This window comes from Nerophis lumbriciformis, linkage group LG16, assembly GCF_033978685.3.
Source record: "Nerophis lumbriciformis linkage group LG16, RoL_Nlum_v2.1, whole genome shotgun sequence".
NCBI classification, from domain to species: Eukaryota; Metazoa; Chordata; class Actinopteri; order Syngnathiformes; family Syngnathidae; genus Nerophis; species Nerophis lumbriciformis.
Genome location: NC_084563.2, coordinates 36058896 through 36124922, shown reverse-complemented (window position 1 = coordinate 36124922; position 66027 = coordinate 36058896). Strand labels below are relative to the sequence as shown.

Here is a 66027-nt window from a genome sequence, read left to right as displayed (position 1 = left end):
GGGACCAGAGAAGCAGAGGAGTTTTGGTGGATATATAAGCCAGAAACTGTGGAAATAGCTCAGACAACTTGAATAAATTCCTCTACTTTAACTGCTACATATTTAGTGTCAGCAGGTCTTGTTTCCACATATTGCACAAGCTCAAAAATATCTACCACCAACTCCGCAAAAAGTACAAGTATATTGTCCTTAGCCGCTATGTTTTCAAAGACTTCCAAAGTTCCAGAACTAAGCAATGATTGGACTAGATTCTTGTTAGCCCTGCCCACTTTTTGATGGCTGAGTTTGACAGATAAAATATATTGGGCTGACACAAAGGTTCATAACATAATTAATCAAATACTTTATTAAACAATTAAATAAATAATTAAACTGTGAAATAATTAAATCATGAATTAAAGCACTGAATTGAAAATTATATAGTGAAAAATATTGTGAAATAATTAAACAATTACAAACCCCAAAACCAGTGAAGTTGGCACATTGTGAAAATAGTAAATAAAAACAAAATACAATGATTTGCAAATCCTTTTCAACCTATAATCAATTAAATGCAAAGACAAGATACTTAACGTTCGAACTGGAAAAGGTTGTTATTTTATGCAAGTATTAACTCATTTGGAATTTGATGCCTGCAACATGTTTCAAAAATAGAAAAGTGGCAAAAAAGACTTATTTGGAACATCCCACAGGTGAACAGGCTAATTGGGAACAGGTGGGTGCCATGATTGGGTATAAAAGCAGCTTCCATGAAATGCTCAGTCATTCACAAACAAGGATGGGGCGAGGGTCACCACTTTGTTAACAAATGCGTGAGCAAATTGTCCGACAGTTTAAAAACAACATTTCTCAACGAGCTATTGCAAAGAGTTAAGGGATTTCACCTTCGACGGCCCGTAATATCATCAAAAAGTTCATAGAATCTGGAGAAATCACTGCACGTAAGCGATGATATTACAGGCGGTAATGCATCAAAAAGCGACATCAGTGTGTAAAGGATATCACCACATGGGATCAGGACTTCAGAAAACCACTGTCAGTAACTACAGTTTGTCGCTACATCTGTAAGTGCAAGTTAAAATTCTATTATGCAAAGCGAAAGCCCTTTTATCAACAACACCCAGAAACGCTGCCGGCTTCGCTGGGCCGAGCTTGACTAAGATGGACTGATGTAAAGTGGAAAAGTGTTCTGTGGTCTGACGAGTCCACATTTGAAATTGTTTTTGGAAACTGTGAACGTCGTGTCCTCCGGAACAAAGAGGAAAAGAACCATCCGCATTGTTATAGGCGCAAAGTTCAAAAGCCAGCATCTGTGATGGTATGGGGGTGTATTAGTGCCCAAGGCATGACTAAACCACTTCCTGCATTACCTTGACTTCCCATAGACCTACACTAGGATTCTGTTTGTGGACTTCAGCTGTGCATTTAACACCATCGTAGAGAAGGCATATCATAAAATGTTTTTTTTTGTGCCAGCTCAAGAAATTCAACCTGCTCTTTCCTCAGGTGATCACTCTGATGAACGCTAAACAGACAGTCAGTGTCAGATATGTTGCTGTGAAAAAAAACCCTGAAACTAATCGGAATGTTCTACCTCATGTTCACTTCATCATCCTTATGCTGTATTCACCGCTGCACTCTCATCTTATTAGCCTCGCACATATAAGTTATTTAAGTACTTGATTAAACAAACCCCAAAACCAGTGAATTTGGCGCGTTGTGTAAATCGTGAATAAAAACCGAATACAATGATTTGCAAAGACAAGGCGCAAAGTTCAAAAGCCAACATCTAAGATGGTATGGGGGTTTATTAGTGCCCAAGGCATGGGTGACTTACACATCTGTGAAGGGACCATTAATGCTGAAAGGTACATACAGGTTTTGGAGCAACATATGTTGCCATCTAAGCAACGTCTTTTTCATGGACGCCCCTGCTTATTTCAGCAAGACAATGCCAATCCACGTGTTACAACAACGTGGCTTCATAGTAAAAGAGTGCGGGTACTAGACTGGCCAGCCTGTAGTCCAGACCTGTCTCCAAATTGAAAATGTGTGCTGCAATATGAAGCCTAACATACCACAACGGAGACCCCGGACTGTTGAACAACTTAAGCTGTACATCAAGCAAGAATGGGAAATAATTCCACCTGATAAGCTTCAAAAATTGGTCTCCTCAGTTCCCAAACGTTTACTGAGTGTTGTTAAAAGGAAAGGCCATGTAACACAGTGGTAAAAATGCCCCTGTGCCAACATTTTTGCAACGTGTTGCTGCCATTAAATTCTAAGTTAATGATTATTTGCAAAAAAAATAATTATGCTTCTCAGTTCAAACATTAATATTTTGTCTTTTCAGTCTATTCAATTGAATATAAGTTGAAAAGGATTTGCAAGTCATTGTATTTTTATTTACACAACATGCCAACTTCACTGGTTTTGGGTTTTGTATTTGCCCCATTGTAATTTTCAGAATCTGTAAAGCGATTTGAATTGCTTTGCCTCAAACACAAGCTCTCCATTTGCCTCTTAATTTTCTGACAATATGTTGGAACTTGTGCATCACAGTTAGGCTAAAAGTACTGCTTAAGTCAGTGGTGACCAAAATAAGAGCCATTTGCTGCCAGCAACTTGTTTTAATTTTTATTTTTTTTATTGACCGCCCCACATTTAAAAAATCCAATTGAACAAAACTATAAAGAGGGGCTAACGGGCAAACACGCGTAAAGTTACATAAAAAGGTGAAACGTTGATACTAATACTACTAATAAGTCGCTTTATGTATATCATGCAGTTGACATCTTTGAATATATTCTAGTATAATTTTGCATATCTCCATGGGTTGGTTATAGCATGTTTAAACAATCCAAATGCTTAGATATTTTAGTACGACGCCATGAATGGGAAAAAGTTTAGACACCCCAAGCTTATGTTGGACTACATTGGGATTTAATTCAATATTTAATCATTTTGATCATGATACTGATACATGTCATTACATGGTAATTGTTGTGTTTGCAGAAGGTTGAGGCTGGTAATCCTTGCCATAATTTGGTTTTTGCATACACGTTAGTATAAAGAACTCTCCTTCACATTATCACTGTCATTAGTAGGTAGCACACTCTAGTGGTGAATATGTGAACTAGCAACTGATCATTACAGTAATTTGCTGTGAAACAATGTAGTGTATTTGGAAATATTTACAGTGCTTCACTCATTCCATATTTTGTTATGTTACAGCCTTATTCCAAAATGGAACAAATACATTTTTATCTCCAAAATTATACACACAATATGGAAGACCCCCTAATGACAATGTGATTTTTTTTAAATTTTGCTACCTTGAAAAAAATGTTGTATACCTTAAGACTGATGTCGTCACTTCCAGCGGCTCTCTCTGCACTGTGGCCTCCTATGCTTGTGAACTGAATTCATTAACTCATGTTATTTTCTAAATATGGTGAATGTTTATATTCAACTTGGAGAAAGCGAACCACCAGGTTGAAGTAAATAATGGTTGAGCCCATAATAAGTTAAGGAGCCTTAGTTGGACATTCGCATGTGGACTGGGTTAACTCTCTCACGAGAAGAGGCAATAAATTCAGACTTCGGAATGCAAACATTATAGCTCTATCCTGGAGGAGAGATTCCATGTTTATCTTAACGTCAACCTGCAAGTTATGGTATACATCTGTTGTCTTCCCAGTCCCTTACACACAAACATCTCCTTACATGGTCAGGTTGTAACACACACCCAGACAGAGAAAGAAGGAATATAAGACTGTGGTTCGGCTCCTCCAAGTTAGGAGTGCCTCATTTTTTGACTTGACCTCCTCCAGGTACTGCAGTCCTGTATAATGACGCTCGCTTGTAATAAAGAAACTTTTGGTTCAGTAAAGCGTCTCCGACATCTCTGATCCAGCCACACTGCCATGTCGCCCTTCTGTCCGGATGAGGATGACAAGACCATAAACACACATCACTAGTCTTAATTAACTAGAAATTAGAAATGAAAATTGTAACAATAATTTTGACAAAATAAATTTTTCAAGATTTCATTTCAACCAGGAGGAAGAGAAAGCAGACCTCTCTGCTGTCTCTTCCTTTTACCTAGCATCTTTCAAAAATAGCTACATGCTAATGTTTGATTAAATACTATTTTACAGTGGTTCTTAAAGTTGATTCCAGGGACTCTGTGGTTACAGTCTCTTTTTCAAGTGTGAACTGGCCAAGAATAGAGGCACATGCAGGGGCGCCGCTAGGGATTTTGGGCCCCATGAAAATAATCTTTACAGGGCCCCCAACACAGTGTCATTATTTTTTCTGTATTATAATTTCATCATCATTAGGGGCCTCTTTGGGCCCCCCTCCATCATGGGCCCCTAGAATCCGTCTCCTTTACCCCCCCTTTTCGGCGCCCCTGGGCACATGTATGTTACACAGCTCTGCAACAAATACAGGACAATGATAGACTTATATATTCTCCAAAAACTTTTACTGAATTTTAATGACCAAAATAAATGATTTATTTCCAACAGGAACACTGGAAACCAATTATTGTAACACTAATACTACATTATTATGTACATATGTGTGGTACTCATTAGGCTAAATCTGAGAACTTGGTAAATTTAGTGCAATCACATGTGTGCTGCTATGACATTAAAGTTCCTTGAACCCTAAGTAAAATTAGGTTTACGTCTAATATGTATGGTGTCATTTTTAATCAGAGAAAAAACAAACAAACAAAACAGACAAGCACATTTAGATATTGCACATCTTCCTCATTCAGTATTTCAGTTGCAACCTATTTAGTCTTTACTTCTGCTCCATCCCACAAATACATTCATTTGGTGGACACATTGTGGTTTAGGCTTTAGTCAAACAGCACTACACATGTTTGTTGTGATACTAATGAGAGTGAGAGTGTTTTAAAGTACATAACAGGTCTAAAAGCACAGACGTTGGCACACTTGTTCTCACCACAGTTACATTTTGCTGCCATCTGGCGGTCTGATAACATTGCGGCAAAAAGGCAGCTTGCTCCTCAGATGACTTGAAAAAGTATGTTAGTGCTTGCAGTATCTCGGTTTTAAGGACTTCGTTTTTTGCAGAAATGTCCAAAGTTGTTTGTTGGCTCAGGATGAATTTTAACGACTGCGTATGAACAGTTCTTTCACACTATATAAATAAAATGTTTAGTATAACTAAAAACACAGTAAGCCTCTCTGTTGTAAACTACAAAACCCAAAATCAGTGAAGTTGGTATGTTGTGTAATTCGTAAATAAAAACAGAATACAATGATTTGCAAATCTTTTTTCAACTTATATTCAATTGAATACACTGCAAGGACAAATTATTTAATGTTCTAACTGAGAAACATTTTTTTCAAATAATCATTAACTTGGAATTTAATGGCAGCAACACATTGCAAAAAAGTTGGCAAAGGTGCATTTTTACCACTGTGTTACATGGCCTTTCCTTTTAACAACACTCCGTAAACGTTTGGGAACTGAGGAGACCAATTTTTTAAGCTTTTTAGGTGGAATTATTTCTCATTCTTACTTGATGTCCAGTGTCTCCATTGTCATATTTTACGCTTCATAATGCGCCACACTTTTTCAATGAGAGACATGTCTGGACTACAGGCAGGGCAGTCTAGTACACGCACTCTTTTACTACGAAGCCACGCTGTTGTAACACGTGGTGTGACACTGTCTTGCTGAAATAAGCAGGGGCGCCCATGATAATGTTGTTTGAATGGCAACATATGTTGTTCCAAAACCTGTATGTACCTTTCAACATTAATGGTGCCTTCACAGATGTGTAAATTACCCATGCCCTGGGCACTAATACACCCCCATACCATCACAGATGCTGGCTTTTGAACTTTGCACCTATAACAATTCGGATGGTTCTTTTCCTCTTTGGTGCGGAGGACACAACGTCCACAGTTTCCAAAAACAATTTGAAATGTGGTCTCGTCAGACCAAAGAACACTTTTACACTTTGCATCAGTCCATCTTAGATGAGCTCGGGCCCAGCGAAGCCGGCAGCATTTCTGGGTGTTGTTGATAAACGGCTTTGGCTTTGCATAGTAGAGTTTTAACTTGCACTTACAGATGTAGTGACAAACTGTAGTTACTGACAGTGGTTTTCTGAAGTGTTTCTGAGCCCATGTGGTGATATCCTTTACACACTGATGTCGCTTTTTGATACAGTACCGCCTGAGGGATCAAAAGTCACGAACTTAGCCACTTACGTGCAGTTATATCTCCAGATTCCCGAAAACTTTTGATGATATTACGGACGGTAGAAGGTGAAATCCCTAAATCCCTTGCATAAGCTCGTTGAGAAATGTTGTTCTTAAACTGTTCGACAATTTGCTCATGAATTTCTTCACAAAGTGGTGACCCTCACCCCATCCTTGTTTGTGAATGACTAAGCATTTCATGGAAGCTGCTTCTATACCCAATCATGGCACCCACCTGTTCCCAATTAGCCTATTAACCTGTGGGATGTTCCAAATAAGTGTTTAATGAGCATTCCTCAACTTTCTCAGTCTTTTTTGCAGCTTGTGCCAGCTTTTTTGAAACATGTTGAAGGCATCAAATTGCAAATGAGCTAATATTTGCAAAACATAACGTTTTCCAGTTTGAACGTTAAGTATCTTGTCTTTGCAGTGTATTCAATTGAATATAGGTTGAAAAGGATTAGCAAAACATTGTATTCTGTTTTTATTTACAATTTACACAACGTGCCAACTTCACTGGTTTTGGGGTTTGTAATATTTGTTTGAAAAATAATATTGTCAAACATCACAACAACCTTTTTTTTTTAATTCCAATGCCTTAATACCCAAAGTCCTGTATTCTTATTTTTTTTGCAGAAGGTGCAGTGTGCTTCGAGTGTCTTCACATAACAATGAGAAAGTCAGCAATGGTAGAGTCGTGCTTACAACAACATTTTGTCTGCGACGGGGAGTTTGCACCTCTGCTAAAATAAACGGTTAACTTTCAGAATTTCAGAATTGAGCAAACAGAAAGATATCTGCAGTACTACAGTCTGCCCAAAGTTGTGACAAAACAGGACAGAACACTTGTTTGGATTGCAGGCCTTTTGGATATTAAAATGTGCATAACATTTCAATTTTGTATCTGACATGTGTAAGCCTAATGTATGTAATAGTATGATTTAGTATGATCATCTCATTCGAATCTTCTTCGACTATTAGTGCCGCTTACCCACATCATTCATAACACTCTTTTGGGGGTCCTATATCAATCTCTGTACAGTTGTGCAGGTGTTTGTGGCTTTTTAGCATCTTTTGACACAGACATGTCCCAGATTTTTTACTTTTTCTTTATCGTTCCATTCATTTTCACCACAATGTTTACAAATGCTGCAATCTACATTCAGGTCCTGACCAGAGTTATGACATCGGCGAGCATTTTTTACTGTATACGTTTTCATCCACCGGCTTCAATCATGCATCAACATATTTTCTACAGCCACATATTGTTGAACTTGCACTTGCTATACATTACATAAATAACTTGGCTTTGCTGTGGGATCACCGCTGTTAGCTAAACTCAAGATTTAGAACACAAAGATCTACAGAGGCAGAAAACAAGTACAAAACATAAAAGAACAAGCTAACTGGCATACTATGGACACGTAGGAAAGAATATTAGTCAATTATTGGATCGAACAAAAACAATATGAGAGCAACATGGTCCATCCTAAATAGCATTATTAAAAATGATGCTAAGAAGGATTATCCTAAATACTTCGGATGGAAATGTAAAAAAATTACAAAGTAACAACAAAGTAGTTGAAAGCTTCAATAAGTACTTCATGAACATTGGACCAAATCTGGAGAAGAAGATTCCAGATCCTGAGTCAGTTGAGGACTTGAATGACACTATAGACAGAAATCACAACTCGATGATCCTTGCAAGTGTGACAAAAGGGGAACTAATCAATACTGTGAACAAATTTAAATCCAAGACCTCAACTGATTTTAACGGAATTGATATGAAAACGATAAAAAAAGATTATTGAAGAGATTTGAGAAGCTTTAACATATATCAGCAACCTATCATTTCAAACAGGCAATCGCCCAGAGAAAATGGAAATAGCGAAAGTTGTACCAATTTATAGGATTGGAGACAAACACCAGTTTACAAACTACAGACCTGTTTCTTTACTTACACAATTTTCTAAAATTATTGAAAAATTGCTTAACAGATTGGACAAATTCATTAAAAAAAATGAAACACTCACAGACAACCAATACGAATACAGAGCACATCCCAACATCAATGGCATTAATCGAAATAACGGAAGAGATCACCAATGCAATAAATACCAAAACATGTGCTGCTACAGTGATTGTGGATTTAACAAAAGCATTTGACACCATTAATCATAATATCTTAATAAACAAATTAGAATGGTATGCCCGAACGCCTCCCTAGGGAGGTGTTTCGGGCACATCCGACCGGTAGGAGGCCACGGGGAAGACCCAGGAGACGTTGGGAAGACTATGTCTCCCGGCTGGCCTGGGAACGCTTCGGGATCCCCCGGGAAGAGCTGGACGAAGTGGCTGGGGAGAGGGAAGTCTGGGCTTCCCTGCTTAGGCTGCTGCCCCCGCGACCCGACCTCGGATAAGCGGAAAAAGATGGATGGATGGATGGATGGAATCAGAGGGTTGGTCTTGAACTAGATAAGAAGCTACTTAACCAACAGGGAGCAATACGTGAATATAGGAGAACAAACATCGACAGAGCGGAAAATATCTTGTAGTATACCTCAGGGATCAATACAAGGAGTAGGACCAAAATTGTTTGATCTTTATACAAACAACATTTGTAAAGTTACAAAGGACTTAAAATTAACATTATTTGCAGATGACACAACTGTATTTTGTTCAGGAGAGAACACACACAATCTAATACAAATAACAGAAGAAATGGACACATTAAAAAGATGGTTTGACAAAAACAGACTATCTTTGAATCTCAGTACAACTAAAATAATGCTATTTGGTAAAAGTAGAAGGGAAAGTCAGACACAAATACAAATAGACAGAGTATATATTGACAGGGTAAAAGAAAACACATTTTTATGTGTAATAATGGATGACAAAATGAACTGGAAACCTCATGTAAACATAATAATGAATAAAGCAAAATATGTTATTTGACCAAACATCACTCCATGTTCTCTACTGCTCACTAGGGTTACCATATCTGAGTTATTGTGTAGAAATATGGGGAAATAACTACAAATGTGCACTTCATTCACTAACTGTGTTACAAAAAAGATAAATTAGAATAATACATAATGTTGGATATAGAGAACATAAAAACCCTTTTATTGAATCAAAAATACTGAAAGTCAACAACTTGGTGCATTTGCATTTAGAAAATATGTGACATATTACATTATATCGTATGCATGTTCGAAATAAACTGAAACTGAACCGCTCAGTGGGCACAGCTCACTAGTTGGTTGTGCTTCATAAATTATTTGTATTTTTTAATAGCGCCCTCAAAAATCAAAAGCTAGCCTAAAGTTAAGCAATGGTTAAAAAATAAATAGTTTTAATACATTTCTAAGACCTTAAATGTTGGTATTTAATTTTTTTTTCTCGAGATTTTGATCGAATTTAAGACATTTTAGGGCCTTGAATTCCAATTATTAGATTGAAAAAGTAGTTTTTCTTTCCACTTTTTAGCACCAATTCTTCTCCTGGTTTTGTTGGTTTAGCTTTAATTGTGCTTTCAGTCTCTGCTACATTGTTGACATGTATGGTCCTGCACGCCAATATATATGTTATTATCGCACAGCACTATCTGAGGGTATACAGTACCATTTCAAAAGACCAAAGATCAGAGTGAAGATCATCTTCAAATAAGAGTTTTGGAAAAAAAACTATTCAGCAAATAAGGAATTCATTTACATGGCACATTCTAAGTTTTGTTTTTATGGCTAATCGAGTGGTTGTGGTGGAGAAACAGGATTGCGTCCAAACTTTCTGGTGGAATATTGTCTCTATTCCTGTTGGTTGTTCCTGCTCTGTCCTGAACAAAGTCTTGTGCCATGTTGCCTGCCACTGCTGGGGCAGCCAAGTACACCTGTGCCACTTTTCCCAACATTGGGAATTGCACCGCCTTTGTCCTCCACCAATGTAGGGGCTCCACGCCCAACGAAGCCCCCTTATCAGCTCTGAAGACTGATATCTCTAAGTCCACAGACTCCTCTATGGAATCCTGCCTGCTCTGTGGTGTGGAAAACAAGTCTCCTAGCAAAAACTCCATTCCAGACACTTTACGGAGTGTGCCGAGATCTGGCAGAGCCATCTCTTCTTCATCCTCCATGTCCTTAGAGTCAACCTCACCCAATTTCCGTCTCTTCAATAAATGACTCTCTGATTCCGGTTCCTCAGGGGAGATGAACTTCTTACTTGAGTGTATCTTCATGCTTTTGTGTGTCTTCCGGTCCTTTACTATCCTGATGGTGTCTTTCTTCAGCCAATCAAAAGTCTCCATTTGCTCCTAAAAATAATAACACCATATTAATGTATAACATAACCTGTTTTCTTAACTAACATTCTTATGAAAAGTATGTTTCCCCACAAGACCAAGTCAAATATCATCAATCTAAAGTTAAATTGTTACGCTCATTTTATAGTTCATGCCCTGCACTAAAAAGGAAAATAAGAGTCTGCTATACAGAATATTGAGAGCACATACGTTAAATATTGCAATGTTTGAGACCTGTATGAAGGATACCCACACAAAACTTATATCAATAAGGGGTTTCAATTGTAGTGTGACGCACCACATTTTGGCCCCCAAAAATAGTTTTATTACTGAAACAACACTGTTGTAACTAAGGCTGAAACGACGCGTCGACGTAGTCGACGTCATCGGTTACGTAAATACGTCGATGCCGTTTTTGTGCGTCGACGCGTCGCATATTTACGTCACACTACCGTCATGGCGGAGCGCAAAGCAGATGATGCGAGCGAGGGAAAAAAAGCACGTCAAAAGTGTGGGAGTATTTCAATAAACGGCCTAATAATGTTGTAGCGGCGAACAGCTGTCTCGTCAGCTGACGCGCGAGCTCGCAACCGTGGCTGCTGAGCAACCAGCCAAACCCCACTTAATAAAATGATATTTTATCTTAGAGCACATCCGCCTCCCTATTCACATAGGCAACCCCAGGAAATGTATATAATTCGGCATTATTTCGGCCAGTCGGTTTATGTGATCAGAGCCGATCAGTTTACGTTCACACGCAGGTATAACGCGGCGCGCTCCCGTCTCATCTGCTGGTGCGCGAGCCCGGTAATTAGACCGCTGTGTCAAATCAAGGAGTACAAAAGACGCCAGCGCAGAGTGGAAAAAGGTTTAGTTCATTACAGATAACCCAGAGTTGTGCCAAAAGTGTACCAAAACCAAAAGCTGAACGGACAGCCGGTAAGATTTAATATTTCTCTTTGTGGGTGTGGCACACCTGTTGCGCTGGTGAGATTGGGGGGGGGGGGGGGGGAGTTGTGTGCATGTAGCGTGCTTAGTCTGGAGGCTAAATACACACTGTGTTTTGTGTAACTGTTGTTTAGTGTTGATATTCTTTGCTTAGTTTGATAAATGTTGGAGCAGTTTGCTTCATCAGGAGGGTGAAGTCGCTCAACTTAAAGTGTTGGATTTAACTGTGCTGGATCATTGGCTGGTGGTGAGGGCATAGAAAAAGGGGCATTTTTCTACCAGTAGACAGCGTTTAAGATTGAGTGTTTCACTGCTAAATTAATAATATATTTATATTGAATATGGATTTTAAATATGTATCTAAATAGGTGGTTAATTGGTTAGGTATTTATGTATTTGCATATTGGGTTTTCTGTTGCATTTATCTATTGTGTTTCTGGGTTTAAATGTATTTTATATTTATCTTGGTGCATTTATGTTGAGACAATTTATTTAAAATCTGTTTTAACTTAAAGGGAAAAGATGTGTCCATTTTCTTGCACTTGTTTAATGGTTAAGAGTTTGATAGCCTAATTAATAATTGTAAATTATGGGATTGATAATTGATTGATTTTTTACAGCATGTTAATCTTGTGGTGTTTTGTCCTTAAAGGTTTTTCACCTACTAAAGAAGCTAAAGGCTACTAAAGAAGCTAAAGGCTACTAAAGAAGCTAAAGGCTACTCAAGGCTACTAAAGACAGCTAATGACAGCTAAAGAAACTAAAGTCTACTAACACTGCTAAAGACTGCTAAAAAGACTAAAGAAGAAAAAAGAAGCTGTTTCTTCGTTGGAAAAACTGTTGCAAACTAAAGGAAAATAAAAGGAAAAAGTAACTACGGTCTGGTCTTTTGAGTGAAATCCAGAAGCCACATTCAGCATTGGTACATCCCTTCAAGTGTGGGATAAGCACAGCGAAAAAAGCAAAACACTTGACAGTTGTTGTATGCACACTGTGTCGAGCGGAAATGGCCTATCATAGCAGCACAACGGCTATGAACGAACATTTGAAAAAAAAACACCCGACAGCGTTCTTGCCATCACCATCAACTAGTCAATCGTCCGCGTGAGTATACGTTGTCATCATTACACAAAAACATGAATGTGTCATTTGTATCTGCGTTGTAAATTCATAAACTAAAACACTGTTTCGCTCTGAGAGGCGCGTTTGGCGTGCCTGTTCAGTGTTTACAAAGACGCGCTCCTCTTTAACGCTAACGTTAATTAGTTGTGCAATTACCTTTTACAACATTAACAGTTACATATACTATGTACAAACGAACAATTAACTTTCACTTTAATCATACTATCATTGTTGTGTTATTAAGCAAAATAAGCAATACTTTTACTTTTGTTGAAATGTTTACACTGTTACAGAATATTTCGTTTTGCACTTTTTTGTATTGGATGTTTATCTTTATTTTTGCACATTTTAAAGCAAAATAAGCAATACTTTTACTTTTGAAATGCTTATACTATTGCAGAATATCAAGATTTGCACTGGATGTTTACTTTTATATTTGCACATTAAAAAGCAAATAAGCTACTTTTAATTTTGTTAAATGTTAAAAGTTTTAAATGTTTACATTGTTACAGAATATTTTGTCATGTTGTTGTCAATGTTGACTGAGTGGCCATACTTCTTTTTTTTGTAAATAAAAGTCATGCCTTTTGAAAAAACTGGCCTACATTTATTTTTTCATCTTCATTTTAAATAAAAAAAAATAATCGGTAAAAGGAAAAAAAATATATAGATTAATCGAAAAAAAAAAAATCTATAGATTAACCGATTAATCGAAAAAAAAAAATCTATAGATTAATCGATAGAAAAATAATCGTTAGCTGCAGCCTTAGTTGTAACCGGAGGTTGCGATGACGTCAGCAGGAATCATGCGCTTGTCTGGAGTGTAGGCAACATGTATTTCAATTAGGGCTGTCAAAATTAATGAGTTAACACAGGTGATTAATAAAAAAAATATCACAATCATGAACACGCTTCGATTAATCATGCAATTTATTTTGTTCCGTACAAGCTCTTTTACCTTAACCGCTATACGGTCAGTGATCAGATCAATGCGAATGTCAGTACAAAAAAAAGTGAGGAGACTCCAACTGGTGTGCTCACTGGCAAATTTGACTTCAAAATACAGCCTGAAAGAACCTTTGATAAAACTGTTACCAAGTTGTGTGCAAAAAAATGACATGCATTCAAATAAAACATTTAAAAACATTCCTATATGAGATTCTGATGATAAAATTGCATTAGTGTACAAATATTGATATAATATTGTACTGTGATTAATGATTATTAAATCCAATTCCAAAATGTTATTGAAATTAATTTGACAGTTCTTTACATTTACATTATTATTATTGTATATTGTTGTAATGCCAATGGTAAAGATATACTGTGATTTTATCCCATCCATCCATCCATTTTTCTACCGCTTGTCCCTTTCGGGGTCGCGGGGGGTGCTGGAGCATATCTCAGCTGCATTTGGGCGATAGGCGGGGTACACCCTGGACATATTATTTTATAAAATTGTTTTATTTTTTTCAAGGATAAAGATTAGTTTGTGCAATTACAATGCCTTGATTTTAGTGAGATTAGCCATAGCCTTCAAGACATATTTGGAGAAAAGGCATCGCTGTGTGATAATAATGAACACATTTATTGTTTAACACTTTTCAGGGATCCACAGGTGTAAATACTCGGCCCACTTATTTTTAGACCGTATATAAACAACTTACCAAAAATTGGTCAGCATGCCTAGTATCTGCTTAGTACCTTGCCAGATGTGGCCTGTATTCGCATAGGCTGTCAGACAAAACAAAAAAGTGATCGCCATTCCAAGTATTTTTAATCACAGCCAACAAAATAGGTTTTCTTTTTTCATTACAGCACATTCCCTAAACGTTAAAACACCATCAACACGAGTGAGCACAACCTTCAGTAGTGGAAACCTGGGTTTATTTGCTATCAGATTTGTATCTTTAATTGTTAAAAATAAATCTGCGTTGTTTGGCAGCGGCTAAACTAGCATGTTGCGTGAGGGGCGAGATTGTGAAAAGGTGATGACAATGTGCAGAGGTTTGGAAACAGTGCTTGTCTTGTCGGCTGATAAAGCTTTTTTTGCTCGTTACTGTTATTTTAAAACACAAATTGTTGTATTCACAATGTATTGTTTTTCATGGTGAAAATTAGCTGTGTCCCGGGAATGCACATATTGTTGGTTTACTGCATCCTTTTAGATTTAAATGTGTCAGTGCTGCTGTATACTTAAAATCTCAACTTTTAGCCTACAGTCCTTTGGCACATTTTCAGTTAGGCTCTTGCAGGCAAAACATTTGGGAACCCCTGTCTTAAAGTCAGATGTGGTTTAAGAAGTGGTCCAAAGTAGAATAGAACCTGGGCAGTTTATGCTGTAATGCAGCAGTACTAAGCACTAATGTACCATGTAGCAGAATGATATTAACTTCAGAGTACTAGAACACGAAAACATTTTAGAGCACTCACCGTCATCTCCATGAATCCAAGCCCATGAAACTGGGGGTCGAGGGAACAGGCCACACTTAAAATTCTGTTGACTTCAGAATTGTTGTAATGACTTGCCAAAGTCTGTCTCACCATCTGCTTCATGTCATTCAAAATGCTTGAGTCCCCTGGCCGGCATACTAAGTGGCAGGAAAGCAAGCCGGTGAGAATGGGTTTAATAAGAGACAAGCGTGGGAAGGCTTCTTTCGCAAGCGTTTGACATGCCACATCCAGTGGTTTGAGGACCATACACAACTCCTCCAAGATATTCCACTCAGAGTGCAATGGCGCCATGTTTGATACAGCTGCAGTGGATGAGGAGTTTGCATAGCAACAATTATTGTTATCAAATTCTGAAGTAAAGTCTTCATCCATCAGGTTCTCACATTTGACCTGCTTTAACAGAGCACTTTGAATGCTTTCATGTTTGAGTAGTGTGCTTAGCAGAGGATAAAGTCTATTCCATGTCGGCCGACAGTGGCTGGCCCATGACTTCAGCTCTGCCTGCTCCCTTTCGGTCAAAGTTTCCAACACACTTTGGTAATAACTTGAGGGTCTATGGCAGGAGTCTTTGTTTTGACAGAGTGCCTGTAACTGGCTTAAAAGAAAACCTTGGAATTGCAAGAGGGTCTTGGAGATGACAGGGTGTGATGTCAATTCATCAATGCAGTCCTGTACAACACTGAAGAAACATGGGACAAACAGAAGCCCTTCACTTGAATGACACGGTTGTAGATTCAGCTGTTCCATTGGTGACACAGATTTGTCCGTCTGCAGAGATGAGTTTGGGTTAAGGGCTTTATCTGCACATTTTGTATTATTTAGTATTTGCAGTCGCATCTTGTTATTGCGTTTACCTCCCAGCAAGACAAGATTAAACTGAGATATCCCCCACTCGTTGGCCATGGTCTTTACTTGGGCTTTCAAGCTTTGATGGCAGTTATTTGTCATGTCACATTCTATGAGTCTTTGTGTTGCCAGGGTGACATTTAGGCATTCCATGTTTGAGTCAATGTAATGTGCCCACAGAGTGACATATCTCTTGTTAGTTCGGTCCCAGCTGTGGACCCAAACATCTACACTGATTGTGACAAAATTAGGAACCTCACCCCGCTCACTGGGTGACGGCGCAAGTCTCCTGCATTCATCCTCAATAGGAGCGGTGTGGTCAAATACATTTTCATTTTCTCTGTTACTCGACGTCGTCAGCATCTGAGCAAGAATCTCTTTGTCTCTGCTGTGGTGTTCATTCAGGAGCTTCTTGAGCAAGGAAGGAGCTGGAAGTTTGTAGGTGGGAAGCAGAGAGTGGATCAGCTTGCTAAAGCCCTTTCCACCTACCAGAGTTGGAGGATGGATATCCATGATGAGAAAATTGCTGATGGCTTCAGTCAATTGAGCAGACGAGCCTATTGAAAGCATACAGAACAGACCATGGTTATCTATCAATGATAAACAAAAATTGTTACGGTACATAATATATGTAATAATAATATAATAATACAACTACTTTCTTAAAGCAATTGTTTATAGTTTTAGATTAACTTTAAGCAGTACCGTATTCACTTGAAATTAATAATAATTTATCATTAAAAGAAAGTTAAGAAAAGTTACCTGGTATTGAGGAAGCAAAGGACAAGCGAGAGATCTGTCCTGAATCATTATTTGCATCTGTTTGTGACAGGGTGGTCAGGTCACTGATGATAGGCAGTGATTGGTTGTTGTTGTCTCCAGTCTGGAAAAAGCTGTTGGGCTCTGACAGTGTGACAAACTGAATGTCTGACAGAAGTTCCAGAACTGTCTCCTTTTTACCGAGTTCACATTTCACATTCTCACCTGTACACAACAAAACATAGGATAGTGATCAATTAGATTGTATATGCCAGAATAGGATCTAGGTTATAAAAGTGAAACTTTTAGTCATAGCAAAAGCTGTCTTTCGGCTTCTCCCATGGGGATTTTTACTTCTGTTATGACTATATATTTCTATTCAGTTTTTTCTGTTCCTCTGCTTTGGGCTCAAACAAATATCTCATTAGGGCCCTGACATATAAAAAGTACAACTCTGTTCATTGTTATGTTCATGTATGTGTTATGTTTTTCATATGTACGCACCAGTGACGTGCGGTGAGGTTGATGGCTGGTGAGGCACTAACTTTATCACAGTCAGATTTACAAACGTATGAACCCTAAAGAGTATCTTATTCACCATTTGATTGGCAGCAGTTAACGGGTTATGTTTAAAAGCTCATACCAGCATTCTTCCCTGCTTGGCACTCAGCATCAAGGGTTGGAATTGGGGGTTAAATCACCAACAATTATTCCCGGGCGCGGCGCCGCTGCTGCCCACTGCTCCCCTCACATCCCAGGGGGTGATCAAGGGATGGGTCAAATGCAGAGGACAAATTTCACCACACCTCTTGTGTGTGACAATCATTGGTACTTTAACTTAACTTTAACTTTACACATACAAACGGTAGCACACAAAAAAGCACATTTAATTAAAAAAAACGTTATTATGGTCTTACCTTTATGTAATATATTGGGTTGGAGGCAATAACCAGGTGGGATAATGAAGTACGTCTCTTTACTGTAGACTTCAGAACAGACTCAACACACTTGACGTCAGGTGCGCAACACCACGTAAATCGTTGGCCAACCAAAAAGTAACCACAGTACGCTATAGCCAACATTAACCAGGAGATGGCAACAGACAAACATAGATCACTCTACTACATTCCTCCCCTTTTAGAAATGTAGAAGTAAGTTACTCAAAAGAAATAAACAACCCAACCAAAAAATGCAGCAGCTCAATAAGAAGCCAAAAAGTGCAAAAACAATAATGTTCGTGTTGGAGGAGTTGTGAATGAATGAAATATGAAATCCGTGCTGCAGTCTGGAGGTGTACCTAATGTTGTGGCCCTGCAGTCATTCACAACTCCTCCAACACGAACATTATTGTTTTTGCACTTTTTGGCTTCTTATTAAATAACTTTTTTAAATAGATTCAATCTTGCACGTGGAAAGTTTAAGTGTGGGCTTTAGTTGATATAACACTCCCGTGCATTCTACGGCGGGAGTGCATTCTCTACCACCAGGAGGCGGGATTACTGCGAGCCTCACCCAGTGCGTCTTCGCAGCAGTTTTATGATCGCTCAGCACAAGAAATACATTACAAACATACAGTTGTTGACAAAATACACTGTACATTATATACCTCAGCTAACTAAACTATGGAAATGTATAATATAGTTCATATAGCAATACGGTCTCACTGCACAGCAGGCCAGCAGTTAGCCGAGTCCGCAATCCATGGTGAGGCACAACGCAGTGACGTGCCTCAACTGGCTGCTGATCACCGCACCGTCTCTTCTCAGTATTTGAACGGCAAATGTGAAAATTCAGCGATTTTGAATACAAATAATCTAAAACTGGTGAAGTTAAATGGAAAAAAATAACTTTATAGTATAATCACTGGATACATTTAACAATTTAATTATTTTTTTTTCTTTTTACATTTTTTTTTTTCCATGATGGCAGGTGAGGCAGGGCCTCACCTGCCTCTAGTGACTGCACGTCACTGGTACGCACACATAAACATACATACAGTATGAGATGAGCTCAATGAGATAAGGTAAGAACAGGATAGAAACTGCTGTGGAACTAGTTAAAATGCAATATGCCATGGAAATACAATGTTAACACTTTTGTACAAACAAGTACAGTTGCACGACTGGTTAATAGTGCTATTATGAAGTGTCAGCATAGTCAGCACAATTTTTTTTCCTGCAATTTCAAATACACTTGTTTTAATAAATAAATACAGCGTTTTAAAAGCATACACAATTTGTGTAAATACATTAGTCTCTGGTTAAAAGAATTTGAAAAGACTCAAAACTCAAAATGCAGGACTTGGGACTTGACTCGGGACTTGCCTGTCTTGACTCATGACTTGACTCGATACTTGAGGGCAATGACAAAACAATGACTTGGTCACACCACTGCTACATATAGATCGATCCAGAGGCTCGCCAAACGATGCAATGATGTTTCATTAGGGACACTTATGTATGATTAGCTCCTAGTTACCTTCAGCCTAGCATGTTTACCTTTTGTAAATGATTTGACTAAAATACAAGAAAATACCAACCGTGTGTGCTTATTGGATGACATTTAGATGTTAACTGGCTGTCCAGCTTTGCACAAGTAAACATGCTGCAGGATTGCTTGTATCGGCGCTAATATTGGAGATTTTAGATGCAAACAATATCATCTTGAATGTGTTTGTTTTTTTGCTTATCAGACCGATCTCCGATAGCAATATTGAATCGGGACATCCATCTATCCATCCAATTTCTACCGCTTGTCCCTTTCGGGGTCGCGGGGAGTGCTGGAGCCTAACTCACGCCTGTCTTTAATTAAGCTATGTCCAACACTTCAACTAGTTTCTTTTTTTATGTATTTGAGGTATAAGCCACACTGAGTGTGTACTCTATTTTGTTGTACACTAGAATTATGATTCCTTATTCATTTGTTTTAAGACTCAGATTTAAACGTTTGCACAAACGTTCACTTTATTTCTATTTTCAATCTTTGAAAAGTGCTGCTATGTCTGGAGACAAATCAAAAATGTTATTAAATTATTTGTGCGTTCAAATTTTAAATAAAAAGCAGTGGCAACAATATTGCACAATATGATTCATTTTGGGGGAAATTAAATTTTCCTTCATTGAAGCACAATATTTGCTTGAAAACACCAAAGCAGAAATACATTTCAGAACAATCCATTCTCATATTCGGAAATGACAAATATAATTTACCTGCTAGACCGTATCTAGAAACTCACCCATCCTGAGGCCCAGCAATTTGGCATACTCCATGCCAATCCAGACCTTGAGCTCATCACCCTCTGGGATGGGCTGTGAAACCTTGTAGTAGATGTTTTGATAAAATTGGAAAACAATCAAATTGTGTTGATCCTCACTGCTCCTGTAAGTTACATACCTGTAACAAAGTGCAAACACATACAAGATGCCTTTTGAATAAAATGAGTCACACAAAACATGCATCTGTAGTTGAACAGCAACATGCAGTGCTTGGTTTTAAAGTGAAATGTATCAATTATTCATACAAAAACATGCTAAGTTGGTTAGTTAAGTTTTTTCAAGCAACACATTTTTTCTTGACTGGAAATGACAGGCAAACCACTTTTATTGTGTTGAATATTTTCAACATGCGGCTGTGCATTGTGGTTTCTCATAAGTCAAGACTGGGCAATAAGGCCATACTCTATATTAGGGCTGGACCAAATTATTATTCCTTGGGTTGATTAATCTATCGATATTGTTTTCGATGAATCGATTAATCTGTAGGTTTAGTGTATTTTTGTATCTAACTGTTTTTTTAGTAAAGTGCGACAACAAATTTGGCATATGAATGCCCCAAAAATACGCCAACAAGTTTCTTGTGTCTAGACACATTGAATGCTAAAGTAACTTACTGTTTTACTTTCTCCGCCATTCTAAGAATTGCCCTTGATGACTATTTAAGTGCTTGTGCATTGCAGCTGTGCTGCTGTAAAAATACATTACTAATTTTTTGTTAGTGCAGAGAACCTAATCACAGTACATCAGGATTCTCAACATCTGTAAGTCTGCAGAAAAACTTGGCCTTGGACACTAGTGGATATTTGAAATAGTTAATAGATAAAAACATTACCGTTTTGCATTGGCCCAGCCAGAGTCCTGCCTTGAATCCAATTGAGAATTTGTGGCAAGAGCTAAAGATCAGGGTGATGACTGATGACAAGAGACCCTCCAACCTGAAAGCATTGGAGCTCATAGCTCAAGATGAATGAACAAAAATACCAGATGAGACATGCAAAAGGCTGGGCAGTATTTGTAGGAAGCATTTGGTGGCTGTAATATCCAATAAAGGTTTATCTCGTGGTTATTGCTTGTATTCCGGCCGGTGACTTCTTCCCGAAAGCAATAAGGTATTGGTCAACCAAGCCAAAATGGCTGCTGTGCAGCAAGCAGCGCGCAAATCATATGAGCATAGATCTTCCTGCAAAAAGCAGATGCGAGCAAAAAATCCAACTATCTAATGGAATAGATTCCTATACTTCATCAAAAAAAAAGATTTGTCGCGTGATATCAAGGATTATCTGTCAGTGGAGTTCCCAGACATATTGAACTGTCTTCTGCTGCGACGTAATTCTACACGACAAGATAAATGAAAACTTGGAAAAGCATGGAGGCCTACAACGTCTTTGTGTGTGGCTGGGTCAAGGAAATTGGTATCAAGACTCTCCCAGATAATTATGCATCGTTTTTGCTCAGGTAAGGTTGTATTTCATGATTTAACTTTGCGTCTTGTGTACATGTAAACAAACTAGCACCGGACAGCTCGACACCCGTGACTGCACATCCATTTAACAAACTAACAATTCACCATATTTGATTTTTGTCTTGTAATTATATGTACTCTGACACATTTGTCTATAAAATAAAGAATAGGGGAGAAGTAGAGGTACCTTTCCTCACACATTATCATTGACTCTGGCTTTATGGTTTCTGTTTGTTAAAATGTTTTATATATTATTAAAGTATATTAAAAATATATCAAACAAGCCTTTAATGAAGTGGTCGCTGCAAACGTGTGCGTTCTTCGACTCTGCTCCCTTGTACTCGAGTGTGTGCCACTTTGTCGTCGTCTTTCGTAAAATCTTGCACTATTCCGCCCTTCTTGATTACCTCTCGAGTAACTCTGAAGAAACATTTAGCCTTTTCGTGATTTCAAGGATTCGTACAGTCGAAAACAATGGAAGCATAGTGGCATTTTTCTTCAAAAAAGGCTAAATGGCACCCAATACCCATTGCGAACCGACGCTGGCTTGCCCACCATCCATGTGCAATGAGTCAGACGTGAGGTCATTAAAATCCACGCAATTGAGAAAGGTATTAATAATTTTTGGCATGCCACTTTTAGTTCAAATGTAAAAAAAAAAGCTGATATATTACTGTTTTCAACAATGATGGATGTACATGTTAGAATAATTATGTAGAAGTAATCACACAACTCTTATGTTTAAAGGCCGTTGCTAGAGTTATTATCAATTGTGTTGAAGTTGTACTTTTCTATCTGTGACACAACTTGTGGTCTTGCTTTGCGAAGTTTTCTCTTGTCAGCAGTTTGGTTCCAGACCCTGCCTGCTGACAGCCAAGGACGGACATCGAGTACCTCGGCGCAGACAGGACAGAGACAGGGCCAAATCACGAGTGTCAGCACATTTCCATTCTGATTAATCATGTATTGTGTCTACTGGGGGCTGCTTGCAACCTTAGTGATGTTAACTAGGGACCTCCCAAATAAACAGGGGAGCACGTGGGACTGTAGAGCGTAGGGGGAAACTGTAACTGTTGTGTACAGCCCAATACGTCTCTCCTCATGAGTAAAATTAAACTCTGTCTCTGTGTGATTCCTTCTTCTTGTTGTCTTGTGTAATAGATAGTTTGGTGTTTGAACCAACGTCTTATTAGACACCTGTGTCATTTCCAATGAAGGAAAACTTTACAATAAAAATCAAAATGTCCAAATTTGCCAGGGGAATTAATATATTTGGGTTTGGCTGTATTCATATATGAATATATATATATATATATATATATATATATATATATATATATATATCACGAGTGTATATATATATATATATATATATATATATATATATATATATAATAAATAAATGATAAATGGGTTGTACTTGTATAGCGCTTTTCTACCTTCAAGGTACTCAAAGCGCTTTGACACTACTTCCACATTTACCCATTCACACACACATTCACACACTGATGGAGGGAGCTGCCATGCAAGGCGCTAACCAGCACCCATCAGGAGCAAGGGTGAAGTGTCTTCCATATATATATATATATATTTATATATATATATATATATGTGTGTGTTATACAGCAGCTCACCTCATCCAGTTTGATTTGTTTTCATCAGAAGCATCAACATAGAAAAAAGCAGCATCGTTCCTGATCTGCAGAAAGTACAACGGGTAGTTATTTTTACATTCTGGGTTACAATGCACCTCGTCAACCTAGGTAGAGTTCCTAAAAGAAGGCAAACATGCAGGACATTTGGCACTGAAGCGGACAAACCCAGCCTTTGTGGCTAGCGGCAGTCATGGCTACCAAAAGCTTACCGGTAGTTAGTAACTGTAGTTTTATGTTGTAAATGTTTTCCCATTCTGTATCTGTATGATCCCAGATCCTTCTGTTGAGCTCAGCAAAAAACAAGGATCTGGCGAGAGTCGGGTTATGTTGATGCACCTTTGGCAGCAATTACAGCCTGAAGTCTTATTAAATATGCAGCAATGTACAGAGACATCCTGGATAAAAAAGAGCGCTTACCATTCAATCTGATGCAGTTTGAGAGGTGCTGCAAAGGGGAATGGGTGAAACTTCCCAAAAATATTGTAAGTGTGCCAAGCTTTTGGTGTCATATTCAAAAAGACTTGAGACTGTAATAGCTACCAAAGGTGCATCAACAAAGTAATGAGCAAAGGCTGTGAATACTTATGTACATGTGGATTTTTTCATTTATTATTTTTCAACAAATTTGTAAAAAAGAAAATTAAGAAACCTTTTCATATTGTCATTATGGGGTATTATTCTGAGAACAAAAATGAATTTATTCCATTTTGGAATCCTGCTGTACCATAACAAAATGTTAAAAAGGTGAAGCGCTGCAAATACTTTCCAGGTGCCCTGTACATCTTTACTCTGAAACAAACAGTGACTTACAGCCCAGGCATATTTGAGGTTGGTTGGCATGTGGTCTTTGGTCATTTCTCCAACATAGGGTCCAAATATGATGCCCTGCTGAAGGTGACACTTGGCATACACCTTCCTCTGGTCCATGTGCGCATCATCAGAAGATCCAGGACCTGACAGTCCCGGATCATAAAGGCAGAGACAGGAAGGCATGGAAAGCACTGCTCGCGATGGACCACTTTGAAGCCATGTCTCACCAGGTGGCAGAGCAGCATCAGGGATATAGTTGTTCAAGTGAGTCTGGATCAATAGCATACGCTCAGAAGATTCTTGACTTAAGTCCAGCCCTGGAAGCAGAAAAAAAGGGCTGTGAAATTATTAAATTTTTAATCAGATTAATCACAACAGGCCTGCTGTGGAAATAATTACAAATGTACACATTATTTCTTGTGTGAATTCTAAGGAGCAATTACAATTATTTTATTTGTTATTGGTCTGTTTTTCCATGTTCACCTACCAATCTCAAACGATTCAAACATTCTTAAATCAAAATGCTTATTTGGAACACAATGGCCAATTATTGCCATATACCCAAACATTATTGCACTTTCTGAAAAAAAAAATCATGGACATTTTTTTTTCTACACACAATAAATTTTTCACTTGTATCAAACCATTCCCGGACAAAAAAATTCTACTTTTTCAGGCGAACAATATTAAATTATTGGAGGTGGGAATCAATTACAATTCAGGGGCTACGATTTGGTTATAAATACATTATTTATGCATCTTTAATTGTATATTCATACTTATTGTATAGTAATACTTATTGTATGTTATTATTATGTTGTAAATGATTACTATATATTATATTTGTGTTATATTTAACTATTAATAATAGGATAAAAGGCTCCTCATTCGGCTGCTGACGTATGTGGTGTGGCGTCACTTATGTTTTTTGGCACGACATAGATGTATATGAAAGACTAGATACATGAAAACTGTAGCTGCCAGTTAAATTATTTTAAAAAAAAAACTCCCTGAGTGGTGAGCAAGCATCTCTATTTTAATTGCCGTGCCTTGTAAAACCACGTTTGTTTGTTTTTTTAATGTGAAAACAAATTAAAGCAATGTAATGTATTGTAGCCTCTAGAACAGGGGTCTCAGACATGCGGCCCGCGGGCCAATTGCGGCCCGCGAGACGTTATTTTGCGGCCCCCACCTTAATATGAATGTTTAATGTTAGTGCGGCCCGGTTTTACATGAATGCCGCTTGACAGCGTTGTGTGTGGAGCTAAAGGAATCTACCATTCACGGTGTGGTATATGGCTCTCGAGGGCCGAACATTGACGTCACTTGCGTGATGCAAGCAGAGAAACGTTTTGCCGCTTTTCCACTAGACCCACACGTGCTCTTCCTCCCTCCCTCCCTCACTCGCTCGCCTGCCTGCTCGCTCTCTCTCTCGAGCTCTTTCTGTCACTGTGTGTGTGTCTCTCTCTCGCTCCCTCCCCCGGCTCAGCTGTAAACAGTGCGGGCCAGGGAGACGAGCGGTCCGGTAGCTTCCGAAGCACTCCCCTGAAGGACCGAGCGACAATACAAAACTGTGGTGCACTGGACCCCAGCGCTGATACTCCGACAGAGAGTCGCTGGGCGAATCGGACAAGTAACACGTTAGTCGTGATGTTAGCCCGTTTGGGGCTAATTGTGCTACCGTAACTGTAAACTCCACAGGGTCTGTCCTTTTAGAGGGTGACTCTGTCTGCCGATCTGACCGGGATTATGTTTTTTCTCTGTGGACCATACCCACACAGCAGAAGACTCCTATGCGGATCCGCCTTCAAGTCGCCCAACCCGCGTTACTGTCACATTCGTTTTGGCTCCGCCTAGAGGATCCGCTCCGCCTCTGAAAATTGTACTGTCAGACAGCGGATCCTGAGCGGATCCGTGTCTGATTCGCGTACGCGGCAAACTAAACCGGCGCGCGCCGCCTAGAGTATAGGCTCCGCCTACACGGATACTGAGCGATCAATGTCTGCACCCGCGGACGTGGACGCGCCTACTGGTGTGTACGCGCATGAGCCAAGATCGATCATTTGTGGACTTTCTTTGCTGGAACACGAACGTAAGTATAGATTTATTGATTTATTGCTAGATTCACAGTAAAGATTGGCCTTTGTGTTTCCATCATGATTTATGTATGATTGTAATGACGTTGTTTGATATTAGGACTAGCAGTAAAACTTTATATTCTGTAAAAAAAAGGCTATTTTGTTTAAAATGGAATAGCAATGTTTTCATCCAATCACAGCCAGGACCTTGGCCATAGGCTCGGCCAATCAATGACTTGCAGGCTGGTGGACTGGCGAATGACAGGAGAGGAGGGGCGGGACAAGGAGAGAGAGGGAAAACACAGAGGCGAAGATGGCGGCGTCCGTCCTCGTTAGGGAGGGAAAATTGTTTTTTACTCAAGTATATGACCCGTATTTTCCGCACCATAAGGCGCCCTGGGTTATAAGCCGCGCCTTCAATGAACGGCATATTTCAAAACTTTGTCCACCTATAAGCCGCCCCGTGTTGTAAGCCGCATCTAACTGCGCTAAAGGAATGTCAAAAAAACAGTCAGATAGGTCAGTCAAACTTTAATAATATATTAAAAACCAGCGTGATGTGGGCGCGCATGGACGGAGCTGCGTGAAAAAAGCCACCCGGCCTCTTCGCGTAAACTTACCTTAACCACTCGCTCATCTTTTCTTCATCCATCCATCCCTTCGAGTTAGCTTTTATGATGACGCCGGCTGGAAAGGTCTCTTTTGGCAAGGTCGTCCTTTTGAATATCACCATGGGTGGAAGTTTCTGGCCATTAGCATGGCAACCTAGAACCACAGTGAAGGATGACTTCTCATTCCCTGTGGTGCGAATATTCACCGTACGTGCTCCCGTTGTATCCACAGTGCGGTTCACAGGAATATCAAAAGTCAGTGGAACCTCGTCCATGTTGATAATGTTCTCTGGCCGGATCTTTTTTTCAGCTATCTTGTTTTTACAATATGCACGGAAAGTAGCCAGCTTTTCTTGAAAGTCTTTAGGCAGTTGCTGTGAAATAGTAGTCCGTGTGCGGATGGAGAGATTGCGTCTTTTCATGAACCGGAAACCTGTCGCTTAGTAGGAGCCATTTTGTGGTCTTTACAGATGTAAACACACAAAGGAAATGAAACGTAATATCCGCGCGCTTCTTCTTCTTCTACGCGGGCGGTTGGTTGCTTACAGTAGAAGAAGAAGCGCTTCCTGTTCTATGGGGGCGGGTGCTTACCTTGGCGGTTGCTTGCATAGAAGAAGAAGCACTTCCTCTTCTACGGGGAAAAAAGATGGCGGCTGTTTACCGTAGTTGCGAGACCGAAACTTTATGAAAATGAATCTTAATATTAATCCATATATAAAGCGCACCGGGTTATAAGCCGCACTGTCAGCTTTTGAGTAAATTTGTGGTTTTTAGGTGCGGCTAATAGTGCGGAAAATACGGTAACCGTCGTCAACGTGGGAGTCTCGTCACGTCAGAGAAGGACGACGCCAGCCTGTTGACTGCTGCAGTACGGACGTGTTTGTGGCTAACTTTATATTCTGTTAAAAAAAGTTATTTTATTTAAAATGGAATAGCAATTTCGGCAGAATATGTTATGGTAGTTAAGTAAAGTTTATTTGCTGTGTATTTTTCTTTATGCGACGCTCGGAACTGGTAAGTCACGTTTTTTATGTCTCATCTCCTTTTATTTTTTTATAAACTTTTTAGTTGTCGCTCTTAAAGTATTCTATAAGAATGCACACTGTCTTGTGACTTGTTGATAAGCATGCGGGTTAAATCCCGGTATTAGGGGTGTTAAATTGTTGTAAAAAACAGACTTTTATATGCTAAATGCTGCTGCTAGCACTAAGCTAACCACGTGGATTAGCTTAATGGTGTTTCTGGTCTGGTGAGTTTGCGCACGGGCCTAAAACTCCGCTGCTGCTGTGGACTGTGTGACGCCCTGTTTTTGTTTCCATTCATAAAAATAAAAGGTGAATAAATCCTCCAAGACTCAACTCCTGTGTGTGCATCACTATAAAAGACACAACGCAGAACAGTGACTGTTACATATATAATGTATAATGTAAAGTGTCTATCTGCAATCTTTATAATTAAAATGAATGAATTAGAAATTATTTTAATCACTGTATACATCAGTTCAGACAACTAATTATTTTGCGCCTGTTCACAATTTCTTATGCGACTGTATGGAACTTGGTCCCATCTTCTATTTTGTGTGTTTTGCAGCATCATCTACTGCCTGGATTTTTGCCTACAACTGCTCCTGCTGCGTTCGCTTAATCAAGTAAGATACTTTCTGGTTTGTTAAAATGTAATGTTGCTTACACATTTTTCTAGCAGCTCTTGGCCTATTCAGGGGGCCGAATCAAGAAGTGCACCCACAATTTAACGTTGCCCTATATCTTGTCTAGTTTGTAGCAATGAAACAGACAACACCACCATTTAACAATGTATTTATGTAAATATAATATTAGAAACAATGATCAATGATAAACATTACTGTATTTTCTTGTCTTTTAGCACAAACATGAACACAAAGACTGTGCCTGTCTCTTTATCAACCTTAAGACAAAGGACAAGTGTAGACGTTCAAAAAAGGCTTCATCATTGTGGTATGCAAATTCATAAATATCTTGTTTAAAAATAACGTCATAGTTGCTTCTCTTTCTGCTTGGAATAACCTATTCTGTCTATGTTCTGACCAGGTCTCTTGTAAGAGAGAGACCTGATACATCATCATCAATAATAATAATTATGCAGCACGGTGGAAGAGGGGTTAGTGCATCTGCCTCACAATACGAAGGTCCTGAGTAGTCTTGGATTCAATCCCGGGCTCGGGATCTTTCTGTGTGGAGTTTGTATATTCTCCCCGTGACTGCGTGGGTTCCCTCCGGGTACTCCGACTTCCTCCCACTTCCAAAAACATGCACCTGGGGATAGGTTGATTGGCAACACTAAATTGGCCCTAGTGTGTGAATGTGAGTGTGAATGTTGTCTGTTTATCTGTGTTGGCCCTGCGATGAGGTGGAGACTTGTCCAGGGTGTACCCCGCCTTCCGCCCGATTGTAGCTGAGATAGGCTCCAGCGCCCCCCGCCACCCCAAAAGGGAATAAGCGGTAGGAAATGGATGGATGTTCAGCTCTACAGCTAATTTGAAACTCATGTTAATTTTAACATATGGCGTGGCGCAGTGGAAGAATGGCCGTGCGCGACCCGAGGGTCCCTGGTTCAATCCCCACCTAGTACCAGCCTCGTCACGTCCGTTGTGTCCTGAGCAAGACACTTCACCCTTGCTCCTGATGGGTGCTGGTTAGCGCCTTGCATGGCAGCTCCCTCCATCAGTGTGTGAATGTGTGTGTGAATGGGTAAATGTGGAAGTAGTGTCAAAGCGCTTTGAGTACCTTGAAGGTAGAAAAGCGCTATACAAGAACAACCCATTTATCATTTATATTCAATTTTATACAACTACAAAGACGCATTAAAAATAATGCAACAATATCGAAACGGCTGTAACACCTCAGACCTGCAATCTGAGGCAGAGAATGAGGTTGAGCTGCCAGAAAAAAGGAACAGGTAGCCAGTGTTAGTGTGTTTTGTCTTGTTTTGTCATGTTTCTACAGTACCGTATTTTCCGCACCATAAGGCGCCCTGGGTTAAAAGCCGCGCCTTCAATGAACGGCATATTTCAAAACTTTGTCCACCTATAAGCCGCCCGGTGTTGTAAGCCGCATCTAACTGCGCTAAAGGAATGTCAAAAAAACAGTCAGATAGGTCAGTCAAACTTTAATAATATATTAAAAACCAGCGTTCTAACAACTCTGTTCACTCCCAAAATGTACGCAAATGTGCAATCACAAACATACGTATATCAACATGGACAGAGCTGCGTGAAAAAAGCCACCCGGCCTCTTCGCGTAAACTTAAACTTACCTTAACCACTCGCTCATCTTTTCTTCATCCATCCCTTCGAGTTAGCTTTTATGATGACGCCGGCTGGAAAGGTCTCTTTTGGCAAGGTCTTCCTTTTGAATATCACCATGGGTGGAAGTTTCATTAGCATGGCAAGCTAGAACCACAGTGAAGGATGACTTCTCATTCCCTGTGGTGCGAATATTCACCGTACGTGCTCCCGTTCCACAGTGCGGTTCACAGGAATATCAGTTGCTGTGAAATACGGTAGTAATCCGTGTGCGGATGGAGAGATTGCGTCTTTTCATGAACCGGATCCTTGTCGCTTTGTAGGAGCCATTTTGTGGTCTTTACAGATGTAAACACACAAAGGAAATGAAACGTACGGTGATATCCGCGCCCTTTTTCTTCTTTTACGCGGGCGGGTGGTTGCTTACAGTAGAAGAAGAAGCGCTTCCTGTTCTATGGGGGCGGGTGCTTACCTTGGCGGTTGCTTGCATAGAAGAAGAAGCGCTTCCTGTTCTACCGGGAAAAAAGATGGCGGCTGTTTACCGAAGTTGCGAGACCGAAACTTTATGAAAATGAATCTTAATATTTATCCATATATAAAGCGCACCGGGTTAAAAGCCGCACTGTCAGCTTTTGAGTAAATTTGTGGTTTTTAGGTGCGGCTAATAGTGCGGAAAATACGGTAATAGGAAAGAGCCTGGATCCAGCCTGGCCTACAGGCCAACATAGCGAGGGGGAAGAATGGCCGACAACATTTCCTGCTCTGGTGAGCAATAACTGACAAATACCGGATGGTCATTCTGTGCCACAGATTTTGGAAAAAATTCAAATTCACAACCAATCACATATTTTCTTCAAACTTTGTCAATAACTTTTATCATTAACTAAGGTCAGTAGCTAATGTCAGGATTATGAGTAATGAGGATAAACACTGAAACATGATACATTTTATACTGCTGTTTGTCAACAGTGGCTGAGGTCCAGATCCTTAGCCTGCTGGAAACTATTAAACACACCCAAAACCAGCTGATGGCGAAGGTCAACTTCTTAACCAGCAGGTTGACCATTACCCCGGGGCCAGAAGTTGAAATGCCGGCCAATATCCAGTTTCCACTGGAACAGTTGGAGGCAGTGGAGGCAATTTTGAATGAACCATCAAATGGCCCAACTCGACAAAGAGTGGTGAGGTTTCTTACTTAATATGAATGGTGCCATTAGGTTTATTGATTGTCCATGATTATGCAAATATTCTATTGAATCAGCCCTGACAACCAGGCCTGTCCTGAACCGCCTTTTCCCAGTGGTAAGATTGTCAGTGAGCCACAATCTGCCTGGTTTGACATCGTGTGTAAAGGTAGCATAGGTCCATGAGCCAAGAGAACAGGTTCTGTTTTTTTACATTTCTGGACGCTTTCAACAGGAACAAAAACGTTTTAAATGCAACTTAAGCTTAAAAATGTTTAGCTGTTTGTTTAAAGAGATGTCTTTGCCTTTTAGATTTCTTCTTTGGCCACCATTGGAGGCCAGGATGTGAAGCGGGTGACCTGGAACATCCTGGGCAGGGTGTTCACAGATGACGTTTCAGATCAGATCAATTGGAAGGGTGTCAACAACAAAAAGGCCTTTAGCAGAATGGCAACAAAGACCTTGCTTTTCAGTAAGTATATAATTCAAAGTAATATTACATACGTTCAAAGTCAATAGTGGGGCCAGCCTTAAAAATCGTAGCAACCATCATACCTGTAGCTGCTCCCAAACGTATTATCTTGGTCAGATTAACGTAACGCTTCAACTGATGTTTATCGACTTCCTTTATTACGTTTCTTTGCATTCATTATTATTTTTTAAAGAAAGAAACAGTCTACATGGCAGCTTTGAGTTTGAGTTTTGAGTTTATTTCGAACATGCAAGTATACAACATGATACATCACAATCTCCAGTTTCTCTTTTCAACATGTTCGAAAAGGAGTAGGAAGAAGCAAAGCTTATTTAATCCTACCCCTTTTCTTTTACATAACAGTTGCTAAAACTTTTGTTCACTTCCTGTTCTCAATTTATTCACAATATACTCCATAAGTAATCACAATAAAATAAGTAAATAAATAATAATTGGTGAAGTAAGTTACATTTCATATGTTAAGATAAGTAAGATTATTTTGTGAGTGAAAGAATGAAAGAATGGATGAGTTAAATAAATTCAGAATGTTTATCATGGTTCTTCTTCTTTGTACTTTGTAAACACTTTAAGTTTGAAGAGTTTCTTGAAGTGGATCATATTAGTACATTGTTTGATTGCTTTGCTTAATCCATTCCATAATTTAATTCCACATACTGATATACTGAAGGTCTTAAGTGTTGTACGTGCATACAAATGTTTTAAATTACATTTCTCTCTAAGATTATATTTCTCCTCTTTTTTTGAGAAGAATTGTTGTATATTCTTGGGTAGCAGGTTATAGTTTGCGTTGTGTATAATTTTAGCTGTTTGCAAATTCACTATGTCGTAGAATTTCAGAATCTTTGATTCAATAAATAAAGGATTTGTGTGTTCTCTATATCCAACATTATGTATTATTCTAACTGATCTTTTTTGTAACACCGTTAATGAATGAAGTGTACTTTTGTAATTATTTCCCCATATTTCTGCACAATAACTCAGATATGGTAACACTAGTGAGCAGTAGAGAATATGAAGTGATTTTTTGTCTAGAACATGTTTTTGGTTTATTCATTATTGACGTGTTTCTTGCTACTTTATGTTGTATATTTTTTACGTGAGATTTCCAGTTCAATTTATCATCAATCATTATACCTAGAAATTTGGTTTCATTTACTCTTTCAATTTCTATTCCGTCTATTTGTATTTGTGTTTGACTTTCTCTTCTACTGTTACCAAATAGCATTATTTTAGTTTTACTGAGATTCAACGATAGTCTGTTTTTGTCAAACCATCTTTTTAATTTGTTAATTTCTTCTGTAATTATTTGTAGTATCTTCTGTGTGTTCTCTCCTGAACAAAACGCTGTTGTATCATCCGCAAATAATACTAACTTTAAATCTTTTGTAACTTTACAAATGTCATTTATATATAGATTGAATAATTTAGGTCCTAGTATTGATCCCTGAGGTACACCACAGGATATATTTAGCGTTGTAGAGGTGTGTTCGCCTACCTTCACGTATTGTTTCCTGTTCATTAGATAACTTCTTATCCAGTTTAAGACTAACCCTCTGATGCCATATCGTTCTAGTTTTTTGATTAAAATATTGTGATTAATTGTGTCAAATGCTTTAGTTAGATCCATAAAAACTGCTGCCGCACATTTTTTATTATCTATAGCATTGGTAATTTCTTCTGTAATTTCAATTAAAGCCATCGAAGTTGAAACATTAGCTCTGTATCCATATTGATTTTCTTCGAGTATTCTATTTTTATTTATGAAACTCTCTAATCTGTTATTGAACAGTTTTTCAATGATTTTAGAAAATTGTGGAAGTAAGGAAACAGGTCTATAGTTTGTAAATTGATGTTTGTCGCCAGTCTTGTAAATTGGTGCAACTTTAGCTATTTTCATTTTGTTTGGAAATGTACCTGTTTGAAATGATAGGTTACTAATATACATTAATGGTCCTGAGATCTCATCAATAACCTTTTTTATCGTTTCCATATCAATTTCATTACAATCAGTTGAAGTCTTGGATTTACATTTTTTCACGATTGTAACTATTTCCTCCTGTGTCACATTACTGAGGAACATGGAGTTCGGATTTCGCTCTATGGTATCATTATAGTCCTCAATTGAAACTGGGTCTGGAATCCTTTCTTCCAATTTTGGTCCAATATTTACAAAATAATTATTGAAGCTTTCAATTACTTCCTTTATGTTGTCATTTTTTTTATTTCCGTCCAAGAAGTATTGAGGGTAGTCCCTCTTAGTGCCATTTTTAATAATGCTATTGAGGATGCCCCATGTTGCTCTCATATTAGTTTTGTTCTTGTCCAATAATTCACTGTAATATTCTTTTCTACATAATCGTAGTATGTATGTTAACTTGTTTTTATACTTTTTGTACTTAATTTCTGCCTCTGTAGTTCTTTGTGCTATAAATTTCCTATATAGTGTATTCTTCTTCTTACAAGCATTTTTTAATCCTTTTTGTCATCCATGGTTGATTATTCTTTCTCTGCTTATTACTGAGTTGTATCCATGGACAATGTTTGTTATAAAGTATTATAAACTTGTTTAAGAAATGTTCATATGCTTCATCAACCTCATTTTCATTGTACACATTGTCCCAATCTTGCTTTTGTAGCTCAATTTTGAAAGCAATCATCCTCTTCTCTGTGCACAGTCTTCGAAATGTCCTTTTGTCTTCCATGTTCTTCTTGTAGTTTCCATCATATATTGTAAAAACTGGCAGATGATCACTAACATCGGTTATAAGTAGACCACTTGTAGTGTTATTATCAAAATCATTGGTAAAAATATTATCAATAAGCGTGGCACAGTGTCCTGTAATTCTGCTTGGCTTTGTGATTTTAGGATATAAACTGATGCTGTACATTGTATCAATGAAGTCATCAATAGACTTTTGCTTGTTAGGGTTCAATAAGTCAATATTAAAGTCACCACATAGGAAAATTATTCTTTGCCCATTGTCCATGTAAGTAGCCTTGATCCATTCTTCAAATGTTTCTATACTTGACTTAGGTGATCTATATATACAACTGATGAATATGTTTTTGCTTTTTTCCTGACATATTTCAATTGCTATACATTCTAAAATATTATCTATAGCAAATGACGTGTTTTTTACCACTTTGTAGTTCAGGTTCTTCATCACGTACACAGCTACTCCTCCTCCATTTTTGTTGTTTCTGTTGATGTAGTTTAGTTCATATCCATCCAGATCAAAATCTATTCCTTTTTTATCATCAATCCATGTTTCCGTGACAGCAATCACTTTGAAGGGTTCGTTGATGTGTTCCAAAAAGTTCTTAATATTGTTGTAGTTTGCATACAAGCTTCTGCTATTAAAATGAATAATTGACAATTTGTTATCACATTTAATGTTGCTGTTATATTGATCATCCGTATAATAAAAACAATTATTACTGAAGTGGGAGAAAAAATTTGTATCTGGATCTATATCATTTTCCAAATCCTGATTTTTGTGATCTTTGTTGCAGAAATTTTTTAGTTCCATGTTTTCTTGTTCAACAATCTTTGATGTTGTTTCAATAATCTCTATAAGTGTAGGTGGATGCAATCCTGAATCTAGGTCCTCTTGTTTAGTCGTTCCTTGGAACATAGTAGTGTTGATGCTGAATTTAGGTGCTTGTTTTCTGTCAGAGTTCATTATCATCGTTGTTGTGGAAGCTGTGTAAACTTTAAAAATTGTCCAGGTCCTTGATGTCTTGGACAGCAAGTACTCTTGCTTCTGGACCTCCATTCAGCTTGATGTAGATTTTACAGTTGGCGCTCCAAGTTCCCTGAATTTTTCCCTGCTTTCTCAAGTCGCGTGCTTTCTTGGCGATTCCAGCATTACGTTTTGTGAGATGCTCATTCATGTACACAATTGTTCCCTTCAGCTTCTTTCCCTGTCTCAGCAATGCCATTTTAGATTTTCTGTTTAAAAGTTTCACGAGCACGACTGGAGTGGCGTTGTTGTTTCTTCCGTTCAGTGGGATGCATGTTTCGATGGTATTAATATCAATTTCAATTTCTTTTGATTGCAGAAAGTTGACCACTTGCTGTTCTGCTGAGACCATATCCATTTAATCTGGTTCACCTTCATTATTCACAGCTTTCGCATAGGATCTTGGTTTAATTCGGTGCCCTGTCACGATGATATCATTCATCCGTTTATCCTGATCCATTCCATCTATGATATTCTTCAGCATGTTGTTGTCTTCTTGAAGGATCTTTATTTGTTTGCCCATTTCAGTGGCTTCATTATTTCTGATGGTTTTGTGAGATTGCAGACTTTCTATACATTGCTGCAGACTTTTCACATCTTGTCTGTGTTCTTCTTTCATTTCTTTCATTTCTTCTTTCCATCCCTCCATCATGTAGTTCCATTTTTCTAACATTTCTTCTTTAAAATCATGGAGTATTTTTTGTATCCATTCTTGATTCCCATCATGTCCTGTGTCCAGCCTCAAATCTTGTTCAGTCTTTCCTTTACCTTTTTTCATCACGGCAGTCGATGACGTCAGTGCCTCTTATGTCTTAGCGGCAGTTACTTCTTTAGCAACTTGCGGTACTTTTCACTTGTTTTTTCAACAATTTCGTACCTTGCGCCGTTCAGAGATCAATTTTGGGTGTCAGCCTGTCAACTTATATCACTCTGCGACGTCGGAATCACTTTAAAACAGCTGTAAACTCGCCGTAGCTTTTGGTTGCCAGGCAACCGCTTTGAACTGCGGCAAGGCGCCGTTGGCTTGAGGCTAACGGCTCTTCCAACTCGCCTTATTTCAGCGTTTCTGTGCCTCTCAACTGACCAATATCAGATCGAAGATGCCAGGTGACTCTCCTGTGGCTGTGATCACAAATCAGTGGTCAAAATCTTCAGATTTAACAAAAACTCCGGTAGCAGAATCGGAGCCTTTTTCTTTTGCGTCCTTTCTCATTGACAGGAAGTGACGATTAGAGTGTGATTAGAGTAACCATTGCTACATTTTCTTGTTACATTTCACCTGTTTGCTCTTTAAATACCACTTTTAATGTTTTTTTTTTTTTTCAATCATATTTTTGAAATGTGCCGTGGGGCCGTTAAAAAAAATTGACCTGCGGGCCGCAAATGGCCTCCGGGCCGTACTTTGGACACCCCTGGCCTACACGAATACAAACATAGAATGATAGTACAGATATAATAAGAAAACAATGTCAACTTCCCAAAGTTGGGTTATGGATATTTATTTATGCCCCCCGCCGCCGTCATCCAACAGAATCAAACAAACATGACAAAACCACACAGATTTATCCACATACAGTACTCTTTATGGATCTAACTAAAGCATTTGACACAATTAATCACAATATTTTAATCAAAAAACTAGAACGATATGGCATCAGAGGGTTAGTCTTAAACTGGATAAGAAGTTATCTAATGAACAGGAAACAATACGTGAAGCTACGCGAACACACCTCTACAACGCTAAATATATTCTGTGGTGTATCTCAGGGATCAATACTAGGACCTAAATTATTCAATCTGTATATAAATGACATTTGTAAAGTTACAAAAGATTTAAAGTTAGTATTATTTGCGGATGATACAACAGCGTTTTGTTCAGGAGAGAACACACAGAAGATAATACAAATAATAACAGAAGAAATAAACAAATTTAAAAGATGGTTTGACCAAAACAGACTATCGTTGAATCTCAGTAAAACTAAAATAATGCTATTTGGTAACAGTAGAAGAGAAAGTCAAACACAAATACAAATAGACGGAATAGAAATTGAAAGAGTAAATGAAACCAAATTTCTAGGCATAATGATTGATGATAAATTGAACTGGAAATCTCACGTACAAAATATACAACATAAAGTAGCAAGAAACACGTCAATAATGAATAAAGCAAAACATGTTCTAGACAAAAAATCACTTCATATTCTCTACTGCTCACTAGTGTTACCATATCTGAGTTACTGTGTAGAAATATGGGGAAATAATTACAAAAATACACTTCATTCATTAACGGTGTTACAAAAAAGATCAGTTAGAATAATACATAATGTTGGATATAGAGAACATACAAATCCTTTATTTATTGAATCAAAGATACTGAAATTCTACGACATAGTGAATTTGCAAACAGCTAAAATTATACACAAAGCAAACTATAACCTGCTACCCAAGAATATACAACAATTCTTCTCAAAAAAAGAGGAGAAATATAATCTTAGGGAGAAATGTAATTTAAAACATTTGTATGCACATACAACACTTAAGACCTTCAGTATATCAGTATGTGGAATTAAATGATGGAATGGATTAAGCAAAGCAATCAAACAATGTACTAATATGATCCACTTCAAGAAACTCTTCAAACTTAAAGTGTTTACAAAGTACAAAGAAGAAGAACCATGATAAACATTCTGAATTTATTTAACTCATCCATTCTTTCATTCTTTCACTCACAAAATAATCTTACTTATCTCAACATATGAAATGTAACTTACTTCACCAATTATTACTTATTTACTTATTTTTATTGTGATTACTTATGGAGTATATTGTGAATAAATTGAGAACAGGAAGTGAACAAAAGTTTTAGCAACTGTTATGTAAAAGAACAGGGGTAGGATTAAATAAGCTCTGCTTCTTCCTACTCCTTTTCGAACATGTTGAAAAGAGAAACTGGAGATTGTGATGTATCATGTTGTATGCTTGCATGTTCGAAATAAACTCAAACTCAAGGAACCAAATAATGATATTGTTTGAACATTTTGGATTGTTTCTTTTTCAAATGTAATCTCCTTAATACCTAGAGCCAGATGAGGTGGTTCGGGCATCTGGTCAGGATGCCACCCGAACGCCTCCCTCGGGAGGTGTTTCGGGCACGTCCGACCGGTAGGAGGCCACGGGGAAGACCCAGGACACGTTGGGAAGACTATGTCTCCAGGGTGGCCTGGGAACGCCTCGTGATCCCCCAGGAGGAGCTGGACGAAGTGGCTGGGGAGAGGGAAGTCTGAGCTTCCCTGCTTAGGCTGCTGCCCCCGCGACCGACCTCGGATAAGCGGAAGAAGATGGATGGATGGCATATTTTGTATTGTGTAAGCATACTTGGCTTTGGATGCTACATACCATAAACATAAACATATCTGTCTTGTAATCTTGTTTGATTACAGATGCTGTGAGAAAAAATGTGGTGACAAGGTCAGCCACGGACGCTGAGGTCACCAAACACGCCATCAGGTGGTTCAACCTGGCGGTGGATCGGGCAACCAGGAGACGAGTGCCGCCTCCACCTCCTCAGGAGGAATAGAAATGTATCAATTAAACAATCTTTTATTGAACTTCTTGTAATTCACCAGTTATTCATTTTCTGATATGTTAGCTGTGCATGGAGCAGCATTTCATTGAAGTTGTAGCCTAATAGATTAAATATGTATATTTACTATTTATATATTTACTTTATAGAGTGAATTGACCATTTTCTGTTTCTGCCTATTGACAATGTTGTTAGTTTAAAAATACAAGGCAATGCATATGTAAGCCTATATTGCTGTGGTAGGGCTTAGTGAATTTTTTTGTTTCCTATTTTATCCTACAGCAAGAACAGAAGGGATTTTGAAAATGAGATAAACGGGTCCAAAACGGACCGGGCCAGATGAGCCAGGGTTTTTATGAGTCCGTTGCTGGTTTAGGTTTTGATCGCGGATGCGGAGCGGATCCAGCTCGGCGCCACGGCGGGTCCGCGCCACGCCTCCGTGGCGGATGTAATCCTGAGAGCAAGTGGACGCCGATACGGGTCCGTTTCGCGGGTCCGTTCCGGAACGCGCGATAGCTCCGCGGGGGATCCGCCGCGGAGTCTTTTTGCTGTGTGGGTAGATTTGACGGCATCATAAAATCCATGGGAATTGTTGGTGTCAGCATAGAGTTGGATCTCACTGGCTTTCTTGATCCACCAGTCATTTTCCATGGCTCTGAGGGTACCCAGCAATATGTTTGCTGGGTATTGTGGGAATATATACTATACAATATTTTAGTATGTTTTTATATTTTTATAAATGGATTAACTCGCTGGAATATAAAGACAATATAACATACATCCATAAACGTGGATGCATATGCAAAAGTGCAATATATTTATCTGTTCAGTAATCTATTTATTTATACCTGTTACGGCGCACACACGTTTGGTGCTTCCCTCTTCTGCGGCAGCGCTCAGAAGCTCCGCTGTGAGCACCATGCAGACACGCCCCCTCGCTCATCACGCGGACCGCGCCCACACTCCGCCGCAGCCGGAGGCAATCAACACCTGGAACTGATGAGGGAGGACCGTATAAGAACCTTCGACGCTGACTCATCATCGTCGGAACGTCGCTCTGCTTGCAGTAAGCTTCACGTCTCTGACTTCCCTCCAGCTCACGCTCGTTTGCCTGCTTTCCTTGTGCCTCATTTCCTGATCCCAGTGTTGTCTTTCGTTCTTCCCACAGTACCCGTGTTCCAACCTCGCTGTATACCTCCGCTGCCATATTTCCCTATTGGACTCTGCTTGCTCTCCCCGATCCTTGACCCAGTTTTGGACTTCCGGATTTCGCCCTCCTGCCCCGATCCCGCTTGGACCTTGGACCCTCCCTCTTGGATTTCCCTTTGGACTTGGACGCTTTTCATTCAACACGCACCTCAACATAATTTATGGTATTTATATGGTAAATTCACACACATAGTTTCTCATGCAAAACACATACTAGCATACACACTCCATTCACTCATCAAGCACGCAATAAACCTGTTGAAGCTTGATATCCTGTTGTCGTGCCGTCTCCTTCCCCAGTACGACATAACAATACCCGCACTAGGGATGTCCGATAATATCGGCCGATAAATGCGTTAAAATGTAATATCGTTTTTTTTTATTATCGGTATTTTTTTTTTATTAAATCAACATAAAAAACACAAGGTACACTTACAATTAGTGCACCAACCCAAAAAACCTCCCTCCCCTATTTACACTCATTCACACAAAAGGGTTGTTTCTTTCTGTTAATATTCTGGTTCCTACATTATATATCAATACAGTCTGCAAGGGATACAGTCCGTAAGCACACATGATTGTGCATGCTGCTGGTCCACTAATAGAACTAACCTTTAACAGTTAATTTTACTAATTTTCATTAATTACTAGTTTCTATGTAACTGTTTTTATATTGTTTTACTTTCTTTTTTATTCAAAAAAATGTTTTTGATTTATCTTATTTTATTATTTTTCAAAAGTACCTTATCTTCACCATACCTGGTTGTCCAAATTAGGCATAATAATGTGTTAATTCCACGACTGTATATATCGGTTGATATCGGTATAGGTAATTAAAGAGTTGGACAACATCGGAATATCGGATATCGGCAAAAAGCCATTATCGGACATCCCTAATCCGCACCTTATTGCTTTTTTATCCTGCATTACCATGAGCTAATGCAAAATTGCGTTCTTATCTGTACTGTAAAGTTCAAATTTGAATGACAATAAAAAGGAAGTCTCTAAATCTCTCTCTCTATATATATCTGTTTAGGTATCATAATTATTTTTATTTGTTTTATTTTTTTTTATCTATCTTGTCATTTCAGAATTGCTGAACCCGAGTACTGTGCAGCTGAGGGCATTTATAATGCCATTACAGCAAAGGCTGCTGAAATTAATCTTCCATTGATAGCATCATGTGTGGCAACAGCAGCCGATGGAGCTTCTGTTAATTTTGGGAAGCAGAGCGGTGTCTTGGTTCGTCTTCAGGAAATAATGCCCTGGATTCTAAAGATCCACTGTGTCGCCCATCGACTTGAACTAGCCTTGAGGATGCGTTCAGAGATTCATTTTATGTGAATGAGGTAAGTCTATTAAATGCATATAACCAAATATATGTAATTTACTATAATGTATTGTTCATTTCTGCAAATGCACAGAAAAATTGAAAAACTGTGGCAGCATAGTGGCCACTCTGTGGGTGGTAAATCGAGTTATTTTACAGTTGGGGCAAAACCGAAGACTTGAAAACGGGTAGTTGTGGAGTCCGGCTTGGTGTTCACTAGCATTAATGGAAAGCACAATGACAAGTCAGCTGTATGTCTGTATTATGTGACGTAGTTGGGTGTCAATTCTCGTGCCTGCGGTGTGGCATTGGTGTGTAGCAGCACTATAAAAGCAGTCATTGGGACACCTGCTACATGTACAAGCAAGCACCATCGCTATATGACCTCAGATGTTTATAGCGAAGTAAATCCAAAACACCCACCCTATAAAAATAAAATCCACAATTGCAATGCAAAATTGCACAGAATGATAAAAAATCTGATGAACACTTATATTTGTAAATAAACATTATTAGGTATCTAATGTGTGATGTTTCTGGAAAACCTTAAGTTTATGATGCCCTAGTTGTATCTATCTTAATAGTATTCTGTGTAAGATACTTAAATCTAAAGAATTACATATATTATTGTAATTTACATATTCACTGCATATCATTAAGGATTGTCTCCTTTTTTTCAGATTGACAATCTGATGTTACAACTGTACTATATGTACCGTCGTTCAGCCAAACGATGGAAGGAGCTTCAGAGAACTGCTGACGCGTTTGATGAGCACGTCCTGAAGCCATCACGATCCCAGGGAACACGCTGGGTTGACCACAGGCGCAAGGCTTTGTCTGTACTCGCACAAGATTATTGCTGCCTTGTCACTCAGTTCCAGGAGCAAGGGTCTGAGCTGCGTAAGGATGTACCATCAGCAGATCGTGCAAAGATGCAAAGATATACCAAAGTTATCTCACCATTTTGTCCTCTATCTGGCATCATACATGGATTTGGTGGAGGAATTGGCAGAGCTGTCCATGTCACTCCAGGATGAACAACTACCAATTTCTGCAGTTCGCGCCAATGTTGAAGCTGCTCAGGCCAGCATCATATACAAACCCCGTTTCCATATGAGTTGGGAAATTGTGTTAGATGTAAATATAAACGGAATACAATGATTTGCAAATCATTTTCAACCCATATTCACTTGAATATGCTACAAAGACAACATATTTGATGTTCAAACTGATAAACATTTTTTTTTTTGCAAATAATCATTAACTTTAGAATTTGATGCCAGCAACACGTGACAAAGAAGTTGGGAAAGGTGGCAATAAATACTGATAAAGTTAAAGAATGCTCATCAAACACTTATTTGGAACATCCCACAGGTGAACAGGCAAATTGGGAACAGGTGGGTGCCATGATTAGGTATAAAAGTAGATTCCATGAAATGCTCAAGTCATTCACAAACAAGGATGAAGCGAGGGTCACTACTTTGTCAACAAATGCGTGAGCAAATTGTTGAACAGTTTAAGAAAAACCTTTCTCAACCAGCTATTGCAAGGAATTTGGGGATTTCACCATCTATGGTCCGTAATATCATTAAAGGGTTCAGATAATCTGGAGAAATCACTGCACGTAAGCAGCTAAGCCTGTGACCTTCGATCCCTCAGGCTGTACTGCATCAACAAGCGACATCAGTGTGTAAAGGATATCACCACATGGGCTCAGGAACACTTCAGAAACCCACTGTCAGTAACTACAGTTGGCCGCTACATCTGTAAGTGCAAGTTAAAACTCTCCTATGCAAGGCGAAAACCGTTTATCAACAACACCCAGAAACGCCGTCGGCTTCGCTGGGCCTGAGCTCATCTAAGAAGGACTGATACAAAGTGGAAAAGTGTTCTGTGGTCTGACGAGTCCACATTTCAAATTGTTTTTGGAAACTGTGGACGTCGTGTCCTCCGGATCAAAGAGGAAAAGAACCATCCGGATTGTTATAGGCGCAAAGTTGAAAAGCCAGCATCTGTGATGGTATGGGGGTGTATTAGTGCCCAAGACATAGGTAACTTACACATCTGTGAAGGCGCCATTAATGCTGAAAGGTACATACAGGTTTTGGAGCAAAATATGTTGCCATCTAAGCAACGCTACCATGGACGCCCCTGCTTATTTCAGCACGACAATGCCAAGCCACGTGTTACATCAACGTGGCTTCATAGTAAAAGAGTGTGGGTACTAGACTGGCCTGCCTGTAGTCCAGACCTGTCTCCCATTGAAAATGTGTGGTGCATTATGAAGCCTAAAATACCACAACAGAGACCCCCGGACTATTGAACAACTTAAGCTGTACATCAAGCAAGAATGGGAAATAATTCCACCTGAGAAGCTTAAAAAATGTGTCTCCTCAGTTCCCAAACGTTTACTGAGTGTTGTTAAAAGGAAAGGCCATGTAACACAGTGGTGAACATGCCCTTTCCCAACTACTTTGGCACGTGTTTCAGCCATGAAATTCTAAGTTAATTATTATTTGCAAAAAAAAAATAAAGTTTATGAGTTTGAACATCAAATATCTTGTCTTTGTAGTGCATTCAATTGAATTTGGGTTGAAAAGGATTGGCAAATCATTGTATTCCGTTTATATTTACATCCAACACAATTTCCCAACTCATATGGAAACGGGGTTTGTAGATGAACGATAACCCAGGGTGAAACTACAAAGAGCCTTGCATGATACAACAGCAGATGATGGCATAGTGAGGTATCATGGGATTGAGTTGGTCAGTTCTCAGCATGAAATCATGTCTTTTCATGCTAAATCCAAACAGACCATCGAGAACACTATCAACTGCATCTTTTCACGTTTTTACAGCTTCACCGAAGATGAAGCACTTTGTGCTGCTGATATATTTGATCCAGCAAACTTCCCAACACAGCCTGAAGCTCTAGCCACTAATAGTGTTAATGAAGTCATTGTTCTAATTCAACATTTCAACACCCTTGGCACAGAAGGGGTGCAACATGAATGAGATAGAACGTGAGTGGCTGAAGATGAAGTACGATATTGCACGTAACCATAAAATGGAGCCATTTAACCTATTGGGGCGGAAGATGTTGGCAGAGAAAGAAGAGCATTACAAGAAGTTTCTACATAGTGTGAGGATCATTCTGGTCTGCCATGTTGCCACAGCTCATGAAGAACGCCAGTTCTCCACCATCAAAAGAATTCTAGGTGACTGGCGACTGAGCCTCGGTACGAATACCATCCAGCATTTGTTGCACATTTGTTCTGAAGGTCCACAGCCTGCACAGTTTCAACCAGAAGCTACAGTCAACAGATGGAGGGCCTCCTTTGTTCGCTCAAGAAGACCGAACTTAATGCCTTATGGTTCTCGTAAGGACAAGGCCGCTCATGATGAAGTTGATGTGGATGCAGATTGATTCACAAGCATTCAGTGACTGTCATGACATTTTATGAAATAATTTAACTGTTTAACCAAATGTACATGATACCGATAGTTAATATACGGTGATTATGCGAATCTCATTACTATTTTTTCTTTTACATAAGCAAGTAATTCATTAGTTTTAGAATACTCATTAAACATGTATGCGAGGTGCTTATTTATTCAAATATTTTTAATGCCTTGGTGCCCTAAAATATGAGCCCTCCTTTAAGGCTACACTTGCCTTGACCTTAAAAAGTAGAAATTCGAGTCCTGCCAGGTCATAGACTGTATTGGTAACATAAATTACATACGAAATGTCCATTTCTATTTATTACAAGTAATAAGAAAACATAAATGCCTTACTTACCGATCAAGGAGGAAATTAGCAAGTTTGGCGTCAGATGAAAAAATCTTCTCCACCTTCAATCATCTCCATCTTTTAAAGGCATCCCCAATACAAATCCTTATTTTGTTCCAGGCTTTGTCATGAATGACGCCCTTTAGATTTACTAAGGTCTGACATGTTTACTATCTTTACCAGTGGCAGTAGCTCGACAAAGGTGGCGGTGGCAGGCAACCTGGATGTGACACACTCACAGACTTTCTAATTGGTCAAACGGTGTGGGGCGGGGGCATCGAAATGAAAACCATAACAAGATTTCGGGGCTGTAAATTTAAATGAGCATATCCCGGTTGAACTACTGTTATCAGTTATAGAGGTATTAGAAAATAACATGAACATATCAGGGCCATTTAATGATGACTTCACAAGAAAGTATTACAAATGGCACCTTTAAACATAACTAAAATAAATAAACAGTTAAAAAAGCCACTATTGTGCATGTCTTGAGTTTCCTATGCCTCACTGAAGTGTTTTATTCTTGTGTTGTATCTGTTTTAATAGCTAAACGTTTATTGATGTACTGTAAATATTGGTTTGTACTGTAGTACTTTAAGATTTATTTAAATAAAAAGGGCATGATAAATAAAGTCTATGAAAATTATGAATTACTTCTGGCGTGGGTTGTTCTACTCTGTTCAGCGGTACTGAACGCACCATAAAACACCTCCGCGTCTTTTCCTCTGAGGAAAGATCAATCATTATAATTCCGTTCTCAGAGAGCACAGTTTGTAGGTTCAATGTGCACAACTGAATAACTTAGTTGCTCAGATATAGTGATGGGAACAAAGTGCCAAGGCTTCGAGGCACGTGTCGAGTAATGAAGGGGACGTTTCCGCGAAGCGCCTATCGAGGCTTGCTTCACTTAGGGGAGGAGCCGGAAATGATGACGTGTGAAGCCTCGTTCCCAAGTTGTACCACGTGACTGCTTCAGGACGCGGTTCAGATTAGCCGGGAGATTCGACAACTCTTAAACCGCCCAAGCGTCATAGAAAATGTGGGCTTTTGAGAATTGTGGTCAGTTCGGAATCTGGATAGAGAATAAAAATAGTTTTAAAAATGCCACTAGAATCAAAGAAGGTCGACAAACTGATGTCCATCTAATGAATATTACATTACCACTTTGTATCAATGAAGTCATCAGAACCTTGGTAGCACAAAGGTTCGCGCATCCACAAGATGTGGTTCGATTCTCTGCAACGTCAGTTCTCAAATGTGTTTATCACTGTAAACATTACATTTATTAAAGTAACGCATTCTGTATTTATTCTTTTTAACCAGCCACCAGAAAGCAATAGTTGGATGATGGAGATGTTTTTAAAAAAAAAATAATAATAATCACCTTAAACCAAAAATTAAAATTAACTAAATCTTCTCTGCTCTGTACATCATTGTCCAAGTTACTTTATATTGTTATCTTCCTCTTTATGCCACAGACAGAAAAACATTATACAACCCACCGTATCATATGATTCTACCATTTCGGCAAAATACAAACACACCAGAATATTTGTTAGGGGGCATCGCCCGGGACAGGCGGACAGACGGGGAAGGGGCTGGGTGGGTGTAAGGAACGGTGTAATTCGGCCTGTCGCCACCATCACGTCTACATCTCATCTCTGCCACCACAGCCTGGGGGGGCAATAGACTACAGACTGTGGTGAAGTAGGCCGGCTTCGTCGCGTGAAGAAGCCTACAATTTTTGGTTGTGTTTTCCGCTCCGTATGCTGAATGGCAATATACGATAAATAGCTTGATATTTTTTGCGTAAAGTAAAAACAAAACACAAAACAGTCCTGAGATACTAAGTATGTCATTATGTTGACTTAGTAAATATTGACTTACTAAGACAAAATAATGACTAAGTTAAATCAATGACTTACTGTAAATAAGCGTTTGCGAATAAGCGTTTGAAAAAAAGAGTTAAAAGTGGGGCCACACGCTGACATATGCTCAACTCATCATGCTTAATTTATTAAAGCATTTGGGAAGCCTGCAGTTGATTTTTATTATGTAAATGTTATATTTTTATCAACATGTGATAGCAGGGACCCTGCCATTCAAAACTAGGCTGCTACATTACTAATGATTAATGTAACTATAGCTGAAAAAAACAGTACAATAGCAATAGGACAGACTATTCATCCCTGAACACCATGGAGTTCAAGGTTCTAGGGTTTTATTTGTCACATGCAGAGTACACCACAGTGAAATGCTTTTTTCCATGCTCTTCAGATATTGCGTACAGTGGGATCCAAACACTAGTTGCTGAATCTAATATACTAAATACAAAAAATACAACAATTTGAATAGCTCTGATGTACATTAATTACAAGACAATAAGTTGCACAAGTAGGCTTTATGATGCAGTTACATTATTATGTCAACTATCAGAGACAGAAACTCTTCATTTAACATAATGTCCTTTTTTGCCGCTTCAACACAGAAAAAGGTAAACTGAAATAACTTAGTTGTTAACTGTAGGTCAATAATGCTTGTCTTTCTCTCAGACAGACAGGGCTTTGCTGTCCGTAACACACACACGCACACACGCATGCAAACACCGCAAAATGAGCTAACGTTATGCTAAAACCTAATTAGCCTTCACCTCAAGGACTGCGAGCGAGCTGAGCTGCCGCTTATATTTCTAGAACGTCAACGGGCTCATAGTGATGTTACAAGTAGTTTACTGGGAGGTGTTTAGTATAATTTGGGGAGAGTACGCTGCATTATGCTCACCTGCTAAACACCTTTCTGCTAACGCGCACCATCTCTCCTCTCTGCCTGCCTCTGCCGTGAGTACTGATTCCATGCGCTCTGAATACTCACTGCTGATTGGCTGTTACCGCTCTGAATACGCACTGTTGATTGGCTGTTACATGCGCTCTGAATACGCACTGCTGATTGGCTGTTACCGCTCTGCGTGTAACAAATCAGATGGTTCTGTGGGTGGGACAATGCTGAGTGCTGCAGAGACGTACTGACAGAGGCAGAGGCAGTACGAAGCGTAGCAGCTTGTTAAGACTTTAGTTTAGCACCAAATGATAATATAAATACATTTAGTAAAGTCAAATACAAATAAGGCAACAAGAGAAGTATCCCACACTTCTCTTTTGTAAAGTAAATCTGAACAGCCGATACGGGCAGCTACATCAACTATATGATTTGCCTGAGAAGCTGGACAGGACAAAAAAAAAAAAAAAAAAAATTGTTAAATTTAATTTTTATTTTTTTTAAGACTTTAGTTTAGGCGGTGGCTCATTGTCGTTAAGGCGGCCGCCTTAACAACAAAGCGCTGCAGGAAACCCTGCACGATATATAAACATATATAACACATAAAACATGTTTTATTATACTTTGTTAATTTACCTAGAAAAAAACATTTTGTCAAACATTTATACTCCAGCACCCCCTGCGACCCCAAAAGGGACAAGCAGTAGAAAATGGATGGATGGATTTATTGTGATTCATTGTCATTTCCAAGAGCCATAACAGACGCAACATTTCAATGCATCACACATTATGTGGTTAAAATGCAGTTGTTTGTAAATATACATTTGACCAGCAGGTGGAGTCTTGTGCCAAAGCATGCATTGAAGCTTTGAGTATTTCTTTAACCAATTGGCTCAAGTGGTTCAATGCCTCGAGGCTTCATCTTACCATCACTACTCAGACAGGAATGTGTTTATATAACTTTAAATTGGGCTTTGTTGTTTGTAACGGGGAAATGTATATGTCTCTTGTTTTTATGTTAGCATTTAAGCTCACAAGCTGGCACGTTTCAGTCCGCCGTGAGTTTATCAAAGATCAGTTATCAATCTCAGTTTCTTGGGTCATTTTAAATGGTAAATGGTAAATGGGTTGTACTTGTATAGCGCTTTTCTACCTTTTTAAGGAACTCAATGCGCTTTGACACTATTTCCACATTCACCCATTCACACACACATCCACACACTGATGTTACCCTTTTAACTTAAAAGGGTAACATTAACCGTCGGGAGATTTGCCGTGTCATCATTATTACCGTTTATCGTTACATCCCTACAATGTAGTCTTAGTTCCCGGTGAAAAATTCAAACACCGTGTCTCAGTAGTTGTAGTTCTGATTGAATCCCCACCGTGAGGCTCGGTTTGATTGGTAAAATGGAGTCAAACGTCACTAATGCTTACTTTGGATTGGCGAAACAGGGTCATGTGACAGTGCTTGCCGGAAGAAAACTTGTTGACAAATTGAATTTGTCTTTGCAAGTCTTAATCAATAGATTATAAAATAATTATGATACAAATAAATGTAACTATGTAATGTAAATGTAAATGTGGCTGCAGAATTAGGTCTCTGCTATTTGCAGATGATGTGGTCCTGATGGCTTCATCAGGCCAAGATGTTCAGCTCTCACTGGATCGGTTCGCAGCCGAGTGTGAAGCGACTTGGATGGGAATCAGCACCTCCAAGTCCGAGTCCATGGTTCTTGCCCGGAAAAGTGCGGAGTGCCATCTCCGGGTTGGGGAGGAGATCTTGCTCCAAGTGGAGGAGTTCAAGTACCTCGGAGTCTTGTTCACGAGTGTGGGAAGAGTGGATCGTGAGATCGACAGGCGGATCGGTGCGGCGTCTTCAGTAATGCGGACGCAGTATCGATCCGTTGTGGTGAAGAAGGAGCTGAGCCGGAAGGCAAAGCTCTCGATTTACCGGTCGATCTACATTCCCATTCTCACCTATGGTCATGAGCTTTGGGTCATGACCGAAAGGACAAGATCACGGGTACAAGCGGCCGAAATGAGTTTCCTCCGCCGGGTGGCGGGGCTCTCCCTTAGAGATAGGGTGAGAAGCTCTGTCATACGGGGGGAGCTCAAAGTAAAACCGATGCTCCTCCACATCGAGAGGAGCCAGATGAGGTGGTTTGGGCATCTGGTCAGGATGCCACCCGAACGCCTCCCAATGGAGGTGTTTCGGGCACGTCCGACCGGTAGGAGGCCACGGGGAAGACCCAGGACACGTTGGGAAGACTATGTCTCCCGGCTGCCCTGGGAACGCCTCGGGATCCCCCGGGAGGAGCTGGACGAAGTGGCTGGGGAGAGGGAAGTCAGGGCTTTCCTGCTTAGGCTGCTGCCCCCGCGACCCGACCTCGGATAAGCGGAAGAAGATGGATGGATGGATGGATAAATGTAACAATCAAAATTAGACTCAATGTAACGGAGTAAAAGTAGCATTAATTCTTCACAAAAATACTCAAGTAAAAGTATGTTACTTTAAAACTACTTTGACAAGTACATTTTTTTCAAAAGGTTACTAAAGTAAATGTGACAGCATAAATGTAGTGTTACTACCCACCTCTGAAGGTTAGCTTAGCTATCAGTATCCCTGCTCTTGGCTTGCTTTTGGTGTGTAACATGTTTAGCCTCATCCATCCATCCATCCATCCATCCATCCATCCATTTTGTACCACTTGTCCCTCTCGAAGTTGCGGGGGTTCTGGAGCCTATCCCAGCTGCATTCAGGCAGAAGGCAGAGTACACCCTGGACAAAGCGCCACCTCATCGCAGGGCCAACACAGATAGACCACCAGTGATAGTAAATAATACCTGATAAAGGTACTTAAAATACTAAGATATGCAGTTTATATGCTCTAATCAGTTGTGTGCCGTCAGGGCCAGCAAGGCTTTCTCTACTGGCCTAACATAACCAGAAACCATGATCATAATTAAAGATATAAGTACATTTTTATTTACTTTCCCTAAATATCTAAAAGCATTCATATTCCCTTCATGTCATATTATGCTCCTTACAGCGCTGTTGTTTTTAGGTTATAGTTTTTATCCAATCAGCATTCAGCTAGCTTATTCTACCATGCTGTACGAAATCTGCCTGAAGCCTTCAGAATCAACAATGCGGCCGTCTGTGCACAGTAAGTGAACGGACACAAACATTTGACAGACAGTTGCGATAGCCAATCAGATCATAAGTTGTTGTCAGTAAGGCCTTCTAGCTGGCCTAAGGCAGATAAATAAATGATAAATGGGTTGTACTTGTATAGCGCTTTTCTACCTTCAAGGTACTCAAAGCGCTTTGACACTACTTCCACATTTAGATATACAGATATACAGTATATTGTGATGTTATGAGCTAGGTAACATAAGAACTCCATTACCCAGCATGCCACAGTTGTGAAGAGCATGCGCAGTAGCCCTGTTTAGGTTGTTGAATGTAGACATGCCGGCAGATGGATGTTTTTGATGAGCACGCTGTGAAGTAAATTTTAAGAACTCAGCCAACACGCCTCGTCTGCATCTTTTATGATTAGACAAGACAACACATATATTTGCAAGGCCATTTTCAAGAAGGATATTTAAAGAGAAACTACATCTCGTAAGACGCTGTCGGCCAACCCTGAAAGCTAGCTCAGCTGTCCCGGCGATGAAATGTGAGTTCAGATGTTTGATTTCTTAATTTTATCACATTCAATATGTTTTTTTTTCAATTTTAATTTTGACAGTACCACATAAGATATGTTTTAATTGCTGATGCGGGTTTATTGATTTTTAAATGCGCCAGAAAATAACCTGTTTTGTACAATGCCCAGTAGTGCGTAAATGTGTTTCTGTATAGTATTTCTCCAACAATGGTCATGTGGTGACATAAATTATGGTATTTTGAGAGGTAATCATTGAAGTCAGACATCACTGAAGGCTTTGATTGATTGAAACTTTTATTAGTAGATTGCACAGTGAAGTACATATTCCGTACAATTGACCACTAAATGGTAACACCCGAATAAGTTTTTCAACTTGTTTAAGTCGGGGTCCACTTAAATTGATACATGAAACAGATATATATTATCAAATATATACTAGCATCATAATACAGTCATCACACAAGATAATCATCAGAGTATATACATTGAATTATTTACATTATTTACAATCCGGGGTGTGGGATATGGAGGGTGGGGAGGGGGTTAGGTTTGGTTGGTTTCAACACTTCAGTCATCAACAATCAGCATCAACAATTGCATCATCAGAGAAATGGATATTGAAAGAGTGTAGGGCTGACTTGGTAGGATATGTACAGCAAGTAGTGGAAATAGAGAGAGAGAGATCAGAAAGTATAAGAAAAAGTGTCTACATTTGATTGTTTGATTGTTTACATTTGATTATTTACAATCCGAAGAGGTATGGAAGGGAGGGTGTTAGTTTAGGGTTGTAGTTGACTGGAGGTGTTCTTTTAGTGCGGTTTAATTTGAAGGAGGATAGAGATGCCCTTTCTTTTACACCTGTTGGGAGTGCATTCCATATTGATGTGGCATAGCGGGAGAATGAGTTAAGACCTTTGTTCGTTCGGAATTTGGGTTTAATGTGGTTAGTGGAGCTCCCCCTAGTGTTGTGGCTATGAAGGGAAACGCACGGCTGCCACTGGCTCTAATAGATGTGATAATTATTAATTAAGGGGCAGCGACTTGTCAACCAGAGAGGATCGGCGTCTATATTATGTTCGTTTGAGTCCAGCTTCATATTCAAACACAATGTCAACACTAATTGCCTTCTCTTAATTGCATTGTTTCAAATAGTGCTTCTCAATGACAATGCATCTTAGGACGCTCCTGCCTCTGTGAACGTTTTATAACCCCGCATCCTCAAACATTGCAATCGGTATTTACTTGTCATATGTATGAAGGTAAAACTTACTGAAGTCCCGGCGTCTTGTTGGAGTGTTTTGGCTCAAACAGGCAGATAAATCCCCGGCAGATCTATGCTTGGCGTTGATGTGGTACTTTAAGCTCGTGGTGCTTCGGTGAAAGGAAAACTCCTTCCAGCAGAGTGTACAAACTACCTTTTGTCGGTCGATTGAGCCGTCTTTGTTTATTTTGTACTCAAACATCCCACCGAGAGGGCCAACGTCTTGTTTATAGTCGTCCATCTTGATGCACTTGCTTCTGCCGCCACAAAGCATTGGCGCTGTTGACAGCTGGCCGGGTAACCCCACGGAATTCTGGGACTTGTTGTCTAGCTCATTGCGCATGCGTTCTCTTTGTTTACTCTTTTGCAATCAAATGAATCATGGATACTGTTAATTTTAACAACCCAAATGTATAGAGCATGCCATTTTTGATAGATTATTGAGTGTTATAAATATATGAAAAGTACTTAGATACAAATAAAGTCATAACAGAGGGATAAGAAAAAAATAATAATATAAGTAAATAAAACAATGGAGTAAAAGTAGACACGTTTGTGCAGTGATTAATACGGACACATGATGTATTATGATTACGCAGTATTTAAATCTTCCATCCATCCATCCATGTTCTACCACTTGTCCTTCTCGAAATAATTAAAATAAATAAAATAAAACTCACATAACATTGTTATACGGTGCATCCAAAAAGTATTCACAGCGCTTTACTTTTTTCACATTTTGTTATGTTACAGCCTTATCCTAAAATGAAATAGTAATGTTTGTCCTCAAAATTCTACACACAATACCCCATAAAGACAATGTGAAAAGTTGTTTTAAGATTTTTTTTTATTTTGCAAATGTATTCAAACTAAAATAAATCACATGTACATGGGTATTCACAGTACTCCAAAATGATTGGTTGGTGTTTGTATGATGAGTCACAATTGGCTAAGGTTAGGGCAAAACATTACGGACTTGCTTATCAGAGGCAAGATAGGGCGGGTCACCAAAACCAGGAAGCAAAGTCATAACACAGTCATAACATGCACTCATGTCACACGACGACGAGGGAGTTGGAGATAGAGGGATGCTTCCAAGCTGACGATTTTAAAAAAATAGCATACTTGAAAATGGTAGAGGGATTGTCTGTGCAGATGTTTCCTTTGGTAACAAAGACGACGTCCAGGAAACTCACAATAATGTGTCTCCTTGGCCATATTTAGACATTTGTATGCTTTTAGAGTAAACAATGCCAAACACCTTAGATTTTAGTTATTTTCTCTGTAAACTAAAATCATAACTGCACTCTTTGTCTAAGACGTTCAACACAAAGTTTTACTGCACGTAACCATTACCAACTGTTCCCAAACAACACACAAGTCATTGTTTTTTTTGTCAATATATAAAGTTATGCTGTTATTGTTTTGTTTTTTAAAGGGGGTCTGTAGCTTAATGCATGCCATACTGTACAGAGTATATATATATATATATATATATATATATATATATATATATATATATATATATATATATATATATATATACACATATATATATATATATATATATGTGTATATATATATATATATATATATATATATATATATATATATACTGTATATATATATATATATATATATATATATATATATATATATATATATATATCGCCTTTTCCAGGGTGTACCCTGCCTTCTGCCCAAATACAGCTGGGATAGGCTCAGGCCACCCCCACAACCCTTGATGTAGCAAGCTACTTTTGCCATGTAGCTTCTAGTGGAGCTTGCTACATATCTCTGGTGCAGTGACGTGCGGTGAGGTTCATGGCTGGTGAGGCACTGACTTCATCACAGTCAGATTTACAAACATATGAACCCTAAAGAGTATCTTATTCACCATTTGATTGGCAGCAGTTAACGGGTTATGTTTAAAAGCTCATACCAGCATTCTTCCCTGCTTGGCACTCAGCATCAAGGGTTGGAATTGGTGGTTAAATCACCAAAAATGATTCCCGGGCGCGGCGCCGCTGCTGCCCACTGCTCCCCTCACCTCTCAGGGGGTGAACAAGGGGATGGGTCGAATACAGACGACAAATTTCATTACGCCTAGTGTGTGTGTGACAATCATTGGTACTTTAACTTAACTTTAACTTTACACATACAAACTGTAGCACACAAAAAAGCACATTTAATTGAAAAAAAACGTTATTATGGTCTTACCTTTACTTATAAATTAAGTCCATGCGCCGCAACTAAAGCCCTCACTTAAATTTTCCACGTGCAAGATTTAATCTACCGTATTTTCCGCACTATAAGGCGCACCGGATTATTAGCCGCACCTTCTATGAATGACATATTTCATAATTTTGTCCACCAATAAGCCGCCCCGGACTATAAGCCGCGCCTACGCTGCGCTAAAGTGAATGTCAAAAAAACGCTGCGCTAAAGTGAATGTCAAAAAAACAGTCAGATAGTTCAGTCAAACTTTAATAATATATTGAAAACCAGCGTTCTAACAACTCTGTCCCAAAATGTACGCAAATGTGCAATCACAAACATAGTAAAATTCAAAATGGTGTAGAGCAATAGTAACATAATGTTGCTCGAACGTTAATGTCACAACACACAAAATAAACATAGCGCTCACCTTCTGAAGTTATTCTTCATTCGTAAATCCTTCGAATTCTTCGTCTTCGGTGTCCGAATTGAAAAGTTGCGCAAGCGTGGTATCCAAAATGGCCGGTTCCGTCTCGTCGAAGTCATCGGGAGTCAGTGTCGCTGTTGTTCTGTGAATCCTGCCTTCCGGAAAGCTCGGACCACAGTTGTGACCGAAATATCTGCCCAGGCATTTACGATCCACTGGCAAATGTTGGCGTATGTCGTCCGGAGCTGTCTGCCCGTCTTAGTGAAGGTGTGTTCGCCTTCGGAGCTGTGTGAAAAAAGCCACCCGGCCTCTTCGCGTAAACTTCCCTTAACCACTCGCTCATCTTTTCTTCATCCATCCATCCCTTCGAGTTAGCTTTTATGATGACGCCGGCTGGAAAGGTCTCTTTTGGCAAGGTCTTCCTTTTGAATATCACCATGGGTGGAAGTTAGCATGGCAAGCTAGAACCACAGTGAAGGATGACTTCTCATTCCCTGTGGTGCGAATATTCACCGTACGTGCTCCCGTTCCACAGTGCAGTTCACAGGAATATCAGTTGCTGTGAAATACGGTAGTAATCCGTGTGCGGATGGAGAGATTGCGTCTTTTTATGAACCGGATCGCTTAGTAGGAGCCATTTTGTGGTCTTTACAGATGTAAACAGGAAATGAAACGTACGGTGATATCCGCGCGTTTTTTCTTCTTCTTCCGGGGGCGGGTGGTTGCTTAAAGCGCTTCCTGTTCTATGGGGGCGGGTGCTTTCCTTGGCGGTTGCTTGCGTAGAAGAAGAAGCGCTTCCTGTTCTACCGGGAAAAAAGATGGCGGCTGTTTACCGAAGTTGCGAGATTGAAACTTTATGAAAATTAATCGTAATAAAGCGCACCGGGTTATAAGGCGCACTGTTAGCTTTTGAGAAAATTTGTGGTTTTTAGGTGCGCCTTATAGTGCGGAAAATACGGTATTTAAAAAAGTGTAACCGAGGGTTTATAAATGTCGCCTATACTGTATGAAACTACAAAATAACAAACACGGAGGCTCCAGTTTACACGAGGACCACTTTATTTAGCTTCTTTCAAAAACTTCTGCTCCACTCCGTGTCATCACTTCCGCTCTTAGCGCCTTCAAAATAAGAGCTCAAGGCATACACTGTATAACAGCGCATAACAGGAACTTAACATCACAAAGAGGAAAGCCCATGAAAATAAGTTACAAAAGTTATTTAATAAGAAGCCAAAAAGTACAAAAACAATAATGTTCGTGTTGGAGGAGTTGTGAATTAGATACACCTGCAGTCTGCAGGTGTACCTAATGTTGTGGCCCTGCAGTCATTCACAACTCCTCCAACACCAACATTATTGTTTTTGCACTTTTTGGCTTCTTATGAAATAACTTTTTTAAATAGATTCAATCTTGCAAGTCTTGAAAGTTTAAGTGTGGGCTTTAGTTGATATAACAATTCTACGGCGGGGGTGCAGGAGGCGGGATTACTGGAGCCTCAGCCAGTGCGTCTTTTGCAGCCGTTTTATGATCGCTCAGCACAAGAAATACGTTACACACATACAGTTGTTGACAAAATACACTGTACATTATATACCTCAGCTAACTAAACTATGGAAATGTATAATATAATTCATATAGCAATACAGTCTCACTGCACAGCAGGCCAGCAGTTAGCCGAGTCCGGAATCCATGTTGAGGCACTGAGTGACGTGCCTCAACTGGCTGCTGTTCACCGCACCGTCTCTTCTCAGTATTTGAACGGCAAATGTGAAAATTCAGCGATTTTGAATAAAAATAATCTAAAACTGGTGAAGTTAAATGGAAAATAACTTTATAGTATAATCACTGGATACATATAACAAATTAATTTTTTTTTTTTCTTTTTAGATTTTTTTTATTTCCATGATGGCAGGTGAGGCCCCGCCTCACCTGCCTCTAGTGACTGCACGTCACTGCTCTGGTGATAGCTTCACCTGTAGCTTAACTTTGTTTGATCGAGAGTAACTAGTAGCTTAGTTTACCACATTTTCCAAGTAGCTACCCCATCACTGATAGTAAGTGTTGGTTCTGTTCGTGTCACCTCTTTGTTGATTTTTATTGATTCCCTGCCCATTTTTGGCCAATCAATTTTACAATTATGTCGACTGTCTAATTAAAATGTAGTTTCTTGTGCAGACAAAGCAGGAAGAGCAACGTGCAACATTAGTTTTATATCAGTTCCTCCAGGATTTTGCAGGCTTTTTTATGGTGATTGAATTTGCTGCAGTTTTTTCAGAAAGTTGCAGTAAGGGTTGCAATGCTTGAGGCCTACTTTTTCTGATAACATCGAATCAACTTGTGGTATTGTGTTAATATAAAATACAAATTACTTCACTATTTATTATTTATTTATTCATTGTAATATACTCCTCTCTGAGCTGCCACCTTACTGTGGTAGAGGAGTTTGCGTGTCTCAATGATCCTAGGAGCTATGTTGTCCGGGGGCTTCCATGCCCCCTAGTAGGGTCTCCCAAGACAAACAGGTCCTAGGTGAGGGATCAGACAAAGAGCAGCTCGAAGACTTCTATGGAAATGCAAGAACCGAGACTCAGATTTCGGCCTCATGTTTTGGACACTCGAGTGAAGAGAGGGGCGGAGCTTTCTACCGATCACCACCTGGTGGTGAGCTGGCTGCGATGGTGGGGGAGGATGCCGGACAGACCTGGCAGGCCCAAACGCATTGTGAGGGTTTGCTGGGAACGTCTGGCAGAGTCTCCTGTCAGAGAGAGTTTCAATTCCCAACTCCGGAAGAACTTTGAACATGTCACGAGGGAGGTGCTGGACATTGAGTCCAAGTGGACCATGTTCCGCGCCTCTATTGTCGAGGCGGCTGATTGGAGCTGTGGCCGCAAGGTGGTTGGTGCCTGTCGTGGCGGTAATCCTAGAACCCGTTGGTGGACACCGGCGGTGAGGGATGCCGTCAAGCTGAAGAAGGAGTCCTATCGGGTTCTTTTGGCTCATAGGACTCCTGAGGCAGCGGACGGGTACCGACAGGCCAAGCGGTGTGCGGCTTCAGCGGTCGCGAAGGCAAAAACTCGGACATGGGAGGAGTTCGGGGAAGCCATGGAAAACGACTTCCGGACGGCTTCGAAGCGATTCTGGACCACTATCCGCCGCCTCAGGAAGGGGAAGCAGTGCACTACCAACACCGTGTATGGTGAGGATGGTGTTCTGCTGACCTCGACTGCGGAAGTTGTGGATCGGTGGAGGGAATACTTCGAAGACCTCCTCAATTCCACCAACACGTCTTCCTATGAGGAAGCAGTGCCTGAGGAATCTGTGGTGGGCTCTCCTATTTCTGGGGCTGAGGTTGCTGAGGTAGTTAAAAAGCTCCTCGGTGGCAAGGCCCCGGGGGTGGATGAGAACCGCCCGGAGTTCCGTAAGGCTCTGGATGCTGTGGGGCTGTCTTGGTTGACAAGACTCTGCAGCATCGCGTGGACATCGGGGGCGGTACCTCTGGATTGGCAGACCGGGGTGGTGGTTCCCCTCTTTAAAAAGGGGAACTGGAGGTTGTGTTCTAACTATCGTGGGATCACACTCCTCAGCCTTCCCGGTAAGGTCTATTCGGGTGTACTGGAGAGGAGGCTACGCCGGATAGTCGAACCTCGGATTCAGGAGGAACAGTGTGGTTTTCGTCCTGGTCGTGGAACTGTGAACCAGCTCTATACTCTCGGCAGGGTCCTTGAGGGTGCATGGGAGTTTGCCCAACCAGTCTACATGTGCTTTGTGGACTTGGAGAAGGCATTCGACCGTGTCCCTCGGGAAGTCCTGTGGGGAGTGCTCAGAGAGTATGGGGTTTCGGACTTTCTGATTGTGGCGGTCCGCTCCCTGTATGATCAGTGTCAGAGCTTGGTTCGCATTGCCGGCAGTAAGTCGGACACGTTTCCGGTGAGGGTTGGACTGCGCCAAGGCTGCCCTTTGTCACCGATTCTGTTCATAACTTTTATGGACAGAATTTCTAGGCGCAGTCAAGGCGTTGAGGGGATCCGGTTTGGTGGCTGCAGGATTAGGTCTCTGCTTTTTGCAGATGATGTGGTCCTGATGGCTTCATCTGGCCAGGATCTTCAGCTCTCACTGGATCGGTTCGCAGCTGAGTGTGAAGCGACTGGGATGAGAATCAGCACCTCCAAGTCCGAGTCCATGGTTTTCGCCCGGAAAAGGGTGGAGTGCCATCTCCGGGTTGGGGAGGAGATCTTGCCCCAAGTGGAGGAGTTCAAGTACCTCGGAGTCTTGTTCACGAGTGAGGGAAGAGTGGATCGTGAGATCGACAGGCGGATCGGTGCGGCGTCTTCAGTAATGCGGACGCTGTATCCGTCCGTTGTGGTGAAGAAGGAGCTGAGCCGGAAGGCAAAGCTCTCAATTTACCGGTCAATTTACGTTCCCATCCTCACCTATGGTCATGAGCTTTGGGTCATGACCCAAAGGACAAGATCACGGGTACAAGCGGCCGAAATTAGTTTCCTCCGCCGGGTGGCGGGGTTCTCCCTTAGAGATAGGGTGAGAAGCTCTGTCATCCGGGGGGAGCTCAAAGTAAAGCCGCTGCTCCTCCACATCGAGAGGAGCCAGATGAGGTGGTTCGGGCATCTGGTCAGGATGCCACCCGAGCGCCTCCCTAGGGAGGTGTTTAGGGCACGTCCGGCCGGTAGGAGGCCACGGGGAAGACCCAGGACACGTTGGGAAGACTATGTCTCCCGGCTGGCCTGGGAACGCCTCGGGATCCCCCGGGAGGGGCTGGACGAACTGGCTGGGGAGAGGGAAGTCTGGGCTTCCCTGCTTAGGCTGCTGCCCCCGCGACCCGACCTCGGATAAGCGGAAGAAGATGGATGGATGGCATTGTAATATAATTATTAATGGGGCATATTGTGAATAGATTGAGAACAGGAAGTGAACAAAAGTGTTAGCAATTGCTATGAAATGGAAAAGAGGTAGAATTAAATAAGCGCTGCTTCTTCCTACTCCTTTTCGAACATGTTGAAAAGAGAAACTGGAAATTGTAATGTATCATGTTGTAATTGCATGCATGTTTGAAATAAACTCAAACTATAAACCATAATGTTTTTAGTGTTCCTTGTAACCTTAACCTCAAAAATCACAGGATTTCAACAAAAATTTGAAAACAAGTACTTGTTGGTTGGTTGACTAAAACTACTCAGATGAAAGGCCAATTGTCACAGCGCATGCGCAATCCCTCATACCTTCTGCTGCAAGATCGGCTGGCACCTCCGCTTGAAGCGCGGCGGGCCACGCCCCTGCTCGCAATCAAAAATTAGCGCACCTGGGACTAATGAAAACAGACAGCATAAAGACCAGCGTACCCGAAGATCCAGCGCCGGAACGTAGTTCACTCCTTGTAGTAAGTATCCCGTCTCTGGCTTCCCTTCTGCGTACTTGCTCTCTCGCTCTGTGCGTTCCCTGTTCCCGTGTCTTATGTCCTTTGTGTTCCCCCGCAGTGCCTCGTCTTCCCTCCGGATTCCGGACTGCCTCCCTCGATCCTCGACCCCTGCTTGAACACGTACCTTGTTGCTTCTCTCCAGCCCCTGACCGCTTCCCTGCCCACGGACTGCATTCTCGCATTGCCCCTTTGGTCTGACGAAGGATTGATCCAACACGCACATACAACAACCTCTGGTAACATGTACATGGGTAATTGTACACATCGTTTTGCACCTATCACTTAGAGTAGCATACACATCTCACACATTCATCAAGTTCAATAAACCTATTAAACGGATTCCTGCCTTGGTGTTGTCTCCTTCCCCAGCCGTACGTAACACCAACATCTTCTAAGACAACTGATCAGTGAATGCCATAAGAATAACAATAACCTGATGAATGAGAACACCCAGAGGCACATTCATATCAAAATATAAAAAAGCACATTCTATTAATTTTAATGCTTCCAGTATTTTAAAACACAACATATATCCCCAAAGATGTTTTTAAAATTAAAAAGGCAAACCCATGTCACATGTCAAATATATTTATTTTCCACATGTCAAGTCAGTGTCGTCACAGACACCTATGGGTCCTAGCCAATGGCTTGAATGTGGGGCGGAACCTCCGAGACAAGGATGGTAAGTAACATGTGTTGTGGAGTTGAAATTGAAAGGAATGTTGCCTGAAAAGAGAGCAAGACTTGGAGATCAAGCCCATTGTAAGAGAATGTTGCACTTTGTGAAATAAAGAAAGACAAACTGGGTATCTGTCTGAGCTTCAATTCTTTTGAATGTTACAATATTGTAGTGTTGTCCCGATACCAATATTTTGGTACCGGTACAGGTACCAAAATGTATTTCGATAGGTTTCGGTATTTTTTGATACTTTTCTAAATAAAGGGGACCACAAAAAATAGCATTATTGGCTTTATTTTAACAAAAAATCTTATGGTACATTAAACAAATGTTTCTTATTGCAAGTTTGTCCTTAAATAAAATAGTGAACATACAAGACAACTTGTCTTTTAGTAGTAAGTAAGCAATCAAAGGCTCCTGATTTAGCTGCTGACATATTGTGTCATTTATCATTCTATTATTTTGTCAAAATTATGAGGTACAAGCGGTAGAAAATGACTTACTAATCTATTTGTTCATTTACTGTTAATATCTGCTTACTTTTTCTTTTAACATGTTCTATCTACACTTCTGTTAAAATGTAATAATCACTTATTATTGGGGAGAGGGAAGTCTGAGCTTCCCCTGCTTAGGCTGCTGCCCCCGCGACCCGACCTCGGATAAGCGGAAGAAGATGAATGGATGGATGGATATTCTGTTGTTTGATACTTTACATTAGTTTTGGATGATACCACAAATTTAGGTATCAATATGATACCAAGTTGTTGGGAATGGGTCAAATGCAGAGGACAAATTTCATCCCACTTAGTGTGTGTGTGACAATCATTGGTACTTTAACTTTACTTTAACTTTAGCAGTGACGCCGGTGAGCTAAGGTGGGTAGTGAAGCATGTTTAGCTATTCCTCGTCCTGCAGTGATGATACTTGTAAGAAACTTGTAAGTCAGCTTATCTTCCTAAGGGGGTTTCAGTGTTATAACTTCACCTTTAACGTTAGTTTTTAGGCCAAAATGCGTCCACTCCGCCTTTTCTGTCTGCAAACCGTGTATGCTTGTAAGTACTCTGTGATTGTGTGCCGCCGAACATGCTGCTCACCTCGTAAAGCCAACAATGACACGACGTGATAACGGCGGTGGGTGGGGGACTTGTACTTTTTAGAGGCGGTATAGTAAAAAATATGATTCATTAGTAAAGCGGTACTATACCAATACCGGTATACCGTACAACCCTACAATATTGTGGATGGCACAGTACGGAGACAATCCGCGGTGTTGACGTTACGTATCTTTGGTAAATCTGGGGTATTTATTTGGTGGGCAGCCGTGACTCTTGCGTTGTTGTAAATATAAACTGTCCACAGATTGCAAGTCTTGGGGCACACCCGGTCCATGTATCTACGTCTATTCCCTTCTCCAGTTAAGTAAGTAACGTAGCAATGATGGCTGTCGGTATGAAGGACCTCCTTCCACTGAACGTGCTCATTCTCTCCGCAAGGTCCGAGTGTAGTGGGTGGGAGGTGTTGTCCATAATGGCTAGGAGCTTTGCTATACTTCTCCTCTCTGACACCACCGCCAGTGAGTCTAGCTCCACTCCCACCACGTTACTGGCCTTCTCTACCAACTTGTCCAGTCTGTTTGCGTCCCTCGCTCTCAGCCCGCTGCCCCAGCAGGCCACGGCGTACAAGAAGGCGCCCGCTACCACCGACTCGTAGAACATCTTCATCATCTTTGTACAGACGTTGAAGGACCCAAGCCTCCTGAGGAAGTAGAGGCGGCTCTGTCCCTTCTTGTAGAGTGCCTCAGCGTGTTTTGACCCATGCAGCTTGTTGTCAATGTGTACTCCGAGGTATTTATAATCCTCAACCATGTCCACATCGACTCCCCTGATGGAAACAGGGGTCGCTGGAGTACTCCTCCTCCTTTCCAGGTCCGCAACCAGCTCCTTGGTCTTCGTCACATTAAGCTGGAGGTGGTTATTTCCACACCATGTGACAAAGTCCTCCACCAGTGCCCTGTATTCCTCATCATCACCATCCTCAATACACCCCACTATCGCAGAGTCATCAGAAAACTTCTGAAGGTGGCAGGACTCTGAGTGATAGTGGAAATCAGTGGTGTAGATGGTGAAGAGGAAGGGGAGAGGACTGTGCCCTGCGGGGCCCCGGTGTTGCTGACCAGCCTGTCAGACACACAGTCCTGCAGTCGCACGTACTGTGATCTGTCAGTCAGGTAATCAACAACCCACGACACCAAGGGGGCCTCCACCTGCATCGTCTCCAACTTCACACCCAGTAGCCCAGGCCGTATGGTATTGAAAGCACTGGAGAAGTCAAAAAACATGACCCTCACACTGCTCGCAGGCTTGTCTAGGTGGGTGTGGGCTCGGTTCAGCAGGTAGATGACTGCGTCCTCCACTCCCAATCGGGGCTGATAGGCGAATTGGAGTTGGTCCAGGTGGGGCTTGACTGTAGGGCGGAGTTGTTCAAGGACCAACCTCTCCATGGTCTTCATGATATGGGAGGTTAGAGCCACCGGCCTGTAGTCCTTCGACGTGCTGGGTCGCGTGCACTTGGGGATGGAGACCACGCATGAGGTTTTCCACAGTGTGGGGACTTTCTGCAGCCTATGGCTCATGCTGAAGATGTGCTGGAGCACACCACACAGCTGTGGGGCACAGGCTTTGAGCCCCCTGCGACTTACACCGTCAGGACCCGCAGCCTTCCCTATTTGTAATTTATTTATTTATAGTTATTTATTTATTTGTTGTCCTTCAGCTTCCCTTCCAGCTTCCTCCTGTAGTTCTCCTTGGCCTCCCTGAGTTTAGTCTTCAGTATACTCTAGCCTTTAAATAGACAAGTTGATCTGCGGTTTCTCTTTTCAGGAGAGGGGCGCGCACAGATTCGGTGACCACAGATGAAGTCCAAATTCGGGACCCAGAGTGGACCCAGGGTGGACCACTCATCTGTGCATCAGTTGGGGACGTCTCTGTGCTGCTGACCTGTCTCCACTCAAGATGATCTCCTGCTGGCCCTACTATGGACTGGACTCTCACACTATTATGTTAGATCCACTATGGACTGGACTCTCACAATATTATGCTAGATCAAGGTTCAAGGTTCAAGGTTCAACTTTATTGTCCCCGCGGGGAAATTTGTCTTGGGCACAGTACATCATTGCTTTCTTAACATACACAAAAACAACAGAACAAAAACACAAGCACAGACACAACCACAAAAAGACAACAGAGAGTTTAAGTTCCTACCTTGTGTCAAAAATGATTTACGACCTTATGTCAAAAATGATTTATGACCTAGCTGTCAAAAATGAGCTGTCAAAAATGATTTACGACCTTATGGCAAAAATGATTTATGACCTAGCTGTCAAAAATGATTTACGACCTTATGGCAAAAAAAAATGATTTATGACCTTATGTCAAAAATGATTAATGACCTAGCTGTCAAAAAATGATTAATGACTGTGATACACCTTGTGTCAAAAATGATTGATGACCTTAGAAGAGGGGTAGGGGTTATGGAAAGGTCAGAGGGAGGGGGGTATGAGGAGTCCTACGAGACCCGCAGTCGTGGAGGAGTGGTGGAGGAAAGTAGGAAAAGTCCTCAAAATGTTCAAAAATCACACACACACACACACACACACACACACACACACACACACACACACACACACACACACACACACACACACATATATGTGAATGGGTTTGGTTATAACAAAGTGTTTGTTAGTATGACCCCCGAGAGGAAATGGAAAAGATGGAGAAGCCCTTTGTTTCAGCAGCTATGATTAGTGAAACGCCAGTTTCCATTTATAAAAATAATAATAAAACTTACCCGGCCGGTCCTTGCAAAAGTAGAGTTTTTTTGAAACGCACTCAAATTCCTCCAACCGAGTCTTTGCGTGAGAAATGGTGCTTGGATGCTTACGGAATGGTTGGATCTTTTGGATATGTTTTCAAATATCAAACAGGAGATATTTGCTTGTTTCAGTTGAAAGAGAGAAGAGACGAAAGACCTTTTTCGATTGCTTCTTCACTATCAACCGTGGATTGGGATGTGTTAAGTCTGACAATGCCCGATGTCCTTTGGCATGATCCTTCTCAGATGGAAAAACGGGTAAAAGGAAGCTTGTTTACTTACCCGACGATGGATGAGTTGAGTGAGAGAAGAATTCTGTTTAGCGCTACTTGGGAGACGAAATCTTCGGCCTCAGGTCGTTGGTTTTTCCGAGCCAGTCTCCGTGCTCCTAAAATCAGCGGTTCCTATACACCCCAGTTGACCGAGCCAGACGTCTTTTCCCTGGAGTCTTTCAACTCCGAATGCGGGGTGTTTACACCGGTGGTGGTCGTGCCCATAGCGGCG

The 66027-nt window shown here is 40.3% G+C and overlaps 2 protein-coding genes across 7 annotated transcripts; one reads left to right on the top strand and one right to left on the bottom strand.

The window, feature by feature from the left end:
• Nucleotides 1-6823: 6823 nt before the first annotated feature.
• LOC133617216 (E3 SUMO-protein ligase ZBED1-like) lies at nucleotides 6824-53130 on the bottom strand. 6 transcript variants are annotated; one of them, XM_061977056.1, is made up of 8 exons: nucleotides 52906-53130; nucleotides 23877-24193; nucleotides 23046-23110; nucleotides 19910-20067; nucleotides 16678-16899; nucleotides 16405-16472; nucleotides 15049-16326; nucleotides 6824-10557 (listed from the first exon to the last, which is right to left on the bottom strand). In XM_061977056.1, the coding sequence occupies exons 1-8, from the start codon at nucleotides 53096-53098 to the stop codon at nucleotides 9973-9975; spliced, it is 2886 nt and encodes a 961-aa protein (XP_061833040.1). In that variant the 5' UTR covers nucleotides 53099-53130; the 3' UTR covers nucleotides 6824-9972. The 6 variants fall into 6 exon arrangements, with proteins under 6 accessions (XP_061833040.1, XP_061833041.1, XP_061833043.1 ...); XM_061977057.1 differs by having other exon boundaries at nucleotides 15049-16472; nucleotides 23877-24019; nucleotides 24104-24193; XM_061977059.1 differs by adding an exon at nucleotides 26575-26719 and having other exon boundaries at nucleotides 15049-16472; nucleotides 52906-53044.
• LOC133617217 (uncharacterized) lies at nucleotides 25305-38876 on the top strand. Its single transcript, XM_061977062.1, has 7 exons — nucleotides 25305-25968; nucleotides 28156-28213; nucleotides 28450-28541; nucleotides 30818-31029; nucleotides 31345-31504; nucleotides 38349-38633; nucleotides 38709-38876. The coding sequence occupies exons 1-6, from the start codon at nucleotides 25875-25877 to the stop codon at nucleotides 38432-38434; spliced, it is 702 nt and encodes a 233-aa protein (XP_061833046.1). The 5' UTR covers nucleotides 25305-25874; the 3' UTR covers nucleotides 38435-38633; nucleotides 38709-38876.
• Nucleotides 53131-66027: the final 12897 nt, after the last annotated feature.

Coding starts and splice junctions, on each gene's coding strand:
- LOC133617217 (XM_061977062.1), top strand. CDS start 25,875: ATGTCTGCACCCGCGGACGTGGACGCGCCTACTGGTGTGTACGCGCAT. Junction 25,969..28,155: donor TTCTTTGCTGGAACACGAAC/GTAAGTATAGAT, acceptor TGTGTTTTGCAG/CATCATCTACTGCCTGGATT. Junction 31,505..38,348: donor AACAAAGACCTTGCTTTTCA/GTAAGTATATAA, acceptor CTTAATACCTAG/AGCCAGATGAGGTGGTTCGG.
- LOC133617216 (XM_061977055.1), bottom strand. CDS start 53,098: ATGTTTGAGTACAAAATAAACAAAGACGGCTCAATCGACCGACAAAAG. Junction 16,900..19,909: donor ATTGCTGGGCCTCAGGATGG/GTGAGTTTCTAG, acceptor TGTTGTGTACAG/GTGAGAATGTGAAATGTGAA. Junction 10,558..15,048: donor TTGGATTCATGGAGATGACG/GTGAGTGCTCTA, acceptor TATTATTTTTAG/GAGCAAATGGAGACTTTTGA.